The sequence below is a fragment of the Syngnathus acus genome, chromosome 6, assembly GCF_901709675.1.
Source record: "Syngnathus acus chromosome 6, fSynAcu1.2, whole genome shotgun sequence".
Taxonomy (NCBI): Eukaryota; Metazoa; Chordata; class Actinopteri; order Syngnathiformes; family Syngnathidae; genus Syngnathus; species Syngnathus acus.
The window spans coordinates 16744706-16816794 of NC_051092.1; the positions used below are offsets into that span (position 1 = coordinate 16744706).

The 72089-nt window shown below is 44.7% G+C and overlaps 2 protein-coding genes and 2 long non-coding RNA genes across 9 annotated transcripts in view; 1 reads left to right on the top strand and 3 right to left on the bottom strand.

The window, feature by feature from the left end:
- Positions 1–260: 260 nt before the first annotated feature.
- LOC119124122 lies at positions 261–1280 on the top strand. The gene is made up of 3 exons (XR_005098187.1): positions 261–281; positions 794–812; positions 928–1280. It is a non-coding gene; the product is annotated as an uncharacterized LOC119124122 (long non-coding RNA).
- Positions 1281–9650: 8370 nt separating this feature from the next.
- LOC119124132 lies at positions 9651–35144 on the bottom strand. The gene is made up of 2 exons (XR_005098198.1): positions 35106–35144; positions 9651–9742 (listed from the first exon to the last, which is right to left on the bottom strand). It is a non-coding gene; the product is annotated as an uncharacterized LOC119124132 (long non-coding RNA).
- slc10a3 (solute carrier family 10 member 3) lies at positions 15969–18020 on the bottom strand. Its single transcript, XM_037253638.1, has one exon. The coding sequence runs from the start codon at positions 17833–17835 to the stop codon at positions 16426–16428; it is 1410 nt and encodes a 469-aa protein (XP_037109533.1). The 5' UTR covers positions 17836–18020; the 3' UTR covers positions 15969–16425.
- Positions 35145–58587: 23443 nt separating the features above from the next.
- The window catches only part of znf276 (zinc finger protein 276), a 90996-nt gene continuing 77494 nt past the window's right edge, over positions 58588–72089 (bottom strand). For all 6 annotated transcript variants that reach the window (XM_037253595.1, XM_037253592.1, XM_037253593.1 and 3 more), the window contains 2 exons: positions 60666–60765; positions 58588–59401 (listed from right to left, as the gene is read on the bottom strand). In XM_037253595.1, the coding sequence (XP_037109490.1) occupies positions 59173–59401; positions 60666–60765 (329 nt within the window). In that variant the 3' untranslated portion in view covers positions 58588–59172. The remainder of the gene's footprint in view (positions 59402–60665; positions 60766–72089) is intronic.

The following is a 72089-nucleotide window of genomic DNA, read 5'->3' on the forward strand; positions in this document are numbered from 1 at the left end:
GAACTGCATTTCTTTGTTACTGTGGCTTGGTGAGTGGATGTATCGCTGCCTGTTCATTTCGCCATGATGCGGGGTTTGTATTAGCATTTATTAACCTGCTAGCTAACCTGCACGGCGCATATAGATGCTTTGCAGTCACGTGATTTTATCACGTGATTTTGTGTTATCTTGCCGGTCAACCGGTCAGCTCGTTCCTACGTGTTCGTACAGATTCAGTTTGATTTCTGCGCTACATTTTCACCGATTTCATCCGAATTATGGCTGATTTGCTATCCAATGAAGTTGGGCATTTGGATGAAGAATCCAAGAAACGTTACCGAGAGAAGTTGAACCTTGTTGGCACAACGGATCCGTACCTTTTACCGAGAAGCATGCTAAAATCACCTGAGCATTTTGCAACAGCCGACCTGCATGATCTCTCATATCCAGATATTTATAATTACCTCGTCGATTCACCATCTCCGTACACTGGAAAGGACCTTAAGGCATACAAGAGTCTGGATGCCTACAAGTATTTTACAGCAGGTTTTGTGCATGATGGGCTGATATGGCAGATTCCAAACAAGAATCGATTTCTTCTCATGACCAAGGTAAGGAAAATATCATATTGAAATCTGAGAAATTAATTCCTACAATAAAACATTACATAATTTCCAACTATTCAGTATAGAGCTTATGCAACAATTTCTACAAAAATACTTTTTAGAATTCATGCTTGATAATTCCTTTTGGTCTCTTGCTCAAAATGAACCAGGTTTAAATTTTCAAGCTAATTTAATGAATGATTCATGAGAAAATTTACCAAATGCCAGGTAAAATATGCATAAATGGACCGTAAGAGGTCTAGCCTTGTATATTATATCCAAATTAGGGACTGATAATAATATAAGCCTTATATTATAAGGTATGTCATATTATCTGTTTTAGGTAAAACACTCTCAACGGATGAATGATCCTCCCCTCAGACCTTGGGTAGCAATAGCGAAAGATGGTCAGATCCTGTGCTGCCACTGTACCTGCATGGCTGGATTGGGTGAAACATGTTCACATTCAGCAGCATCCCTGTTCGCCCTGGAGACATTAATACGTATGAAGACGGCCACTTCATGCACATCACTACCTTGTCAGTGGCTGAAACCATCAGCATCGCACATAGAATATGCTGAAGGATGCAATATTGATTTTGCCCGTCCAGCCCAGAAACGAAAGTCAGAAGTTTCAACTCCTGAGGAAAGTGCTGCGAGAAAACTGCTGAATGTTCCTCCACCAACTGAAGAGCAGAAAGCTCTTCTTGGAGGAGAAGACGACAGCCTCCACGTGGCCTCCTCTGCAAGTAGCAAGAAATGGTGCAAGACCAACTTGTGAAACGAATGTCGTCAACCAAACGTCGAGCTCGTCGAGCTGGCAGGCTTAGGACCGGCGGACGGGCAGTCATCCCGACCGTCGAAAACCGAGGCCTGTCAATGCTTCAACTCAATGTCGAGGGCCTAACAACCGCCAAACTCGAAGTCCTGCGTCACCTGGCTGATTCCAACGAGGCAGCGGTTCTGCTCCTGCAGGAGACACACTGCACATCCGACAACATCCTCAAGATCCCTGGGTTCCATCTTGCTGGGTCCATCTACAGCAAGCAACACGGTGTGGCAACGTTCGTCAGGACTGAATTAAGCTGGTCAGCCAGCAGCCAATCCCCACCAGGCTCTTACATCGAGTGGCTGGTTACAAAAATCCAGGAAACATCAGTCGTCAACGTATACAAACCCCCACCATCGGAGCTGTCCGTGACATCACTCCCATCAATAACTGCACCTGCCATCTATGCAGGTGACTTCAACTGTCAGCACACAGACTGGGGTTACAACCACATAACACCTAATGGAGTGGCGCTGAGTGAATGGGCCTCCAACACTGATGCTCTGCTGCTGTACGACCCCAAGGAGCCTCCAACGTTCTTCTCTGCACGCTGGAACACCTCCACCAACCCGGACCTGGCCTTCGCCATCTGCCACAGTAACGACCCGAAACCGGAGAGACGCATCCTGGATAGGTTTCCCCGATCACATCACCGGCCATCCATCATTAAAGTCCCAGCACTGGTGGAACCGGTACCAGGGAAACCCGTCAAGCGATGGAACTTCCGAAAGGCCAACTGGGAGTCGTATGCTGAGGAGACTGAAAGAAGGTCAGCTGGCCTGCCAGACCCAGACACAGGCGATCTGGATGCGGCCTATGCAGCCTACTGCCAGGTCCTCCTGGGTGCGGCAAAGAAGACCATCCCACGGGGCTATAACAGGAACTACATCCCGGGTTGGGACAAGGAATGCAGCCGCCTTCTGTGTGATCACCAGAGGGCTAGCTCCAGAGAAGAGGTGGACATGACTGCAGCAGCACTGCTCCAGAAGCTGGATATCACCCGTAGGGCCAGATGGACAGAAGTCGTCGAATCAATCGACTTCACCCATTCTAGTCGCAAGGCGTGGCAGACCATCAACCAGCTCACAGGCAGAAATACAACACCCCACAGCTGCCCAGTCACAGCAAATGCCATTGCATCCCATCTCCTGAAGAACGGCCGCTTCCCGGATGTTGATAAAGTTTTTGCCCGACTGATATCGTGTGAGGTGTCTGGCCTCTCGGGAGCGGCCAGTGTCGATTCCAACCTCTCGGGAGAATTCACAGCAGAGGAACTCAGTGAGGCCTTGAGCAAGCTCAAGCCAGGCAAATCCCCTGGCCGTGACAACATCCACCCAGAGTTTGTCATCCACCAGAGCACAACAACATCTGGTTGGCTCTGTGCTTTCTTTACATCATGCTACCGGAGATTAAAGCTCCCAAAGACTTGGCGCCGTGCCTCTGTCATAGCTCTGCCGAAGCCAAATAAACCTGCAGAAGATCCTAAGTCATACAGACCAATCTCGCTGCTCTGTGTCCCATTTAAGATCTTGGAGAAGATGATCCATAGCCGCATCGAGCCAGTGGTGGACTCACAGCTCCCACGGGAACAAGCTGGTTTCCGTCGTGGAAGATCAACAGCAGACCAGGTAACACTACTCTGTCAGGACATCGAGGACAGCTTCCAGGACAGTGAGAAAGCTGGGGTAGTGTACCTGGATCTGACGGCTGCATATGATACCGTTTGGCACCGGGGACTTCACCTGAAGCTGCTGAGGACAATACCAGACCGGCACATGGTTAAGTTCATCATGGAGACAATTTCCAACCGCAGCTTCATCCTCCAGACCAGCAGTGGCCAGTGCAGTAGGCTCAGAAGACTGAGGAACGGGGTACCGCAGGGGTCTGTCCTCTCGCCGATGTTGTTCAATGTTTACATCCACGACCTACCTGATACAGCATCGCGAAAGTATGGCTACGCAGACGACCTTGCCATCATGCTGAGCCGACCAACGTGGAAGGCGATGGAAGAGGGTCTTAATGAAGACATGGGCACACTGGTAGCATACCTTCGGAGGTGGCGTCTACAGCTCAGCGTCGGAAAGACAGTCGCAGCGGCATACCATCTTAGCACCAGAGAAGCCAGGAGGGAACTTGAGGTGCGCGTTGACAACAAATGTCTGGAGGTCCAGCAAGCCCCGAAGTACCTTGGAGTGCGTCTGGATCGGACATTATCCTTCAAACAACACCTGGAAGAAGTCAAGGCCAAGGTGACATCCAGAGCCGCGCTGATCCGCCGCCTTGCTGGAACAACCTGGGGAGCCTCCGCTAAGACGCTGCGAATATCCACCCAAGCCCTGGTCTTCTCTGCAGCAGAATACTGCAGCCCAGTCTGGAGCAGAAGCCCGCATGCGAGAAAGGTCGACGTGGCTATTAATACCTCCCTCCGGATAATAACTGGATGCTTGAAACCTACTCCTGTGTCCCTCTTGCCGGTCCTCGCGGGAATAGCACCGGCCGGCCTCCGACGGGAGGCTGCCACCCTCGCCCTGGCCAGGAAGGCACAAAAATATGACTGGCACATCTTGCACAACACCACAATAACACCAGCACCTCCAAGCAGACTCAAGTCCCGCCACCCCTACAACAAGGCAGCACAAGAGATGCTCAACTCCACCTCTGAGGACATCTCCAGAGATGCATGGTTGGCAGCAGCTTGGAAGCAGGAGTGGGAGTCGGCCGGACCCTCCCGAGTCCACCGCTACATTTGGGACCCAGGAGATGGCGCCATCGGAGGAGACGACCTACCACGCCGGCAATGGACCACGCTGAACCGCCTACGGACTGGGGTCGGTCGCTTTGGGTCATCAATGAAGACGTGGGGCTTGGCGGACAGTGCGGCATGCGAGTGTGGTGACCCTGAGCAGACCGCCGACCATATAATCAACATCTGCCCCTTATATGGACCACCCTCGGAAGCCAGCCTCTTCGACCTAGGACCAGAGACGCGGGCATGGCTACGCGACACCGAGTTGGACATCTGACGTTACACGAAAGAAAGAAGAAGAAGAAAGCTGCCTTTTACAAGGCTTTGTCTGAATGCGGTGGAAGACCAGCAATTTTGAGCATTGTCCCTGACTATGCTGACAACTTTGTGCCAAGGGCAGTGAAGCGAAAGCTTCCTGTACCTCTCTCACAGCTGTACGATTCTGGCAATATGAAACTCAGCCCAGATGAACTTGCACTAAAATGCCGGTCAGAGCTGGAAAAGTTACAGTCCATTACCAGAGAGCAGGTTTGTATTTTTTTCGCACTTAGTAATTAATATATATATCATAAATAATTTATTGTTCTCCAACCTGTTACAAATAATCTAATCATAGTGAAAACAATTTTTATTAAAATGTTTTTCCGATATCTGCGGTTGAAGAAGAGTCCAGGGGCCAAGCAACATCAACAACTTGGTTTCAACAAAGAACTGGGCGAATTACGGCCTCGAATTTTAAGGCAACGACCAGGACCAATGTCTCAAAGCCATCCAAGTCATTGATCAAGAGCCTTCTTTTCAAATCTCAGCGTGCACCACATCTTCACCAGCGGGTAGTTGATCATTTTCACAAGGGACAGACTGGGAAATATTGACAAGTGCTGCTGCTGCTGCCAATGCCCTCTCGCGGTCTCTCTTGCGCTGCTTGAGATTTTGTCTTCTCTCAAAGATCTTCAATGAACATTTGAGTTTTCGTTTGTGAGGTGACTGGGTATGCTCAAATATACTTGGCACATAGTCTGGGGATAGTGGATCTTCGCTTTTTGCACCTGAAACAATTAAACAATCACATTATTCATAATGACTACCATAAATAATTAAGCACGTTGTTGAAGGGAATATACCCAGTTCAATTTGTTTCGTAATGGCATTTCATAACTTGACATTAAAAAACTGAATAGAGTGAAATCATTCAGATACTGTACCTGTCTGTTCAAGTTGCTACCATTTTTATTTTTTGTTTATTTTTGCATGATGCCTCATCTGATTGGCTTGAAAACTTAACCAATAAAAATTTTAACCTTGTGCCAATGGCTTGAAAACTTTATCAATGTAGATTTTACCTTGTGCCAAATGAAGTAACAAAAAGCCTCTTGTTCAAAAATGCTTCATTAAAAAAAATTGTTTCACAAGGTTCATAATAATTTTTTTTGAAATTTCCTAATGCATTCACTCATGAGAATTAATTGTTCAATTCCAATATGAAGTTCAATATTTACATTGATAAAGTTTTCAAGCCAATCAGATGAAGCATCATGAAAAAATAAACACAAAATAAAAACGGAGGGGGGAGGGGTGAACTGAAGAAATCATCCCATTCCCTGCCTTGCTGCTCTTGCTGCCTTTCTAAAAATGCACCCAGCATTTTCAACAATCATATTTGTATCATCCCATATTGTATTATTTCACAAATCAGGGGTGAATAGTTTGTTTACATACCTGATATGAAGTGCTCATTGCATATCCTTGTGTAAATCGTAGGTTTCCATCGTTCACGACGAATATCCGCGATCCATTTATCACGTTTTTTCATGTTCGCCGGAAATCTATAGAAGCTAAGATTTGGTTTATCGCCTCTTCTATTGCTACATCCAACAGCACAGCAGGTATCCGGCATTTTTAAGCTCAAATAGCAGCAGATATAACAAGAAAGCGTGTGTGAGTCGTTGACCGGCACTGAAAAGTTGACCGCCAAGATGGCCGCCAAGCTAATGTGGGTAGCTTGATGACGTCAGCTGCAAAGCCTCTATAGGCAGGGCCCAGACGCAAGCACTAGGGATGGGCGATACCAATGATTTTGGATTCGATCCGATACCAAGTATTTCCTGCCCAAAACTACCCGATATCGATCCGATATCGATGCCGGAAGTGTAATTTCCCGCCAAAAAAACCAATTTAAATGCAGTGGCATGCTGCATCAATATTTTGTGCCTTACATGTGACTATTGACCTGCACATTTGTATACTACAGCAGGTGTTTCACTGCAAATGATACTTGCTCTTGGAGAGTCATCTATTGAATTTTGTAGAAAAAAGTATTACGTCATGTACATGAATTATTAATCTTTTTAGAAAAACATTAATGGAAGATGCATATTAATAGTATAACTTTAATTAAAAGGAGCTATTCTTTACTTTTTTCTCTCGCTCTCTGTTGTTAGGAAAAAGTTTTGTCTTTTAGTATATTGTAAAAAGAGACATGGTACCAACAGAGATGCAGGGCTTAATCGTCATGAGCAGCAAAACTATCAATTTGTAAAGCCACTGGATACTTACATTTAATATTGTAATACTTTAGTGTTGTTTATAGGAAGTGGAGTTACAAATAAAACGTATGGCGTTCGACCACAAATTGAAAAGGGGAAAACTTTATTTATAAATGACGCAGTAATTATTGCTTCAAATAGCACATCAACCACAAATGCTTACGATTTTTGGTTAGCACCTGATACCTGGATATGTCTTGCCTTTCTGAAACGCTGCTTCTAAGGTACTTTGGTACCTTAGCCTCGGTGTGGCTGCAGGGTTTTCCGTCGCTGCCTTAGTGTCTGCGGCACGTTTCAACTGCAGCTCTTCATGAACCGTGGGGTGAATTTTACTTAAATGTTTTGTTAAGTTTGTGGTGTTGCCACAATATTTAATCGTTTTGTGACATATTTCACATCTTGCCTCGTTGTTATTAACTAAAATATAATACCTCCAAACCAGACTTCTCTTACGTTCGGACTGGGCCGCCGCCGTGGCCATGCTTGTTTGTGTTTGGATTGGAAAGGGGGGCGGAGGAGGAGGGCTTGGCTTGTGAGAAAAGGGGGCGGGAGCAGAGCAGAGCAGGACACGCCGGTGCAGCAGGCGGAAGGAAAAGTAGTGCTAGCATGAGTGCAAGTCGTCAAATTGGAGCAGAAAAAAATGAGGGAAAATATAATTAAATAATTGTAAGTATCGATATTTTAGCTAGGGAGATCGATACTCAAAAATGAGCAGCCTGGATCGATATATCGATATTTTGGTATCGATCCGCCCATCCCTAGCAAGCACCGTCAATGCCATGATTGGCTTCGTACCGTAAGTGAACCGTATCGTATCATTGGCTGGACACCTGTCACTCACTGAGTGAGAAACAAAAAAAAACAATATTATTGGGCGAATTAATTAGATTAGGTCTAATATTAATATAATATTATAATTGATACAATATATTATAATAATATATTATAATCTAATATTAATTAATACGTTATATTGATGTTGTTTATGCGCTGGATAGATTTTCTTGTGCGCTGAGAATGTGCGGGCAGTGCGCGATTGCGCACGCGCGCAGTTTAGAGGGAACATTGATCGAGTCTAAGTTTTCCTTTTGCGTTTTCTATTTAATTTCTATAATCACACTAGGGCAGATAGATGAAGGGATTTCATAGATAAATAAGCCTTAGAACTTTTGTCAAAAATGAATATTTGCATCATCATCCACAGCAGAATTGTCAATGCCCCTGTCCCCTCCCCAATAAATATCTACAACGATGTCCGCGCAGTTTATGATCTTTCCTGCCCCATGCCATCACAGATTACAATTTATATTGCTATTCTGAATGTATAGTTTATTCCTTACAGTCTATGTTGTCACGATAATACTTCTGCTGCACTGTAATTTCCCATCTTGGGATCAGATACAGTAAGCTAAGATGCTGAAACACTTTCGGTCAGTCATTATTAATGAACTAATAATTATATTATTTTATTAGTACGCATTTTTGAGAAAGTAGTTTGGGATTACCAGTCTTGTTCTAGTAAAAGTATTTATTTGTGAAAGAAAAATGACAAGATATGTTGTAATCGTGTCTCATGGAATTCAATTATTATGAGGATATTTAGAAGACATACAGCCCTAGAAACAAGTCATACTGAAGATAAATGAATGACTGAATGTTTAAAGTGTGCATACATATCACGTTTATAAATTCTTCTGTTTTATGTTTTACTCATTCAGTTGTGGTCTATATAAAGTGGAACAGCGATATTTTTGTTTGAATTCCTCGTTCTGATAGCATCACAGGTCCCTCTTTTATACTTGTTCTGAGGTGCGGTTCAGAGCAAGTCATTTTGGTGCTGTCTCTTTAAACGCAAATGAGATACTTCACACCTCACTCCCTCCAGGCCGCAAGATGTACGCTGTTTTTGGAAGTTGCCTAGGGCGACAAATACCCTTGGTAGGAGGGGGGTCCCGGGACTCCTCCAGGATGCAAACAAAATGTTCAAAAAATTATGTCTGTCTTTCTTTTTTTCATCAAATCACTTTCCTTGTTGATGGCGTCGTTATGTCTATGGCTGTTCTGGCTGTTCAGCTCCCTCTACCTCCAGCACCTCCTGTCCGCTGTCCCTCTCTGATCTCCTATCCGCTGCAAGGGATCAATCTAGGGACCTAACCACCTACACTTGTCAGAGCAGTGAGGTCTTCTGGGAAGTGCAGTGTATGCAGCGACCATCTTGTCAGGGATGTAGCAGCTCTCTACCACCGTAATCCCATAATACAGTGGTCCCCAATCTTTTTTGCGCCACGGACCGGTTACGTGTCAGAAATATTTTCGCGGACCGGCCTTTATATAAATAAATAATACAATTACATAAATAAATAATACATTTATAATAAATACGATGAAATAAAATGATACGACTGGCATAAAAACAAGTATAAACCACATAAAAGTAATACTCACCATTACGTTGAATTAGTGGGAGCACTGAGCTTGTTTCTCAGAAACGAGCCGGTCCCATCGAGGCGTAATCGGAGACAATGACACCGGAAGTGGTTAAGATTTGTCTTTTAATGCAGGATGCTTGGTCTCCATGTGCCGCAGCAGTTATAAAGGCTTCATTGCCTCGTTAGCTAGCCTGTCGCCGCCACATATGCAGAGTGGGCTTGGCTCGTCAGAGTCACCTGTGGCGATAAATCCATATTTTAAGTAGGACTCCAGAAATTTTCTTTCAAATGTAGCTTTCCTTTTCTTAGAAGTCGTAGCTTCTTCTTCATCCGTCTATTCATTGGGCTGTTTTCCCTTTCCGAAGAAGCTTTCCAAACATTTCTGTTTCTTGCTCATTTTTGCTTGCTTCGCGGGCTCGACTGGCGTGACGTCACGTGTCCGGGATGAGCGTCCTGATTCGAATTAACACAGATGCGCCGACGGATGTAATTGGGAGAGAAACGCCAATTTTTTTAAATATTTTTCAAAATAAATTTTTACTCATTTTTGCTAGCTTTGCGGGCTCGACTGGGGAAACATCTCACGTGACCAGGACGATTGTCTTGACCTGAATGATCGTCGATCGCCGCGGTTTGGCGGCCCGGTACCAAGTGACCCACGGACTGGTACCGGTCCGCGGACCGGGGGTTGGGGACCTCTGCCATAATACATTGATTGAAGGTTTGGGAAGGCATGATAGGCTAAAACATGCAAAGCACAGAAGTGCATACAGTTCTAAACATTGTGTGGGGTATGGGCACGCGCGCACGCACACACACACACACACACACGCACACGCGCACACACACACACATACCTTTATGTTTGACAGCAATGTTGACATGGGTTTCTTGCAGATATTGCAAGATGGCGGCGCGCACAGACGCAGCGGCCCGGCGCTCCTGAGTTGTTGGCAGTTTTGCAAAGCAGGAAGCACAAACCTGCGGAGGGGCATCAAGAAGGCCAAGCACAGCTACCAAAAGCGTATAGAGACACACTTTACAAAAAATAACTCCAGAGGTATGTGGCAAGCGATTAAGGCCCTGACTGGGTACAATAACAACACCACAGCCACAGTACCATCAGATAGCACCCTCCCAGATGCACTGAACCAGTTCTTCGCCCGCTTCGACCATCACAGCAGGGAAAACCCAATCCTTGCTCCACCAGCGGATGAGAGCTACAGCTCCAGCCACAACAAGTCAGAAACATCCATCCATCCATCCATCCATCTTCTTCCGCTTATCCGGGGTCGGGTCGCGGGGGCAGCAGCTTCAGGAGGGACTCCCAGACTTCCCTCTCCCCAGCCACTTCATCTAGCTCATCCCGGGGGATCCCAAGGCGTTCCCAGGCCAGCCGAGAGACATAGTCTCTCCAGCGCGTCCTGGGTCGTCCCCGGGGTCTCCTACCGGTGGGACATGCCCGGAACACCTCCCCAGGGAGGCGTCCAGGAGGCATCCTGATGAGATGCCGAGCCACCTCATCTGGCTCCTCTCAACGTGGAGGAGCAGCGACTCTACTCCGAGTCTCTCCCGGATGACCGAACTTCTCACCCTATCTCTAAAGGAGAGCCCGGACATCCTGCGGAGAAAACTCATTTCGGCCGCTTGTATCCGGGATCTCGTTCTTTCGGTCACGACCCATAGCTCGTGACCATAGGTGAGGGTAGGAGCGTAAATCGACCGGTAAATTGAGAGCTTTGCCTTTTGGCTCAGCTCTCTCTTTACCACGACGGACCGGTACAGAGTCCGCATTACTGCCGACGCTGCACCGATCCGCCTGTCGATCTCGCGCTCCATCCTCCCCTCACTCGTGAACAAGACCCCAAGATACTTAAACTCCTCCACTTGGGGCAGGATCTCATCCCCGATCCGGAGAGGGCATTCCACCCTTTTCCGATCGAGGACCATGGACTCGGATTTGGAGGTGCTGACCCTCATCCCGACCGCTTCACACTCGGCTGCGAACCGCTCCAGTGAGAGCTGGAGATCACGGCCCGAAGAAGCCAACAGCACCACGTCGTCTGCAAAAAGCAGAGACGTGATGCTGAGGTCCCCAAACCGGACACCCTCAACGCCTCGGCTGCGCCTAGAAATTCTGTCCATAAAAATTATGAACGGAATCGGTGACAAAAGCAGCCTTGGCGGAGTCCAACCCTCACTGGGAACGAATCCGACTTACTGCCGGAAATGCGGACCAAACTCTGGCATCGGTGATACAGGGACCGAACCGCCCTTATCAGTTGGCTCGGTACCCCGTACTCCCGAAGCACCCCCCACAGAACCTCCCGAGGGACACGGTCGAACGCCTTCTCCAAGTCCACAAAACACATGTGGACTGGTTGGGCGAACTCCCATGCACCCTCGAGGATCCTGCTGAGGGTGAAAAGCTGGTCCACTGTTCCACGGCCAGGACGAAAGCCACACTGTTCCTCCTGAATCCGAGGTTCGACCTCCCGACGGACCCTCCTCTCCAGCACCCCTGAATAGACCTTACCAGGGAGGCTGAGGAGTGTAATTCCCCTGTAATTGGAACACACCCTCCGGCCCCCCTTCTTAAAGAGGGGAACCACCACCCCAGTCTGCCAATCCAGAGGCACTGTCCCCGATGTCCACGCGATGCTGTAGAGACGTGTCAGCCATGACAGCCCCACAACATCCAGAGCCCTTAAGAAATCCGGGCGGATCTCATCCACCCCCGGGGCCCTGCCACCGAGGAGTTTTTTAACTACCTCAGTGACTTCGACCCCAGAGATTGGAGAGTCCGCCTCAGAGTCCCCAGGCCCTGCTTCCACAATGGAAGGCGTGTAGGTGGAATTGAGGAGGTCTTCGAAGTATTCTCCCCACCGACACACGACGTCCCGAGTCGAGGTCAGCAGCACGCCATCTCCACTGTAAACAGTGTTGACGTTGCACTGCTTCCCCCTCCTCCTTACCCCTATTATCACTAAATGCTTTGAGAGACTCATCCTTCCCTCCATCAAGTCCGCCATCCCAGCTAACATCGGCCAGTACCAGTTTGCCTACCGAGCAAACAGGTCAACAAAGGATGCAGTCATGATGGCGCTCCACACAGCCCTCACTCACCTGGATCAGAGAAACACCTATGTGAGAATGCTAATTGTGGACTTCAGCTCAGCATTTAACATGGTCCTTCCCCAGAAGCTGGTCACAAAGCTGCACAACCTGGGCTTAGACATTTCACTGTGTGCATGGATATGGGACTTCCTCAGGAACAGACCACAGCGCGTCAGGATGGGAGACCACTTTTCATCCACACTCATACTGAACACTGGAACACCACAGGGGTGTGTCCTCAGCCCGCTTCTCTTCTCTCTGTTCACGCATGACTGTTTCCCCATCCATCCCACAAACACCATCGTTAAGTTCGCTGGTGACACCACTATTGTAGGACTGATTAAGAACAACGATGAGTCAGCCTACAGGGAGGAGGTCAAACATTTGATCGACTGGTCCTCTTAGAACAACCTGGAACTTAACACCACCAAGACAAAAGAAATAATTGTGGATTTTAGGAAAGCCAAAAGGACTGTGCCACCCACCCTCTCTATTAGAGGTGAGGAGGTTGAGAGAGTGGAGAGCTTTAAGTTCCTGGGAATTCACATCTCAGCCGACTTCACCTGGTCCATCCACACCTTGAAACAGGTGAAGAAGGCACACCAGAGGCTTTACTTCCTCAGGAAGCTGAAACAGCATCAAATTCCACGCCCCCTGCTGGTTAACTTTTATAGAGCATCCATCAAGTCCATCCTGACCTACTGCTATACAGTGTGGTTCACGAGCTGCACTGCAAAGGACAGGAAGGACCTGCAGCGGGTGGTGAGGACGGCAGAGAAGATAATCGGGACTACATTGCCCTCCCTTGAAGACATCAACACAGGTCGACTCAATAAAAAAGACAAAAACATCAGTACTGATTCCACACACCCTGGTCATGCCCTGTTCTTCCCATTCCCCTCTGGTAAAAGGTACTGCTTCTTAACATTGAGAACTTCACGATTGAGCAACAGTTTTTTTCATCAGGCTGTTAAAACCATCACTCCACCACTGCTCATCCCATGCAAAGACTGACACAGATCACCCCCCCCCCCCCCACACACACACACAGCAACAAGTGCAATATCCAGCCCCCTGCCCCCTCGCCTTATGCACTTTGCACTTTGATCGCTCAAACGCAGATTTGATTCTTGTTTATTATTATTTTTTTGTATTGCATTTTATCTGTTCTTTATACTGTTATATATACGTATGTATGTGCATGATCTGCCATGTGGAGCTGCCAAACGAATTTTCACAGTTAACACTGCGTTAACGTGACAATAAAGGAATTCAATTCAATTCATGGTACCTGACCTTGTAAAAATCAGAAAATACAGTTTTACAAAAGGGTGCAGTGAAAACTGCTGCAACACCCTGTGCATCTTCTCAAAGACTGAAGGGGGATCCTGCCCTCTTTGTAGTATTGTCTGATGAATCTGTTCAGGTCAAACACACACACAAGCACATTATTTTAATATGGAAAAAGGTTACTAGAATTTATCAAAAAACACACACTGAACACATTTTAATTTTATTTTTTTCGTGCTAATTAAGTGCACTGGGAATGTCTACCACCCTAGCTTCGTTAACATGTATGTACTGTAATGACCGAGTGTATTTACAGCCGTGTTTACCACACATTGCACGATAAACATTTTAAAAATAACTTAATGCTGATGTTGACCTACTGATATGGGTGTAGGAACACATTTTAAGCACTTAATTATGTTTATGCTATGTTACTTACAGCCATTAAGTTGAAGTCAGCGAGCAGCCTCTTAAGTCACATTACTTCAGTCAATCAAATCAGTCGCTCACTTTTCAATCCAGTGATTACCACTAACCTCCACCTGGGGACAGGCTGGCTGTGGAAGACTGCAAGGGAGGGATTGATTCTGGTGGGCTGAACTGTTTCTGGGGCAACTCCACCCTTGTGGTTGTACAGCAAGCTGTACTTGCAAGCAGGTGCCGCACAAGCAAACACGCCAAATAAAGAATAAAATAAAAATAAAAACAACAGACACATACACGTACAGCGTGGTGATCGACAGACACACACATGCGTACAGCGTGGATCATTGATATGACAATAACGTGGGACACGTCATTGTCTTCTGTGGCACCAAAAGGTATACAACTGTTTAATTTTTTCTTTATTTGGCTGCATGCCACCTGTGCAGCAATTTCGTGTGACCTTGTACCACTAAGTCCGTTATTTGCAGCGTTTGGCTGATTCGTACCGACTGAGTGAAGCTGAAATAGAAAAGAACTAAGAGAAAGAAGACGATGCCCATCTCTGTTACTTTGCATTGAGATGATGTGCACACTTGTGCAACAACATAACTTCAGTTGTTTATTCTTACTGTTTATATGTTTTAAGTGTGTAGTAGATTCATGGTGTAAAGCAGGGGTCACCAAACTTTCTTAAACCGAGAGCTACTTCCTGGGTACTGATTAACGCAAAGGGCTACCAGTTTGACACACACTTCTGAAATAGCCAATTTGCTCAATTTGGCTTTTACTATGTGTTATTATTGTCATTTCCAGTTCACATGTAAGTGTGATTTTAACAAGAATAGCACAAATTCAGTCAAACCTTGGTTTTTGACCACAATCCGTTCCAGAAGGCGGTTCGAGAAGCGAATTGGTCGAATTCCGAATCTGTTTTTCCCATTACAAATAATGGAATTTTTCTAAATCAGTTTCAAGACAAAAAAAACCCGCCTTTTTAAGCATTTTTTCATTTGCGCATATTTGTCCGATCGCGCAACTGCAGCGCACCGCCGAACGCGCAACCGTAGCGCGTCGCCCACCGTGCAACTGCACCGCGCTGGTTGCATTATTGTGACAGATCCGTCGCTTAAATTTACAAAATATTTTTAAAGTCCTGATGTACTTTCCAAAATTTAAGTGGACCTCATTGCGCAGGGAGCTTAATTTGGTCCGATCGCGCAACCGCAGCGCACCGCCGAACGCGCAACAGTAGCGCGTCGCCGACCGCGCAACTGCACCGCGCTGGTCGCATTATTGTGACAGATCCGTCGCTTAAATTTACAAAATATTTTTAAAGTCCTGATGTACTTTCCAAAATTTAAGTGGACCTCATTGCGCAGGGAGCTTATTTTGGTCCGATCGCGCAACCGCAGCGCGCCGGGCGCTCACTGTAGCATAGCTTTAAGAGCGTCTTTGTGTTTTAGGATGGCTTTACTGCTCCCACTTGCTTTCTTTGGAGGCATGATTAGGGGTTAATACAATCCTCAAAGTAACGAAAATACAATAACAACGGAGTCAGTCGGCATCCGGGCCGCGCGGTCGGGTTTTCTCGGGTCCTCCCGGCTCATCTCGCGAGGTTCGACCTCCGAATTTTGTTCGACAACCGAAGCAAAAAAATCTCGAATTTTTTGTTCGAATTCCAATTATTTCGAGCACCGGGACGTTCGAAAACCGAGGTTTGACTGTAAAATAAATAGATGCAGCTCACTGACAAGTGCCGCTATTTGAGCTAATTTTAGAACAGTTCTGCGGGCGACTCATGCGGTCCTCACGGGCGACCTGGTGCCCGCGGGCACCGTGTTGGTGACCCCTGGTGTAAAGTTTTTAAATGATATAGCTTTTCATTTTTTTACTCCACAAAAGCATTCCAGGGGTGTGTAAGATTACTCCATGCAGTATGCATTTTTCTGCTACATCTATCATATACTAAGACACATTTTTTAATTGCACACGCTGTAAAACTTTGTTTTGTCATGTTTTTTTATTCATTTTGTCTCTTTATATTCAAGTGTGTGGCTACATAGATCCATCAAACACAATCAATAGCAAATAATTAACCCCACCCCCCACCCATTTTACACAATTCTCCCACCACTGGCAAAGACACATTGAACTGCTTGTAAACATGATGAAAATGAATCTGAGTTTTGTTTCAAAAAGTAATTTAGTAGAAAAATAGATTGTCTTTTTTGGGTATTTCTATTTTGTGAATTGTTACACCATGTAGCTCATGGTGTAATATACACAGAAATGAGACAAATATAGTTCCGGAGGTTATAAGGCCATTGGTTTTCATTAAAAATCTGAAAAGGGTGATATAAGAAAAGTCAGCCAACTGTCCTGTTCATGATGGGGAAAAAAGGAAAATGGTATAAGGTGTGTTTTTTTTCTTCCCAAGGTCATAAAATTGCATTAACAATCAGGTGTCACTTCTAGGGACAGTGGGCCCACACAACCAGTGCTGGGTGTAATAGGCCAGAACTGCGAGAAGCATCTCAGAGGTGCTCGTCAGGGCCACAATGAACGGAGCTTGTGACGCAAAGTCGGCCTCCATCCGGCGGAAGGACAGCTGCATGACAGCAAGGGCTAGCAAGCTGTTCTGGACACCCACTTCAATGCTCACTGTCTTTCTCTCCGAAGGTGCCAGTCCCACTAATTTAGCCAGAACTGACCCAACGAACAACCCGAGCAAAGGCACAGTCACGCCAACAGCCACAATCGGAGGCCTGACATTGGCCAGTATAGATGCGCCCATTTGGTAGGCCATGAAGATGCCACCAACAATAAGCACAAAGCTAAAGGGCCGTATGAGTCCTAGCAAGACACGAGTGAGGGCAGGCAGGCGTAGCTTGACCAGCATTCCAAGCGAAATGGGGATGGCAATGAAGAGGAGGGTGCCAAGAATCTTTATGAACGGCACATGCAGTTCCGCATGCACCCCCAGCAGACGTCCATACAGAGTTGATGACAGGGGCATGGCTGCCATCGCCACCACTGTTGACACCAGGGTCATGGAGATAGCAAGGGTGACGTCTCCTCCGAGCAGCAGACTGTAAAGGTATCCGCCTCCGCCACCTGGGGTGGAGCATGTGATCACTAGGCCCAGTGAGAGCGCTTTGGGCAGCAAGGCCAGCCGAGACACGCTGTAAGCATACAATGGCATCACCAGGAACTGACCAAGCACCCCGAGTACCAGTGGCACGGGGCTCTTCACTAGAGCCTTCAGTACCTCCACCTCCACCTTGCACCCAAAGGCACACTTGTTGATAACAATGAGGGGAAGCAAAGCAAATAGCACAGGGTTCTCTGAGAAATGGGAGAGTCCTCCTGACTGGATGAGTTGTGTGGCTGGGTCATCATTCCCAGGGGCCACCACAATGCAGTAATCCGTCCTCTCCTCGATCAAAATGGGCACAGAATTCTGGTCTAGTCCCAGCAGCTGGATCTCAAGCTGGGCTCTTCCTGGAAAACCGGAGTGGATACTGATAATGTAGCTCCTTCCAGGTCCTGCATGGCCACTATCTGTCACATTCAAGATGGAGAGGACCTCTGGATCGAAGGAGCGCACCGTCACAGTCTGTTTCCAGCTCTGGCGGCCTTTCCTGCCGGCTGCTTGGCTTTGAAATTGGGTGGATATTACAATCACACCCTTGGTGTTTTCAGGGAACTCAAATTCCTGTGACGAACCATCCCCAATGGTGAGATACCTGCTGCTATCTGCCGTCAAATTGGAGAGGTTGCTGCGGTTGATGTGACTTACAGTGGCCCACGCACCGTCCGCTTCGCTGATAAAAAGGAACAAACAACAGAATGTAAATAGCGTCCTCATTGTATTCTTCGACAGGCGCTGCAGACACTTTTCTCCCCTGCCACGCTTTTACTCCGCGACGTCAAACACTGTCATTGTTGTCTCCGGTGTAAACAAGAGCGTTAGGGATCGACATCGCGTACATTTCTTGTTTCATTGCAGCCATTATACCGGAACCAAGACGTCACCCCGCCCTGTCCACGGACATATATAGAATTGACTTTACGATACACCTCGCTCGCCGCCTGGAGGAGTGAAGCCACTGGCGGCCATCTTACGTTGCCAATTTCTGACGCTGCCTAATTTAATTATATTTCTCCGTGATATTTTCACGTTATTTCCTGTCTCTGCGGCGAAAATCCCACCGTATATGGCATACAGTTTTGTCTTTACGTTTGGGAAAAGCGCTACATGTACATTTTATGTGTAATAATTTTATTTTCTTCTTTAAGATATACATCTGAGCGATACCTAAACATTCGTCCATGTTGTGTTGTCAGAACCGTCGACAAAGCAATAATCCACGATATAGAGGTAATGTACTCATATATTCGTCAATACAAACAAAAAAGTTGTTTGTTTGAGAAGCGCTCATTGATCTCCGCGGGTATCCAAGCCTGGTAACGGTGGCAACGTAATACGGCTGCCGTCTTGCTTCAATCACGAGGGTCCTACAATGACGGGAAGCTTGACGCCAAAACGTCATTTACGTGTCGAAGGCGATACAAATGTGGGAAGTCGAACTCTTCGGACTTCCAAAGAGAAAATGTGCACTCGAACACTAGGGCTGTAACCTCTGTCTTTCATAAATACTGTAAAGTTTGACCATAGAATCAGCATTTTTGTTTGTAAGCAACGGGGCCCTTCGCTCATCTAACCCAAGTTACAAATCACCCTTATACGCTGCAATTGTATAGCTCTAATTAGTAAAAATTACACATACCGTATTGGCCCGAATATAAGACGACCCTGATTATAGGACGACTCCCTCTTTTTCAAGACTCAAGTTTGAAAAAAGACTTTTTGAACACCAAATTAAATTTTTATAATTACAGTACATGTGAAACAAATGATAACAATATATTCGAGAGAAAAATCCTGTTATTTTGCCTCATTCAAATCATGCAAAAACTGTATATTACATCTTAATATCTGAACATTTAAATATGTAAACTAAAGTGCAATCACATTTTTAAATTTTTTTTTACTAGTTTTTGAAATGTAAATAAACCAATCTACTGTGATAAAACAACAAAATTGCAATAACTGCATTAACCATCAAAGTAAAGTCTAACTGTAACTGTAGTCTTGAAACAAATCTGAGTAAGGAAAAACATTGCAATAAAATAATGCAAACTGCTACCGCTATTGTTGGGGAGCCTGAGGACTGTTGACTCGGACGGTTATGCTCTTTTCGCCCCCGGGTGTCGGTCAGAACACAGGAGGGAAGACATGGTTCAGTTATAATTGCTTTACTGAATTATTGGCAAAAAATAATAATAAATAAATATAGATGAAATACTCTCGGCAACACACCAAACATAAGTCATCGATCGAGACAACAAAATAAATTTGCTGGCGACCGTTAGTCGCCGTGCTGCTGCGTAACGGCTACTCGTACGATGCGAGGCAAACTTAAAGGAGCGCGCCGGAGCAGTCAATCAAACGGCGCGCACACGAAGCAAACCGCGATCGGACAAACGACAAAACAGTGGGCAGTAGTAACAATGAAATGTAGATACTCACTTTGTGTCAAAGACGCACACGATCACAGCAACATACTCAGTCGATTATGAGCGCGCCGGAGCTGTCAATCAAACGGCGCGCACACGAAGCAAACCGCGATCGGACAAACGGCACAACAGTGGACAGTAGCAACAATGAAATGTATATACTCACTTTGTGTTAAAGACGCACACGATCACAGCAACATACTCAGTCGATACCAGCAACCTTTAACTTACCGCTGATGACATTCTGAGAAACACAAGAATGTCATCCCCTCGACCCCACAAAACAGAGTCCTACAGCTCGCACACGAGGGACATCAGGGAATAATAAAAACAAAAAAAACTTCTCCGAACAAAAGTGTGGTTCCCAAACATAGACCAGCAAGCAGAGGCCATGGTCAGCAACTGTATAGCTTGCCAGGCAAACACACCAGTTACTCACATGGAGCCATTATAGATGTCAGAGCTGCCCGAAGCTCCCTAGCACAGCACGAGTGTAGACTTTTATGGACCTCTTCCCACTGGAGAATATCTGCTGGTCATTGTAGATGATTACACCCGGTACCCAGTGGTTGAAGTTGTTAACTCAACTTCTGCTAACACAGTCATACCAGTCATGGACAAAGTGTTTTCCACATTTGGCATCCCAAGGGTCTTTAAGACGGACAATGGCCCCCCTTTGATGACCAGTTTGCGAAGCTTGCAACTTATTTAGGCTTCCACCATCGCAAGATCACACCACTGTGGCCTCAAGCTAACGCCACTGCCGAGCGTTTTATGTGGACACTAGGCAAGAGCATCCGTGTCTCCGGAACTCTGAACATTTCTTGGAAACAACATCTCAACACCTTCCTCAGGGAATATCGTTCCACACCACACAGCACTACAGGTGCTTCACCAGCAGAACTGTTGTTCCAACGAAAGATCTACACAAAAATTCCCACAGCCACAGTCATCAGCTCAGATCGCACCATCAGAGCAAAAGATCATGCTGCTACGCTGACACACGTCGTCATGCAGCACCTAGCACCTTCACCCCAGGTGACACAGTGCTTTACCATCAGCCCAAGCACAACAAGCTCACCACACCCTACAACACTGAACCATACAAAATATCAAAGATCAATGGCTCAATGATTACAGCAACAAAAGATGGACACTCTATCACAAAGAACTCATCCTTCTTCAAAAAGATACATGCCGCGTTGCAGAACGCTCCGCCAGACTCCGTCCATAGCCGCGACGTACCTGCTGAGGACACACCACCTCCTCGATATCCGTCGCAACACAATAGACGTCCTCCTTCGTATCTTCGTGATTACGAGTAATCTCGGATTTTTGCATACACTGAAAATATTTAAACTAAATTTGGAAGTGAGGTTTGATGCCATGTAAACTGTTTTATTGGAGCAGGGTTTATGAACAAAATATTAAGCTGTGTTGTCCCACTATAGAGGTTTGTTTTCAGGTATTACTACGAACAAATTAGCAGTAAAGAATCTATAAGGAAAACTGCATTCAAGTTTGTCTATTGTTTCAAAAACTGCATTCAGGTTTGTTTATTGTCTCAAAAAAAAACAAGAAAAGAGTGATGTAATGTTCACAGCAGATCTGAATCTACTGTGCCATGTATGTGTAGCGCCCCCGGTGGCGAGGGGTTGGTGTACAACAGAGAACGGTGTTGCGAGTGCGGAGGTGGCAATAAAGTACAAGACGATCAACACATCCAAACGAGGCATCCTTCTTTTAGTCTTTAACGGGACCCGGAGATATTACAGGGGGGTCATTTGTGTCGTAACATATGACACAAACATGGTGTCTGTATAGCAAATCCATTTACGTATTTGCCTGAATAACACAAAACAGCATATATACAATAACAAAAACATATTTACACTAACAAAAACATGTGTACACTGACATTTTTTAGTTTTATAGTGGTACACTCAGTAAAAAAAGACAAAAGGAATACGGCCATCGGTGCAGCATTTGAAGGAAGAAAAAGCGCCCCTCTTCAGAGCATTTTCGATGACTAACGAAGCAAGAATGTTTCCACACCATTTGGCCCAATGGTTACCTACAACCTTTCAAAAGCACTCACAGAAATAATAAAACCACTACAAGGACTCACAGATCAACACTGCAAAAACTCAAAACAACTCGCCACAGAATTCACCCACATAAAAGTACAGAAAGATGAAATGTTCATATCACATGATGTCATTTCACTCGTCACAAAAACACCCACACAGGCCACCATGCACATAGTACATGACAGATTATTAGCAGACAGGACACTCAAGAAATGCACAAATTTAACAGTACAGGACATCACTCAACGACTCCATTTCATCGCCACTTCCACATACTTCCAATACAGAAACACAATTTACTGACAAAAAGAAGGATTCCCCATGGGAGACCCACTGTCTGCCGTCATGTGCAGCTTTTTCATTGAGGACTTGGAACAAAAAGCACTCTCAACAGCCCCGGACATATACAAACCCACATTATGGAAACGCTATGTAGATGACATTCTGAAGATAGTAAAAACAGGATATACACAACACCTCACAGACCATCTCAACACCATAGACACCACCGGTAATATCCAATCCACTCACAAAGAGGAAACAGATCGATCCATAGCCTTTCTAGACATCAACATACACCACACAGACAACGGAGATATCAAAATAAAAGTACACAAAAAACCCACACACACCGACCAATACCTCCTCTGGACATCTGAACACCCCACTATACATAAATTGTCTGTAGTCAGAACATTACACGAACGCACAACAAAAGTCACGGACCCGGAGGACAGAACACAGGAAGAAAAACACAACACGCACTTCATCTGATCCCGGCCTACAGGCAGAAACTAAAAACTTCTAAGCCTGTGGTGAGGACTGTGAGAAGTGGACAGTGGAGTCAAGGCAGGACCTCCAAGCCTGCTTTGACTGCACCGATTGGGGTGTTTTTGAAGCTGCAACTTCAGACCTGCATGAACTCACTGACAGTCACATCATACATCAGTTTTTGTGAGGATCTGTGTGTGCAGACTAAGACCTTCTGCACATACAACAACGACGAACCTTGGTTTACACCGAACCTCAGGAGGCTGCGCAAAGTCAAGGAGGAGGCCTACAGGCAGAAACACACTGAACCGAGAGGTCAGGAAATCCAGGAGGTGTTACGTGGAGAGCCTGGAGAGACACCTCTCTGTCAATCCTGATCCCTTAACAGTGTGGAAAGGTCTGCAGAGCATCATGGGCTTCAAGAAATGTCCTGTGGAGAGCCCAAGGGTTGCAAACCAGCTAAACAGGTTCTACTGCAGGTTTGATCGGTCCTCCCACACAACAGGACCTCCTGCAGCACAATCAACATACTCACCTCCCCCCACAACTGCTCTGTCTACACCTCCATCACCGTTGTCACCTACTCTCTCTCTTGCAGAAGCCACGCCCACACTCCAGATCCGTGAGGAGGAAGTGCGCCAGATGTTCCGAAGACAAAAGATCAGGAAGGCTCCACCATCGTTCCAGTGGCCAAGAAGCCCGCCATCACAGGTTTGAATGACTATAGACCTGTCGCTCTGACATCTGTGGTCATGAAATCTTTTGAGAGGTTAGTGCTGAACCACCTGAAGGATGTCACGGGCCCCCTGCTTGACCCCTCCAGTTTGCCTACCGTGCAAACAGGTGGGTGGATGATGCGGTCAACATGGGACTGCACTACATCCTGCACCAGGAACGTACAGCAGGATCCTGTTTGTGAACTTCAGTTCGGCGTTCAACACCATCGCTCCTGACATCCTCCAACAGAAGCTCGTCCAGCTCGCGGTGCCTGCCTCCACCTGTCAGTGGATCACCAGCTTCCTGACCAACAGGAGACAGAGTGTGAGGCTGGGGAGCATCACAACTGACACCCGGACCACCAATACTGGCGCCCCTCAGGGGTGCGTCCTCTCCCCACTGCTCTTCTCTCTAACCCATAGTTAAAAGTGTCCACACACCGGTGGGCCTGCGTGCCGCACGTCTAGGGGCCAAACCTCCTCCGAGTCCCTTGTAGTTTAGCCTGGGTCCGTGTTGTACCCAGTTACCATGTGTCGCCGCATGGAGGCACTACATAGGGCTTGCTGTTAGAGAGGCTATGTACTGGCAGGGAGAGACTTACGCACTCGGCTCTCCCGTTCGCATACTGCTAGCCAGCGGTGAGGGTTGACAGTGAGAAGTGACATGCACTGGGCACTCCACCAACACACATCATAACAACCCGACTTGGTCTTATGAAGTCAGACACAGCATATAGCATGAGCATATAATACATAAATGAGAGGGAGTTGCGGTCTTGAGTGCGTACTGGGAGCAGATCTCCTTCCCCAACCGTATCATAAACTATGGATCTCCTAAACTGGGTTTTCAGTGAAATCGACCAGACTATCTCTACTCAACGTTGACCCTCATGGGGTTGCACTTGCACCCACAAATAAGCTGAAAGGAACGAAGGCTGGTGGAAACGAGGGACTTCAAGCCGTATGTAGAAAGCAACCTGAGGGGTGAGAGCAGAGAGACAAGAGATGATGGCAACGCTCCGTCTTGAGTTGTCTGAACTTCATAATGGTTCAAGCTACAGGAGGCCAGCGGGAAACGATTAGCTGTGATTGGTGGGTGCAAGTGCCGCCTGTTGCTGGGGACAGTGCCTGGGGTGCCTGAAGGATTGTGACTCCAACTGTCTTGAAATTTCACAAATGTCACTGTTGGATTCAAATCAAGCTGTTAAAACATATACCGTATTTTCCGCCCTAAAAGGCGCACCGGGTTATAAGGCGCACCTTCAATGAACGGCCCATTTTAAAACTTTGTCCATATATAAGGCGCACCGGATTATAAGGCGCATAAAATAGAAGCTATACTGCATCAAACTGAGGTTGACTAGGGTTGCGGTATGCATCCACTAGCCAATAACCAACGAGCCCTCTGTAAACAATCGCGTTTCTCAAACGATCTCCTATAAAATGATCAGAACTGACTAAAGTTCGATCTAACGCATTGGTACTACTTACCTATGTTTCCCTTCCATATCGATCCGTAGATTTACTCGAAACATTAACAGAGCAGCCTATTTTGACATGAAATAGCCTGGTACGTATAGCAGCTATCGCAATAGCATTAGCCATCCGCAAAGTCTCACGAGCCTCAGCTCGCAATCTCCCATGAGCCTCAGCAAAGTGTAAACAATCGCGTTTCTCAAACGATCTCCTATAAAATGATCGGAACTGACTAAAGTTCGATCTAACGCATTGGTACTACTTACCTATGTTTCCCTTCCATATCGATCCGTAGATTTACTCGAAACATTAACAGAGCAGCCTATTTTGACATGAAATAGCCTGGTACGTATAGCAGCTATCGCAATAGCATTAGCCATCCGCAAAGTCTCACGAGCCTCAGCTCGCAATCTCCCATGAGCCTCAGCAAAGTGTAAACAATCGCGTTTCTCAAACGATCTCCTATAAAATGATCGGAACTGACTAAAGTTCGATCTAACGCATTGGTACTACTTACCTATGTTTCCCTTCCATATCGATCCGTAGATTTACTCGAAACATTAACAGAGCAGCCTATTTTGACATGAAATAGCCTCGCGGGTACAACAGCTATTCGGTGACGCCCCCTGACTACAGTTGCCGTAATGTTGGGAAGCGATGCGACCTTGTAATTTACTAGTCGTACTAAAACGTACTGAAACATTTTGGCAGAGCACTGTGTACAACCAGTATGGATCAACAAATTCATCAATTGATCCATATATAAGGCGCACTGGCCTATAAGGCGCACTGTCGGCTTTTGAGAAAATTTTAGGTTTTTAGGTGCGCCTTTTAGGGCGGAAAATACGGTACATTAACGTTTGAGCAGCGTTGAGTTATTTATTCTTTGCGCCTTATAATCCGGTGTGCCTTATATATGGACAAAGTTTTAAAATGGTCCATTCATTGAAGGTGCACCTTATAATCCGGTGTGCCTTATAGTGCGGAAAATACGGTAGTTAATAATAGTTTACGTTACTCAAGTACACAAAAGTTAGCTTGATGACTGACTCCTTAGCTAGCTACTTACTCACTTCAACCTCATAAAGTCTATTCTTCATGGAAGCCTGTACTTTCCGTTTCAGACCTGCCAGCACGCTAACACAACTCTATTAGAATTGTAGGATTTCTGACCTATTTTCACTCTTATTGTGTTTACATGTTACTTGCAGCGCCTTGGACATGGAAGTGAGGTGTTGGTATCTTGTGATGTCACACTAGCCATCCCCATAAAACGGCAAAGCAATATGCTTGCACTACCATGTACCATGCATCAGTATTGTGTTAGAGCCAAACACACCTTTCAGAATTATGGTAAAACAGTTCTACTTTGGTTTTACTGGACCATTACATTTTCCAAACATGTGGGAACATATATTAGAGTCCTAAGGTTGAACTTTAAGAACAAATTAGTTCAATCAGGATTAACACAAAGGTTTCAGGTTTCCTCTCGAAAGCATAAAAAATGTGAGAAAAGCATACAAGAACAAGTTAACTATTCGAGGTTAATCAGAGGCACTTGAAATTGCAGTGGTGGACACCGTCCTTGACCCACGTGGATCCAGTCTGTCCCTTGTTGGCGAGAGACAATCAGGTTTCAGATTATAATTTGCAAGTCACAAGCAGGCAGAGGTTGCTCGCTGCAGAACCACTGGGTGGAGCTGCTCTGGAGCTCCACCCCAGAACAGTCCAGCCCACCAGAATCAATCCCGACATTTTCCACCAAAGACAGCCCCGCCAACTTCTTATTTATCCATCCATCCATCCATCTTCTTCCGCTTATCCGGGGTCGGGTCGCGGGGGCAGCAGCTTCAGGAGGGACTCCCAGACTTCCCTCTCCCCAGCCACTTCATCCAGCTCATCCCGGGTGATCCCAAGGCGTTCCCAGGCCAGCTGAGAGACATAGTCTCTCCAGCGCGTCCTGGGTCGTCCCCGGGGTCTCCTACCGGTGGGACATGCCCGGAACACCTCCCCAGGGAGGCGTCCAGGAGGCATCCTGATGAGATGCCCGAGCCACCTCATCTGGCTCCTCTCATCGTGGAGGAGTAGCGACTCTACTCCGAGTCTTTCCCGGATGACCGAGCTTCTCACCCTATCTCTAAGGGAGAGCCCGGACATCCTGCGGAGAAAACTCATTTCGGCCGCTTGTATCCGGGATCTCGTTCTTTCGGTCACGACCCATAGCTCGTGACCATAGGTGAGGGTAGGAGCGTAAATAGACCGGTAAATTGAGAGCTTTGCCTTTTGGCTCAGCTCTCTCTTCACCACGACGGACCGGTACAGAGTCCGCATTACTGCCGACGCTGCACCGATCCGCCTGTCGATCTCGTGCTCCATCCTCCCCTCACTCGTGAACAAGACCCCAAGATACTTAAACTCCTCCACTTGGGGCAGGATCTCATCCCCGATCCAGAGAGGGCATTCCACCCTTTTCCGATCGAGGACCATGGACTCGGATTTGGAGGTGCTGACCCTTATCCCGACCGCTTCACACTCGGCTGCGAACTGCTCCAGTGAGAGCTGGAGATCACGGCCTGAAGAAGCCAACAGCACCACGTCGTCTGCAAAAAGCAGAGACGCGATGCTGAGGTCCCCAAACCGGACACCCTCAACGCCTCGGCTGCGCCTAGAAATTCTGTCCATAGAAATTATGAACAGAATCGGTGACAAAGGGCAGCCTTGGCGGAGTCCAACCCTCACTGGGAACGAATCCGACTTACTGCCGGAAATGCGGACCAAACTCTGGCATCGGTGATACAGGGACCGAACCGCCCTTATCAGTTGGCTCGGTACCCCGTACTCCCGAAGCACCCCCCACAGAACCTCCCGAGGGACGCGGTCGAACGCCTTCTCCAAGTCCACAAAACACATGTGGACTGGTTGGGCGAACTCCCATGCACCCTCGAGGATCCTGCTGAGGGTGAAGAGCTGGTCCACTGTTCCACGGCCAGGACGAAACCCACACTGTTCCTCCTGAATCCGAGGTTCAACCTCCCGACGGACCCTCCTCTCCAGCACCCCTGAATAGACCTTACCAGGGAGGCTGAGGAGTGTAATTCCCCTGTAATTGGAACATACCCTCCGGTCCCCCTTCTTAAAGAGGGGAACCACCACCCCAGTCTGCCAATCCAGAGGCACTGTCCTCGATGTCCACGCGATGTTGTAGAGACGTGTCAGCCATGACAGCCCCACAACATACAGAGCCCTTAAGAAATCCGGGCGGATCTCATCCACCCCCGGGGCCTTGCCGCCGAGGAGTTTTTTAACTACCTCAGTGACTTCGACCCCAGAGATTGGAGAGTCCGCCTCAGAGTCCCCAGGCCCTGCTTCCACAATGGAAGGCGTGTAGGTGGAATTGAGGAGGTCTTCGAAGTATTCTCCCCACCGAGACACGACGTCCCGAGTCGAGGTCAGCAGCACGCCATCTCCACTGTAAACAGTGTTGACGTTGCACTGCTTCCCCCTCCTGAGACGCCGGATGGTGGACCAGAATTTCCTCGAAGCCGTCCGGAAGTCATTCTCCATGGCCTCGCCAAACTCCTCCCACGCCCGGGTTTTTGCCTCAGCAACCGTCGAGGCCGCGTTCCGCGTTCCGCTTGGCCATCCGGTACCTGTCAGCTGCCTCCGGAGTCCCGCAGGCCAAGGACTCCTTCTTCAGCTTGACGGCATCCCTTACCGCCGGTGTCCACCAGCGGGTTCGGGGATTGCCGCCACGACAGGCACCAATGACCTTACGGCCACAGCTCCGGTCGGCCGCCTCAACAATGGAGGCGCGGAACAAGGTGCACTCAGACTCAATGTCCCCCGCCTTCCCCGGGACGTGGGAGAAGCTCTGCCGGAGGTGGGAGTTGAAGATCTTCCTGACAGGGGATTCTGCCAGACGTTCCCAGCAGACCCTCACAGAGCGTTTGGGTCTGCCAGGTCGGACGGGCATCTTCCCCCACCATCGGAGCCAACCCACCACCAGGTGGTGATCAGTTGACAGCTCTGCCCCTCTCTTCGCCCGAGTGTCCAAAACATGCGGCCGCAAATCCGATGACACGACTACAAAGTCGATCATCGAACTGCGGCCTAGGGTGTCCTGGTGCCAAGTGCACACCCTTATGTTTGAACATGGTGTTCATTATAGAAGATCCGTGTCGAGCACAGAAGTCCAATAATAGAACACCGCTCGGGTTCAGATCGGGGGGGCCGTTCCTCCCAATCACGCCCTTCCAGGTCTCACTGTCATTGCCCACGTGAGCATTGAAGTCACCTAGTAGAACGATGGAGTCCCCAGAAGGAGCGCTCTCCAGCACTTCCTCCAGGGACCCCAAGAAGGGTGGGTACTCTGAGCTGGCGAAGGCCCGGCCACCAGACGCTCGCCTTCGAGCCCCGCCTCCAGGCCTGGCTCCAGAGGGGGGGCCCGGTGACCCGCGTCCGGGCGAGGAAAAACGAAATCCATTTATTTTATTCATCATAAGGGGCTAGCGTGAGCCGTGCTTTGTCTGGCCCCTCACCTATTTATTTATTTTACATTATCGCAAATGAATTGATCTACAATCTAGTCGAGCATATAATTCTCAAAGGTTTGAATGCATTGTCTCTCAATTTCCTTCGATTCTCGTGGACCAATCAAGATGAGGGATTTGCAGAGGATTACCCCCCTCGAAGACACTGCCAGGACAATCGAGGGCACCTCCTGCAGCTATTCGCTTTGAATTGGACATCCACTTTTTCTTTGATTTTTTTTTACATTATATACGTATTTTATGTGCCCTCTCTGCCTCCATTGCAGCCTGGTGATCCTGAAAGGGGGATCCTCCCATCTGTGGTCCCTTCTCAAGGTTTCTCATTTTTCCCCTAGTAGTTTTTTTTTTAGTTTTTCCTTGCCCTCTTGGGAGCTTAAGATCAGGGGATGCTTTGAGAATAATTGTCAATTTGTTTTGTATATGTGAAGCCCTTTGAGACTGCTTGTGATTTAGGGCTATGTAAATAAACTTGACTTCACTTGACTTGAATAGTTTAATGACCCATAATGAACTGTTCAATGCATGCCTGATGTTTTTCTAAATTACGGACCCTTCCAAGCGCGTCTAAGAATGCTGAATGCTTGATTGTATCTTATGTTTTGCCTAATGCTTGATGTGACGTCGTATGTTGCCTAACGCTAGACGCCAGCCTTGGATTATTGGAGAAAGTTCTGGACAGAGGGAAATGTTTTGCCTAACAAAGAAAAGATATGGTTGGAAGCATGATTAACTGAGAATGTGACGAAAGTAAGTAAATGCACAGAATGTGAAAAGAATAAACAAATGCATGGTATGTGGTGAGTAAAAGCTTGGCACAGAAAACTTTGCATGGAAATAGTCAGGAAACATTGAGTATTAATGAAATTGCTAAATGCAGCATGATCACAAGTTCACGTCGCGGCTAACAGTTTATGTCACACCCAAAAGTTCATGTAATTCTGGACAAAATGACAAATTGGCAGGATGATGGATGGATGATGTGCGACAGAGGGTGGAGTGTATGTATGCAGAAGGTTGGTTGTGCAAGAATGGAGGAAAATGTTTACAGAAAGTATACTTGGAGATAAAACCAGCAGAGGTGCCAGAGGGAGAGTGACATGGGAAGAACAGGCAAGAACCCGGCCAAAGGGTGGTCACCAAGGCCGAAAGACTGGATGGAAAACCAACAGCCCACACCAAGTCAACCCCCTCACACACTGAATCGCCCCTCACCGCACCAACCCCCCATGGAATCAGCTCCCACCGCATCAAAGTCAAAGTCAAAGTCAAAGTCAGCTTTATTGTCAATCCCTTCATATGTCAAGACACACAAAGAAACCGAAATTCCGTTTCCTCCATCCCACGGTGACGAGACATACAAGTAGGCGACACAAAACAAAAACAAGAAGGCACAAACCATAAATAATAAATAATAAATAAAATAAAATGAGCGATGAATAAAAACAGACCAATAACCCATTGAATATGAGGGGCAAAACCGAGCCAGTGAGCATACAGCAAGAACAGGACGCTACGCTGAAAGGGGGAGCGAGTTCAGGATCCTAACAGCCTGGAGTACGAAGCTGTTGGAAAGTCTGGTGGTGCGGGAGCGCAGGCTCCTGTACCGCCTCCCAGAGGGCAGAAGTTCAAACAAAGAGTGAGCGGGGTGACTCACATCACTCACAATCTTGGTCGCCTTGCGGGTGAGATGGGAGGTGTAAATGTCCTTCAAGGAGGGGAGAGAAGCACCAATAGTCTTACTAGCCGTTTTCACAATGCGCTGCAGGGCCTTCAAGTCTTGGTCAGTGCAGCTGCCACCCCAGACAGCAATACAGCTGGAGAGGACGCTCTCAATGGTGCCACGGTAAAAAGTAGTCATGACGGCCGGAGGAGTCCCCGCTCGCCTGAGTTTCCGAAGGAAGTACAGGCGGCGCTGGGCCTTCTTCGCCAGCGACGCGGTGTTGGTGGACCAGGAGAGATCCTCACTGATGTGCACCCCCAGGAACCTGGCGCTGCTCACTCTCTCCACCACAGCACCGTCGATGGTCAGCGGCAGGTGTTGGGCGTGACCCTTCCGGAAGTCAACGACAATCTCCTTGGTCTTGTCGACGTTCAGCAGGAGGTTGTTGTCCCTGCACCACGCGGTCAGAAGGTCAACCTCCAGCCTGTATTGAGTCTCGTCTCCCTTGGTGATGAGACCCACCAGAGTCGTGTCGTCAGCAAACTTCACTACGCGGTTGCCGCTGCAGGTGGCAGCGCAGTCATGCGTCAGGAGGGTGAAGAGCAGCGGACTGAGCACGCAGCCTTGGGGGGCCCCTGTGCTCAGCGTGATGCTGGCGGAGATCTTGTCGCCAACACGTACCACCTGTGGCCTCTGACAGAGGAAGTCCAGTAGCCAGTTGCAGAGGCCGGTACTGAGGCCCAGCTTGTCAAGTTTGCTGATGAGACGCTGCGGCACAATGGTGTTGAAGGCAGAACTGAAGTCCACAAACAGCAACCTCACATACGAGTCCTTCCCCTCCAGGTGGGTGAGGGCCGAGTGGAGGGCAGAGCAGATGGCATCCTCAGAGGACCGTTTGGCTCGGTACGCAAACTGGAAGGGGTCAATGGTGGGGGGGAGAACTGACTGGATGTGCTCCAAGACAAGCCGCTCAAAGCACTTCATGACGATGGGCGTAAGTGCCACGGGGCGGTAGTCATTGAAGCAGGACGGAGCAGGCTTCTTCGGCACAGGTACGATGGTGGCTGCTTTGAAACTCGACGGGACGATGGCCTGCTGCAGGGAAGTGTTAAAGATGTCCGTGAAGACACCCGTCAGCTCACCAGCGCAGTCCTTCAGCGCTCGACCCGGGATGTTGTCCGGGCCCGCCGCCTTACGGATGTCGATAGCGGCAAGCGTCCTCCTCACGCTGTCGGCGGAGAGGCACAGGGGCAGCTCGTGGGAAGGGGGAGTGGCCTTCAGCGGGCAAGTGCTGTTCTGAGCGTCGAAGCGAGCAAAGAAGCGGTTGAGGTCATTGAGCAGACGGACGTCGCCATCACAGCTCTGCGGCGCGGGCTTGTAGTCCGTGATGGTCTGAATGCCCTGCCAAAGGCGCCGTGCGTCCCTGCTGTCCTTGAAGTGGGCGGTAATTTTGCCCGAGAACGCCCTCTTCGCTTCTTTGATGCCCCGGGACAGGTCGGCCCTCGCAGTCCTCAAGCCAGCCTCATCCCCCGCCCGGAAGGCTTTGTCCCTGGCCCTCAGCAGCCTGAAGACAGCCCCCGACAGCCATGGCTTCCGGTTTGCCCGAGTGACGACGGATACTGAGTGTGTCACATCATCAATGCACTTCCCGATGTAGGAGGAAACAGAGTCAGTATACTCCTCAATGTCCGCCCGACCGTCGCAAGTGGCCGCCCTCCTAAACACGTCCCAGTCGGTAGAGCCAAAGCAGTCACGAAGCGCATCAGAGGCACCCTCAGGCCACACCCGCACCCGCTTGCGAACTGGTCTGGATGTTCTCACCTTTTGTCTGTATGCGGGCAAAAGCATAACAGTGAGATGGTCAGAAAGCCCAAGATGGGGGAGGGGGGCGGCTTTGAAAGCTCCTTTATGCGAAGAGTAGACCAGGTCCAGGAAGCTGTCGCCACGCGTAGGAAAATCAACATGCTGGTGAAGCCTCGGAAAAACAGACTTCAGATTAGCATGATTAAAATCCCCAGCGAAGATGGTGAAACCGTCAGGGTGCGCTGTCTGTTGGTCACTGACAGCCTGGTACAGTTCACTAAGAGCCGCGACCCTGTCGCCTCCGATGTTGGAAGGCGGGATGTAAACCGTGACCAGCAGAATCAGATTTGACAGGTGAGTCACGCCCTCTGCTGTCCGTTCACCCCTCCAGAATGCTGCTCAAGGTGGTAGAGAGCATGAAAGCTCCCTCGTCTCTGTTGATGGTCCTCTGGCCCTGCTTGCGGATCTCGATGGCCTCCCTAATCCAATGCTGATGTTTGTTTTCTTCGGTGCGGATGACTCTGGCCTTTTCCCAGTCCATGATGTGATTCTCTCTTTTGCAGTGGTCGGTGATGGCTGACTTGTAGTGTTCCTGTTCTGCTTGTTGTTTTATTGCTCTTGTTTGTCTTGTTGCTGTCTCCTTCTCACATTCCTTCTTGTGTTCTGTTTTTCTTGTAATGAAGTTCCTCCCTGTCTCCCCGATGTATGATTTATTGCATGATTTGCATGGGATCTCGTAAATGGAGTTGCATTTGTTTTCCGGGTGGCTTCTGTCCTTTGGGTGAACCAGTATGTGACGGAGTGCTGTGTGTGGTTTGACAGGTGTGTTAATGTTGTATTTTCTCATGGTTCATGGATGCGTTCCGTAATCCCTCTCACGTAAGGCAACGTCACCATTCCTCTGTGTTCTTGTTTACTTGTTTGTTTTTTCTTTCCCCCCTGTGTTGTGTTGCTTTTGTTTTTGACCTGTCCTGCACCTTTAGTTATTGCCCATTGTGGATACTGACATCTTTTAAGATTCAAGATTCAAGATTCAAGAATTTTTATTCGCCATGTTTGGGCGTGCCAAACAAGGAATTTGACTTCGGTACATCACAGCCTCTGTTCAACATTTAGGTGACTAACAACACTCAGGACGTGTGAAAAATGACAAATATTCTCAGACACCCCCTGATCTTAAACTCCCAAGAGGGCAAGGAAAAACTCAAAGCTCGAAGCTTGAGAAGAGACCACAGATGGGAGGATCCCTCTTCCAGGATGACCAGGCTGCAATGGATGCAGAGAGGACACATAGTACAAATAGTGTAGACAATTCAAAAAAGGTGTGGAGAGCAGGATGTTATTGCACAGCAGTGACTCTGAGACTCTAAGAGTGGTGTGAGTTCATCAGAGCAACAGTCTGGGGGAAGAAGCTGTCTCTGTGTTTGCTGGTTTTTGCTTACAGAGCTCTATCGCGCCGTCCGGAGGGGAGTAGTTCAAACAGACTGCAACCTGGGTGAGAGGTATCTGTAGAGATGTTACTTGCATGTTTCCTGGTCCTGGACAGGTACAAGTCTTGGATAGATGGGAGGTTGATTCCAATTATTTTTCTGCAGTCCTGATTGTCCGTTGCAGTCCTGATTTTCTTGTTTGGAGGCCGATCCAAACCAGACAGTGATGGCGGTGCAGAGGACAAACTGGATGATGGCAGTGTAGAAGGTCTTCAGTAGCTCCCGTGGCAGGTTGAACTTCTTGAGCTGTCTCAGGAAGTACAGCCTCTGCTGGGACTTCTTCCGGACAGAGTCTATGTGGCCGGTCCATTTCAGGTCCCGAGAGATTGTGGTTCCCTTGAAGGTGTCTGTGGAGAGAATAGTATTACTGCGGATAGTGAGGGGTGAAAGTGGTGAAGGGTCTCGTCTGAAGTCCACTGTCATCTCCACGGTCTTGAGCGGGTTCAGATCCAGGTGGTTTTGGCTGCACCAGTGGACCAGCCACTCCACCTCCTGTCTGTACGCAGTCTCATCACCGTCCCAGATCAGTCCGATGAGAGTGGTGTCATCTGCATACTTCAGGAGCTTCACAGGAGAGTCACCTGAGGAGAAATCGTTGGTGTAGAGCAGTGGTTCCCAAACTTTTGCAGGCTGGCGCCCCCTTTGGCTCCCCAGTGAATTCCTAGCGCCCCCCCCCCCCCCCAAGGACCGGCATTTATATAAATAAATAATACATTTATATAAATAAATAAATAATACATTTATAATATCATTACCATTACGTTGAATTAGTGGGAGCACTGAGTTTGTTTCTCAGAAACGAGCCGGTCCCATCTAGACGTAATCGGAGACAATGACACCCGAAGTGATTTAAGGTTTGTCTTTTATTGCAGGATGCTTGGTCTCCATGTGTTGAAGCAGTTTTGAATGCTTCACTGCCTGGTTAGTTAGCCTGTCGCCACATATTAGCTTTGCGGGCTCGACTGGGGAAACATGTCACGTGACCGGGATGAGTGTCTTGACCTGAATTAATTGATCGTCGATAAAAAAAAAATTCTGTGCGGCTTGGCGGCCCGGTACCAAGTGACCCACGGACCGGTACCGGTCCGCGGCCCGGTGGTTGGGGACCACTGCCCTAACCAGTTCAACACAACACAACACGGCGCGTTCTGGCGAGTCCCCAATTTCATGTTGACTTGAACTCAAGATGATGTTGACCGCCAGAATGCGGTTTTTATTATAAGATAAAATTCTGAACATTACAAGCTTGAAATTACAAACCTGAGCTTTTGCTTTTGTAGTCTATGCTGTCGGATCTGACTGGGCCAGAGCAGCGGGGCGGTACCGCCCACTTTGGGAACCACTGATTTAGATCATCCATCCATTTTCTGTACCGCTTAGTCCCCACGGGGGTTGCGGGTGTGCTGGAGCCTATCCCAGCGTCATCGGGCAGTAGGCGGGGGACACCCTGAACCGGTTGCCAGCCAATCGCAGGGCACACAGAGACAAACAACCATTCGCACTCACACTCACACCTAGGGACAATTTGGAGTGCTCAATCAGCCTACCAAGCATGTTTTTGGGATGTGGGAGGAAACCGGAGTGCCCGGAGAAAACCCACGCGGGCCCGGGGAAAACATGCAAACTCCACACAGGGAGGGCTGGAGGTGGAATCGAACCCGCACCCTCCTAACTGTGAGGCTGACGTGCTACCCAGTGCCCCACCGAGCCGCCTTTATTTAGATCAAATAATAATAATTATTATTTTTTTATCAAACCAGTTCATTAATATATTTCATTTTTTTTCCAGAGTAGTCAGAAATTGGTCAAGATTTTCTCTGGAACAATTAAAAAAAGTTCTGTCATCAGCAAGTAAAACTTTAAAAACTGTACTACAGACACACAGCTCATCTTTAAACTTTCCCCTCAGGGGTCGCCAAAGCGAACCATCTGTTTTTCCATATCACCCTATCCGGTGAATCCTCTTCTCTCACACCAAGTAACTTCATGTCCTCTTTCATGTCTGACCTAATGTGTCAGCCTGTCCATCACCATAGCAAACAAGAAGGGGCTCAGAGCTGGGCACCCTGTCATATGCTTTCTCCAGATCTACAAAGACACAATGCAGCTCCTTCTGACCCTCTCTGTACTTCTCCATCAGAATCCTCAAAGCAAATACTGCATCTGTAGTACTCTTTCTGGGCATGAAACCACACTGCTGCTCACAGATGCTCACTTCTGCTCTTAGTCTAGCTTGCACCTCTCTTTCCCATAACTTTAGTGTATGGCATTCCTTTGTAGTTGCCACAACTCTGCGCATCCTCCTTGTTCTTATAGATTGGTATCAACACACTTCTCCATTCCTCCGGCATCCTCTCATTCTCTCATTGAACAGTCTGATCTAAAACTCTAAAGACACCTCTCCAAGACACTTCCTTACCTCTACAGCAGGGGTGTCAAACTCATTTCACATTGTCAAGTCAAGTCAAGTTTATTTGTATAGCCCTAAATCACAAGCAGTCTCAAAGGGCTTCACATAGACAAACAATTGACAATTATTCTCAAAGCATCCCCTGATCTTAAGCTCCCAAAAGGGCAAGGAAAAACTAAAAAAAACCCTACCAGGGGAAAATGAGAAACCTTGAGAAGGGACCACAGATGGAAGGATCCCCCTTTCAGGATCACCAGGCTGCAATGGATGCAGAGAGGGCACAAATAATACATAGTATGAAAATCAATGAAAAAGTGGATTTCCAAGTCAAAGCGAAGAGCTGCCGGAGGTGCCCTCGATTGTCCTGGCAGTGTCTTCGAGGAGGGTCAGCTGCAGTTTCCTCATCCTGAATTGGTCCACGAGAATCCAGATAGCCGCTGTCAGCTTGGGTGCCACCTAACCACCTCTCCAGCCGGGGAGGGGTGGGGGGAGGGGGGATGGGAGAGGGAGCGAAAACAAACTCCAGCCGAATCGGCCACTACAGGTTAATTGAAGGCCATGTTTCTAGTGAGGTAGCAGTTCTAATATCCATTGGTAGGGCATTCCAAAGCTCTGGACCCTGAATAGAAAATGCTCTAGACCAGGGGTCACCAACTCCGGTCCTCAAGGGCGCCAATCCAGCCTGTTTTAGGTGCAGCCCTACAACAACACACCTGATTCAAATAATCAGGATCGCTATCAGCCTTAATAGAGCTTGCTGATGAGCTGATCATTTGAATCAGGTGTGTTGTTGTAGGGCTGCACCTAAAACAGGCTGGATTGGCGCCCTTGAGGACCGGAGTTGGTGACCCCTGCTCTAGACCCTGCAGACATTTTCTTGGCTCTCGGTGTCACTAAAAGACTAGCGTTTTGCGAATGAAGGTTACGAGACGGAACATAAGGAACAACTAGGTCAACGAGATATGAAGGCGCTAAGCGGGGGGGTGAATTATACTCAGGAGTGACTTATATGTGAAATTATTAACACATTATTTATTACTTCATCATAAACACATTACTTACTTACTAGTATACCACTTCACATGTTATTTTCACACTAAATCGCACGAGGGCGCTCTAGGCCTGTGGAATAATTGAAACTGCAACTGACCACAAGTCTAACATCAACGACGTACAAGAGGAAACGCCGCATCTACTTCCGGAGTCAGTGGAGTTGTTTATAAGTGACACAGAGGACAAAGATTTCGATGGATTTAATGATTTGGAGTGACACGGATGGTTCGATAAACTTGTTATTTATGTTGTAGTTATTTGAATAACTCTTAATATGTTATGTCAGGCACGTTCTCAGTTCCTCTTTTATGTGTTTATGTAATGTTAGCATACCGTACCTTCAGCCTGTTGTTGCCTATTCATTAGGGGTGTAACGATTCATCGATACACATCGATTAATCGATATAATGCTCTACGATTTATTGGCATCGATGCTAAACGTAAACATCGATTTATATCGCCGTGTTTGACCTCGGACATTAGACGCGACTTTATTTTGAAATCCAGTTCATTGTTGCTTGCTTCCTCTTTCCGGGAGCAGTACGCGGCGTGTTGTGTTGTGAGCAGAGCAGGCACGTGAAAGGGGAGCCGACAACGACGCGGCTCCTGGGCTGGTGCTATGGCTAGTGTCCAAGAAGACGAGGAAATTCGCTCCCCTTTGGGCTTCAAGTCATTCGTTTGGAAGCACTTTGGATTCCAAAGAAAAGATGGCTCAACGGACAATTAAAATTATTGTAAATAAATAGTTCAGTAATGCACTTTAAAGTTAATGGTATTACACAAAAAGAAAGAATATTCATTTTTCTTTACTTATATGAGAAAAAATATAGGAATTTGATAAAGTTCAGTGTTAAAATAAGCACTTTGTATACTACAATAGTCTTGTAATTTCCTAAATAAAGAGTTTGCAGTACCTTGTTGATTTTGCGTATGAATTGTTATAAATCAGGATTTTGTTCTATATTTTTTATTTAAAAAAAAAAAAATCCATCGTGGAGCACTATATCGTGATGTATCGTGAATGAATCACAGCAGGCTTTAAGATATCGGCAAATATTGTATCGTGATTCTTTGTATCGATATGATATCAAAACCCGCGATTTACACCCCTACTATTCATGTCTGCTCTTGGTGTTAGATTTTGTCAAATAAATTTACCCCAAAAAATTATACTTGACTTATACTCTGGTGCGACTTGTTTTTTTCCTTCTTTATTATGCATTTTATGGCTGGTGCGACTTATAGTCCGGAAAATACTGTATTTAATTTCTGTGACCAATTTAAAGGCATTTGATGAGAAGTAGTCAGGCTGTTTGATCTTTGACTGCTTTATTACAGTGTTGTGGATAGTTGTATGACTGTTATATGATTCGGAAAAAGGTAAGTTTCCCGTAGCACCGCTTGTTATTTGTTCCGTTGGTTTAGCTGTTTCTTTTTTATGTTTAGTAGGCGACTGCACACTGCCTACAACACGCATAATATCTGGAGTTTGCGTTCTGATATTGTTTAGTTTATATCTAACATTTTATCGAAGATATTTTCTAATGATAATAATCACATGACAATCATACAATACATATTGATAATGATTTATCAATCACCCCAACTTCAGTGAACAACTGAATTTGTCGTTTCCAGTGGTGGGGGGTACGTATTTCCTGGAAAATAGATAAAAATAATCCTAAGTAACAATTGCAGAAGACTTTCATAGCACTTTATTTACACCAGAGATTGCCCAAAATTTTTCTAAAAGCCATCATTCAATTATTTGATAACATATTCATATATTGAAATCATATCGATATAACCAGCAGACTAATTCTTGCCTTGGTGTTCTAACTACTGGTTGTTGTTGTTGTTTTTTTATAGTTCAAAATGGCCTACTGTTAGTAGAATCTCACATTCCATTGTGGCCAATTGTAGAATATGGGTTGATTATTATTGCACACGGTGTCACGTCTCGTCCCCAGTTCTGTGTCTGTGTGCTCGCCCCTCCCTTCCTGTGTGCCCTTGATTAGTGTAATCACACGCACTTGCCTCTCGTTACCTGTGTTGTATTTAAGTTCTGTTTGCGTGTCACTCGCCGTCGGAGCATTGCATGAGATGTGGACAATGCATGTCTCACTGTCACTCGGTTTGTTTGGTTCCTGTCTTTTGTTTCACGTTTTGGTGATCAGTCCTATTGGTTTCGTTGTTTAGTCACGTCAGTTTGCCGGGTCTGTCTTTTGAGTTCCTGCAACAAACCCTGGTCCAAGCTGCACTTGGTCGCCCTGCTCCATTTCTACACCCCGTTCGTGACAGAATGCTCCGACCATCACAGCGACCAGCGCTTGGACCTTCCGCCATCAGCTCCCGTCCGCGACGCCCGATCGACGCCCATCGTCCGAGCAGGTACCAGCGCGATCGGCTCCGCTGTCGCCATCGGACTTCGCTGCCGCGACGCCGGACCCGCGGCCGCCATCGGAGTGCCTCCCGGCGTCATCAGACTCGCGGTCGCCATCGGGCTCCACCCCAGCGTCGCAGGGCCCTTTGACGTCGCCAGATTCAAGCCAGCTGCGCCGGACCCGCGATCGTCCATGGCCCCACCCCCACTGCTGCAGCGCGTGGTGACTCTTGCCGCTGCGTACAGCTCCGCCTTCCAATTGCCGCTGATTGCGGTCCGGACTTCAAACTGCCGCCGATTGCGGCTCTGACTTTCCGAGTTTCCGCCGAGCGCGGTTCTGTCCCTGAGTTGCCGCCGTTTGCGGTTCTGTTTCCCCGAGTTGCCGCCGATTGCGGTTCTGTTTCCCCGAGTTGCCGCCGATTTGCGGTTCTGTTTCCCCGAGTTGCCGCCGATTGCGGTCCTGTTTCCCCGAGTTGCCGCCGATTGCGGTTCTGTTTCCCCGAGTTGCCGCCGATTGCGGTTCGGTTCCCCAAGTCGCCGCCCGAGTGCGGTGCGATTCGGTTCCCCAAGTCGCCGCCCGAGTGCGGTGCGATTCGGTTCCCCAAGTCGCCGCCCGAGTGCGGTGCGATTCGGTTCCCCAAGTCGCCGCCCGAGTGCGGTGCGATTCGGTTCCCCAAGTCGCCGCCCGAGTGCGGTGCGATTCGGTTCCCCAAGTCGCCGCCCGAGTGCGGTGCGATTCGGTTCCCCAAGTCGCCGCCCGAGTGCGGCGCGATTCGGTTCCCCAAGTCGCCGCCCGAGTGCCGCGCGATTCGGTTCCCCAAGTCGCCGCCCGAGTGCGGTGCGATTCGGTTCCCCAAGTCGCCGCCCGAGTGCGGTGCGATTCGGTTCCCCAAGTCGCCGCCCGAGTGCGGTTCTGTGCCCCAAGTCGCCGCCCGAGTGCGGTTCTGTGCCCCAAGTCGCCGCAGAGTGCGGTTGTTTCCCCAGTCGCCGCCGTGCGCGGGTCAAGCTATTCCGAAAACCAGTAGGGTTGTCTGGACTAGTGCGCTGCCCCCCCGCCCCCCCGCGTGCCGCCGTGGGGGGTTGGGTTTTTGGGACGTCGGGAGCCGTCCCTTGTGGGGGGGGTTCTGTCATGTCTCGTCCCCAGTTCTGTGTCTGTGTGCTCGCCCCTCCCTTCCTGTGTGCCCTTGATTAGTGTAATCACACGCACCTGCCTCTCGTTACCTGTGCTGTATTTAAGTTCTGTTTGCGTGTCACTCGCCGTCGGAGCATTGCATGAGATGTGGACAATGCATGTCTCACTGTCACTCGGTTTGTTTGGTTCCTGTCTTTTGTTTCACGTTTTGGTGATCAGTCCTATTGGTTTCGTTGTTTAGTCACGTCAGTTTGCCGGGTCTGTCTTTTGAGTTCCTGCAATAAACCCTGGTCCAAGCTGCACTTGGTCACCCTGCTCCATTTCTACACCCCGTTCGTGACACACGGTGTTGCAAAAAAGAGATAAACGGTCCTCATGGCTGCCGGGAAGAAAACAAAAAATTTAAGAAGAAGAAGAAGGCAGTAAAGAAAAAGACCACAGCTATACAAAAGCTAGTGTTTTTGTTTGGGTGCGTTCATTATAACTCATTGAAATCTTATAACGCTGATCGGTTTGGTACGACTATCAGACATCCAGTTCTGATACAAGCCACGTGTCATTTTATAATCAAGGCTTTAACAAAGAAGACACAATGCATTGATGTCTATGTCGGCGGCTGCCTGCCTGCTACGTACCTGTTAGTTTTAACGTGAAAATAATTTTTTGCTGTCAACACAACTGAGTTGTTCACCTTTTTTTCCCAGCCCTAGTCTAAACCTCACCCAACACGTAAACTTCCCCAATTCCAAAGAAAAACATGTATTGTGCTTCAGAAACATGGCATCCATCAAGCTCCAGAATTTCTCAGCCGCACTGGGTATCCAGAAGACGTGGCTTGTTCTCTGCTATCGGGGTGACATTTTACATCCTGAGGACCTGTTTGACCCCTCTGTAGTTTCCTAATGATCAAATTGGTCAGTGGATGACGCAGTCATCATGGGGCTGCACTTCAATCCTGGAAGACCTCAACAGCACGGGGCCTAATTAAGGTTCCTGATTGTTCATTGGCTGCTGCTCTTCTTTCGCCACACAAATGACTGCGCATGAACACACCCTGCTTTACGTCGCCACTGTGTATCCAGAAATGACGCACCTTCAGCGATCACACTCGGCAGTGGTCCGAGTTCTGTTGACACCTAGTGTCTAAAAGTGTGATTATTTGATTTGTCATGTAAAATATATTATAAAACAGGAATACTTGTTCATAGTGTATCAGCGGTTCTTTCCCATGAGGTGTCATATTGAACAGACCAGTATGGGAGAGTAAATAATACAAATAAATACAACTGCAGCCTTATAACACTGAGTCACATGACACATGGAAAATGGTTACCGTTTTTTCCCATGTATAATGCGCAAAATTTAACTAATTTATTGTCCTACAATCTGGGGTGCGCATTATACATGGGTACAATTTTTATTTATTTATTTTTTATTTTATTTTTATTTTTTTTAAGAAAATCATGGTACAACAATTTTTGAAGAAAATCTTGTCACGGATGGTTCTTTACAACGTCACTTTCCTCTCTTTTCATTTTAACCTAACTGATCGCGGTGGTGTCTTTCTGGGCAGTCGGAGAAATCAACGCCAACAAAAAAAATACATCCAGCCTAGTTAAGAAATCACCAGAAAGATCACCATGACAATTGTGAATAATAAATAAATAATTATTATATATATTATATATATTATTATTATAATAATAAATAATTGTGATAAATAACTGGAACATCACTCAAATATTGGTGATCCCGTTGAGAGTCTCACATATTTCTTCGCTATCGAGTTTGCTACTGCATGCGCAGTGATACTGACCGGCAGAATAACATCCGGTTGTTCCCAAAGATGATCTTTTTTCTGAAATAATTTTACGTTTACGGACTTAAGTAACCCGGCCGGGTCATACCAAAGACTATAAAAATGGGACCCATTGCCTCCCTGCTTGGCACTCAGCATTAAGGGTTGGAATTGGGGGGTTAGATCACCAAATGATTCCCGAGCGCGGCGCCGCTGCTGCTCACTGCTGCTCACTGCTGCTCACTGCTCCCCTCTCCCCCAGGGGATGGATCAAAATCACACGGGGATGGGTCAAATGCAGAGGACAAATTTCACCACACCCAGATGCGTGTGTGACGATCATTGGGACTTTAAAAAAAAAAAAAAAAGTCAACATTTGGGTGCGTATTATACATGGGTACAGGCTTTTTTCCAGCATCGACATGCCATTTTTAGGGTGCGTATTATACATGGGGGCGCATTATACATGGAAAAAAACGGTAATTGGATTTTCACTTTTACTCATGTCCTCGGTTGTGTTGCCAGTGAGTTCCTTTACATTGTAGCAGTGTCATTTCTTCATGGTTGACCCATGACCCAATACGTATTTACAAAGTGTGAAGGAAATCCTCACTTTTCTAAGTTACTATACATAGGAGGCTCAAAATTTATAAACATGATGCTGTGCAGATCCCAATCACTGTAAACAATCACAATGAAAACATTGTCATAATAAATAAATGTTATTATGTATCTTTTACTCTTGCACAATAACATGAGATTGAATACAGTGATCCCTCGCTTATTGCAGGAGATGCGTTCCAGAACCACCCGCAATAAGCAGATCCGTGAAATAGAAACGGTACATGTAATTAAATAGTGTGTATGCGACACTATTACTAATCTAACAGCACGTAGTGTTGGCTGCTAGAGGGCACGGGTGTATTGCAGTTTTTTTTTTTATCTGTAGTTTACTTGAGATGCCAAATGTCCACCTTCAGGATTAACACACTACACTAATCCAGGAAAGATCATGCCCAGCGAAACCAAAGTGAGTCAGATGCGCATTAATCTCTTGTTGATTTGTAGTCCTATACACTATATTAAAAAGATTAAAGATTAAAGTCCCAATGATCGTCACACACACACCTGGGTGTGGTGAAATTTGTCCTCTGCATTTAACCCATCCCCGTGTGATTTTAATCCATCCCCTGGGGGAGAGGGGAGCAGTGAGCAGCAGCGGTGCCGCGCTCGGGAATCAGTTGGTGATCTAACCCCCCAATTCCAACCCTTAATGCTGAGTGCCAAGCAGGGAGGCAATGGGTCCCATTTTTATAGTCTTTGGTATGACCCGGCCGGGGTTTGAACCCACAACCTTCCAGTCTCAGGGCGGACACTCTACCACTAGGCCACTGAGCTTTATAAACGCTCCTCCCTGCCTTTACGCTACATAAACCTTGCCCTGTGTCATGCCTCGTCCCCAGTTTTGCTGTGTATAGGTTGTCATTGTGTCTGTGTGCTCGCCCCTCCCTTCCTGTGTGCCCTTGATTTGTGTGATCACACGCACCTGCCTCTCATTACCTGTGTTGTATTTAAGTTCTGTTTGCGTGTCACTCTATGTCGGAGCATTGCACGAGATGTGTGGACAATGCATGTCTCACTGTCACGCGGTTTGTTTTGTTCCTGTCTTTTGTTTCACGCTTTGGCGGTCAGTCCTTTTGGTTTTGTTTAGTCACGTCAGTTTGCCGGGTTTGTATTTTGAGTTTTCTGCAATAAACCTTGGTCCAAGCTGCATTTGGTCGTCCTCGCTCCATTCCTCCACCCCGAAGCCTGACAGAATGCTCCGACCAACACAGCGACCAGCGCTTGGACCCTCCGCCATCAGCTCCCGTCCGCGACGCCCGATCGACCTCCATCGTCCGAGAAGGTTCCGGCGCCATCGGACTTCGCTCCAGCGACGCCCGATCCACGTCCATCGTCCGAGAAGGTTCCGGCGCCATCGGACTTCGCTCCAGCGACGCCCGATCCTCGTCCATCGTCCGAGCAGGTTCCAGCGTGATCGGACTCCACTGCCGCTGATTGCGGTCCGGACTTCAAACTGCCGCCGATTGCGGCTTTGACTTTGCAAGTTGCCGCCGTTTGCGGTTCTGTCCCTGAGATTGCCGCCGTTTGCGGTTCTGTATCCCCGAGTTTCCGCCGATTGCGGTTCTGTATCCCCGAGTTTCCGCCGATTGCGGTTCTGTATCCCCGAGTTCCCGCTGCGTGCAGTTCTGTTCCCCCAGTCGCCGCCGTGCGCCGTTCGAACCACTTCGAAAACCAGTAGGGCCATTTGGACTGGTGCGCTTCCCCCCCCCGCCCCCGCGTACCGCCGTGGGGGGTTGGTTTTTTGGGACGTCGGGTGCCGTCCCTTGTGGGGGGTTGGTTTTTTGGGACGTCGGGTGCCGTCCCTTGTGGGGGGGGTTCTGTCATGCCTCGTCCCCAGTTTTGCTGTGTATAGGTTGTCATTGTGTCTGTGTGCTCGCCCCTCCCTTCCTGTGTGCCCTTGATTTGTGTGATCACACGCACATGCCTCTCATTACCTGTGTTGTATTTAAGTTCTGTTTGCGTGTCACTCTATGTCGGAGCATTGCACGAGATGTGTGGACAATGCATGTCTCACTGTCACTCGGTTTGTTTTGTTCCTGTCTTTTGTTTCACGCTTTGGCGGTCAGTCCTTTTGGTTTTGTTTAGTCACGTCAGTTTGCCGGGTTTGTATTTTGAGTTTTCTGCAATAAACCCTGGTCCAAGCTGCATTTGGTCGTCCTCGCTCCATTCCTCCACCCCGAAGCCTGACACCCTGCTCTATTAGTGTGTATTTTGTCAAATCCTGGACTTATCTAATGTAAGCGACCGGCTCTCCGTTTAAAGGGTAAAATTCTGTCCTTTAGCCCCGCTGCTCTAACGCAGCACTCGAGGGGAGACGAGAGTTTATGTAAGCCGGTACGGAAAGAAGATTCATTCCGAGTCTAACCGCTGTTTACGCAACCATGCAGTGTGAAAAGCCCTAAAATGTGATAAGATGTGATAAGATGTTAGGACTCATCAGCAGTCAATTTTGGCTTCAGAGATTACACATGGCTAATTTACGTTACAGAGAGTAGCTACAGTAACTCCTGGTTTTGCCTTACCGTCTTTCTCAGATAGTAATCAAACATAAACGTTAGTCAAACAACCCTAACCCAATGCTAATAATAGTTGTTTCACATTCTTGTTGGGTGTTACACTAGCATGTTGTGGGTAGTATAATACCATTAAACAAGACCAAAGAGAGGCTCATAGTGGTAGAGAACATTTATATTGGTAACACAATAACATTACCATTTGTAATTAACAGTGTTCAGACAGTCCAAACATACACACATGTCTGTACAAGGTAGAACGTTTGATTTGCACGTGCATCACCCCTTCATACATTGTGGTTTTTTGCAGGAGCAGTACACAAGTTCCAGGATTCCGACTGGGGCTGGAGGAAGTGACATCCAGTCAATCTCAAAGAAGTCTTCATTGATGACTAACTTTATGTATTGTTGTAGCAATGCTCCAAAATGTATTGGTTATTTTTCTGTTTCCTCAGATGCTCAACCATGGACGACACTACAGATATCTTCTAGGCCGAATCTAACCTAGCCTGAGGGGTCTATCGTAATCTTGCAAGATCAAAGATTGAGCTGGACACCCCTGCACTGTAGTTACACATCACAAAATCAACATTCTGTTGATTCCTGTCACTTCCAGGCTAGATCTGACCTTGACTCATACATGCTGTGCCCATGTTACAGGATTAAGATGCTGTGTCCATGTTACAGGATTAATACACGTTTCTCACACCCATATTGATAGCTTTCTCCTGAAGAGAAAAACCAGGGCAAATTTCACGGCCAGTTCAGTAAAATAAAATACAGTAATCGTGTCATATTTTACATATGACATATGTAAAGTGCATTTGGTACGAACCTTTTGCGGTCTTTGTCATTTTTTCCTTCCTCTTGCGGGCAGCCTCTATGTTCCGTGTGTTTGCACGTAGCATTCTCTGTGGTAACCAGCATTACTAGCACATCTGGAATCGGGTTGTTAACTGTTAAATTGAATGTTTTAACAGCAAATTGTGCTATTGCACTTTCTGGGACATCTAAATTAGCCCACTGCAATGTACAATTAATAAATTTGACCCAACTTGTCTCTGAAAATGGAATTATTTTAGTGGGCTTTTTACATGAATTGCACACATGCATGCAGCACTCCATCTTCAATCTTTCCCACTGTAAATACCTAAATAAATAAATACACCACCTAGTAACGTTACAAGCACGAACGTTAATATCACGTTAACGTTAGCCATCTAGGTTAATTGTAAGCAAGCTCGGTAACGTCAGTATGGCTGAATACATTTTGCGAAATACAAGAGGAAATGTGCCAGGGTTCAACTATCTGAGTAAAATTTAATGAAAACACTACACAAGTTGGATCATAGTCTTGAAAGTTTTATTAGAATTGTATTTACTGTCTTCCAATGCAATGCAGACAGCATGCAGTTCCATCTTGTTTACATTTTGGGGGGGGTCCTTAATCCCCGTATGCGAATTGTCATTGGTTTATCAGCTACAGGTGTCCAACGGTATACATGAGAAAACATTTCATTAAAATGTAAGATTGTGAAAAAGGATGACCAAAAATTAGCTCCCAACAAATTGTTTTTGACTTAATATAATTTGTGCACTCCCTCGATGCAGATCAATCAAGTTCACTTAAATCGCGTTCGGCCCGCCGTCTACATGACTATGATAGAGAAACAAAAGAGATTTAAAGCATATAAGATCAAAATAATCATTAATCAAAATTAAATGATTATAAAGTAGAAATTTAATGAATAAGCAAGAATAAGAATTACAAGTCTCGATTGTTCGAACAATACAACAATAATTCCACTCACCAATCTCAGTAGAGCAAAAATAACACATACTTTCACAATAGTCAACTTAACAGATAATCATAACTATGATCATGGGTTCTCCTAGTTTAGCAGCTTGAAATACTCAAGCAGTTTCAAAACATATTTTGACAAACTGGTGACCTCTAGGTCAAGCTCAAGCGTGGGATCGCAGTCTTCCACCAACAGTATCACTGTCAACCCCTTGTCCTTACTCAACTCTGAATACATTCATGTGTAAATGAAACATCAGTGCTATGATGCTGCTCAAGTTGCTACTAACTATATAATATGGCAAAGCAGAATAAAATTAAGTACGTATATTGCAGCTTACTCTAACTGTGATTAACATGTCTCATTCTCATCACCTAACCATGAGCATGGGCTTCTCTAGTTAGCAAATTAAAATATTCAAGCAGTTTCAAGATATATTTTGGCAAAACAAAATAATATAAAATAATATATAATATTCCCAAATTGTGTGATGCTATGCGTAAATCAGACCGGTCGTGTTTCTCTAGTTACTAACAACTTCAACTATTGATCGACTCCATCAGGTCAATTCAACTTTGGCACCATCTTCTGGTGATATTTGGAACTATAATAGAGGTTGACTAGATCAACCAGTCACCCTCCCTCTACCAGTTTAACAATAGTTAATTTTGAAGAACTAACTTTTAAGTAACTCTTACTCAGGCCCCCTCCTTCAGGTCTCCCATGTCAAGCTTTGTCACCATCTTCTGGTGAAATTTGGAATTTCATCTGAGCCAATTCGTCTGGGCCAAATCCAATACACATTCACGCACCATCTTGTACCATCCTATCCACCATGTAATTTGACAATTTAAACTCCGTTCTCCCGTCACTTATAAACCCGCGTAATATTGAAGCCGCAAAAGGTGACACACGGAGTGGCGAGGGATCACTGTACTTAACAACATATGCAAATGTACGTATGTGATTTAAAATTTCCTAACTTTGCTTTTGATTTTTCAGAGGAGTGCATGTTCACCTAGCGGCTTGTTGTCCTTTCATCTGACATCACACTTCCTGAGAGTGAGACCTAATATTGATGAAATCTTCTCGTAGCATATTTATGAGCTCTTAAAAATATGTTTCCTCTTCAGAGCACTTTATGTCTTAGTGCACGCTGCAGTCTTGTGGCTGAAGAATTCAACAAGGCCTGGTTTCGAATCACTCGTCAGTGTCCTCTGATGCTGGTCTCAACAGTGGTAGGTGTCACCCTTTATCTTTAATATTGCCTCTTGTAAATCCTCAGATCACTGAAAAATGTCATATACTCATACATATTTACAGATATATTGTTTAATTGATTTAGAACTCGATTTTTGCCTTTCAAATGTCCAACTCAACTTAAGTTTTTCCCGAGTTTTTTCTCAATTAAGTTTTTTTTTCACTTACGTTTTTGCTCGCTTACTGTTTTTTGTTCCTCGGTTTTTCTCACTTACAGTTTCTTTCACTGTTTTTCTCGCTTACTGTTTTTTCTCGCTTAGTTTTTTTTTATCTTACGTGTTTTCTCGCTTCTAGTTTTTCTCATTGACATTTTTTCTCAATGACGTTTTTTCCGCAATGACGTTTTTCTCAATGACGTTTTTTCTCGCTTATGTTTTTTCTCGTTTACTGTTTTTTGTTGCTTAAGGTTTTTCTTGCTTACTGGTGTTTTTGCTTACTGGTTTTCTCGATTACTGTTTTCTCGCTCACAGTTTTTCTCGCTTACTGGTTTTCTCGCATACTGGTTTTTCTTGCTTAATGTTTTTTCTCGATTACTGGTTTTCATGCTTACTGGTTTTCTCGCTTTGTTTTTTATTTTCCACTTCCAACTTCTTAAGGTCATTGAAGCCATTTCACTCCTTTTCCCTTTCACTAAATGCAAAAATATTCAAGAGCCTAAAATTCTAAATTTTTACATATTCACCCCCAGTTCCCACATTTTTTACAGATTTTTACTATTCTAACGTCAAACTTTTTAGCTTATTCCCAACCATTGTGTAAATTTCCTGTTATTCTGTGTCATTTTTCATCATTCCACAAGTTTATTCAGTTCAATTCATTCAGCCTATTAGCCTTCACATGCAATTTATCCAGAAATGGCATTACATTTTTGTTATTAAACTTATTCCTCCCACTTTTTTGACGTTCATCTCCTTCCACATAATTCATCTGATTCACCTCATTTCAAATTCAACATATTCTTAACATTCACATGAGGGGCACTTCCATTTTTTTCATTCCAAAAATTTCAGTTTTTCCCAAAATTCATAAATTGTCAGCCAAACTTTCACCATTCATTTTACATTTCTCATTTACATCATTCCCATTTCAAACTCACATTATTCAGATCATTTGATTCACCTTGTCAATGATTTTCCGCTCCAGTGAGAGTTGGAGATTGCAGCCTGAAAAAGCCAACAGTTCCACGTCATCTTTAGAAAAGCAGAGATGCCAAAATGGATCATGGGATTTTGGTACTTCATTTTACACAGATGGATTTACAGGCCAAATACACATACATGGATGTGTATTTGCTTGTCTGAGCTGGTATAAAGCCCTCCCTCCGCAAAGTCGTGTCCAATCGTAACTGTGCTTGGTCACTCACTCAACTCAACTCTCAACTCAACTTTATTTATAAAGCACCTTCAGACCAAAAGCAGCTAGACACAAAGTGCTGTACATCAGTGGTCCCCAACCACCGGGCCGCGGACCGGTACCGGTCCGTGGGTCACTTGGTACCGGGCCGCCAAGCCACACAGAAAAAAAAAAAAGTTTTAATCGACGATCAATTAATTCAGGTCAAGACGCTCGTCCCGGTCACGTGACATGTTTCCCCAGTCGAGCCCGCAAAGCTAGCAAAAATGAGTATTTATTTTGAAAAATATTAAAAAATTGGCGATTCTCTCCCAATTACATCCGTCGGTTCAGGTCAAGACGCTCGTCTCGGTCACGTGACATGTCACCTTAGTTGAGCCCGCGAAGCAAGCAAAAATGAGCAAGAAACAGAGATGTTTGGAAAGCTTCTTCGGAAAGGGAAAAAAGCCCAATGAGGAGACGGAAGAAGAAGAGGCTACGACTTCTAAGAAAAGGAAAGCTGCATTTAAAAGACTATGACGCGCCAAGCCCACTCTGCATAATATGTGGCGACAGGCTAGCTAACGAGGCAATGAAGCCCTCAAAACTGCTTCGGCACATGGAGACCAAGCATCCTGCATTAAAAGACAAACCTTAACCACTTTGGGTGTCATTGTCTCCGATTACGCCTAGATGGGACCGGCTCGTTTCTGAGAAACAAGCTCAGTGCTCCCACTAATTCAATGTAATGGTGAGTTTTATTTTAATGTCGTTTATACTTGTTTTTATGCCAGTCGTATCATTTTATTTCATCGTATTCCTATATTTATTATAAATGTATTATTCATTTATATAAATGTATTATTTAGTTATATAAATCTATTATTTATTTATATAAAGGCCGGTCCGCGAAAATATTTCTGACACGTAACCGGTCCGTGGCGCAAAAAAGGTTGGGGATCACTGCTGTACATGAAACCACAAGACATTAAACAATGAAATAGTGAGAAGTGGTTTAAAACCCGCTAAACAAATGGTAAATGCACTGCACTTACGTATATAGCGATTTTATCTACACCACATGGTGCCCAAAGCGCTTTACAATGCCTCACTGCTTCACCTATTCACACACACATTCATACACTAATGGGAGGCTGCTGCCATGCAAGGCGCTGCCAGGTCCACACTGGGAGCAAATTGGGGTTCAGTAACTTGCATAAGGACACTTTGGTGTGGTCAACGGGGTTGAGGATCAATATCACAACCTTAGAGTTGAAAGGCGAACACTCTACCACTGAGCCACACCGCCCCACCCAACAACACCAACTAACACCAACAAGCAGCACGTGACCGAAGCATGAACTGTTCTGTATACAAAAGTCACGAGAGTTGGGTCGGATTCCGAAGCTTTGTTGGAAATCAGAGATTTTCCACCAGCACCAGCAGTAGTAGCAGTAGTAGCTATAATAATAATAATAATGTCACTGATGTAGGGGTTACACACGCCTGACTTGTGTGCAGGCAGCGTGGGATTGATTCCCGCTCAGTGGCAGTGTGCGTGTGAGTGTGATTGGTTGTTCATCTCTATATGTGTCCTGCTACTTGCTGTCAACCAGTTCAGGATGTAGTCTGCCTTTCGCCCGATGTCAGCTGGGATAGGCTCCAGCACGCTCCGCGACCCTGAAAAGGATAAGCGGTGTTGAAAAGGATAGATAATAGTAATAATAATGTTGATAAAGATGATAATAATACGACCCCTCCGACCAGCACCCAACTGTACATCAGTGTGAGTGACACTGGAGGCAAGGTGGATGAAGTGTCTTGCCCAAAGACGCAACACCCCATGACTCGGGGAGAGCGGGTATTGTTACAGGAGGATCAGGCTTACTGAACAACCTCGCTCAACCTCAAGCCACGGCTACCCCAATTGATACTAATATTATGACATTTAATTTATAATGCACTTTTAATTTAGATAAACCTCAGTCTCAAGATCACAAACAAACTCATTCAGAAGATGGTGGTACTGCAGAAAAAAATGCACTTCCTCATGTTTGTGGAGGTAAATGGACAATCGAGCAATGAAACCACATTTCTGATGCATCAAAACAGTTACCGTAATTTTCGGACTAGAATAGATCTTTATTTGTCATTGTCACATGTACAACGAAATTTAAAAGTATAAGTATAAGTCGCACCGGAGTATAAGTCGCACCAGCCATAAAATGCCCAAAAAAGTGAAAAAAAACATATATAAGTCGCTCCGGAGTATAAGTCGCATTTTGGGGGGCAATTTATTCGACAAAATCCAACACCAAGAACAGTCATGAACGAGCAACAACAGGCTAAACGATAGGTATGCTAACGTGACATAAACACAAACTAAGAGCTGAGAACGGCCCTGACGTAAAATTCAGAGTTATTAAAAAAACTATTACATAAATAACACGTTAATAAAACCATCTGTGTCACTCCAATTCATTAAATCCATCAATCGTCCTTTGTCAACAATGCGTGCGCGCCGCTGACGGCTCTTGCACTTCAAAATATTCCACAGGCCCATATAACGATATATAAATTATATATCAAATAACTATTATATAAGCAATAATGTTATCAAACCATCTGTGCACTCTAAATCATTAAATCCATCGATCAAATTCCTCGTTCTTTGTCAACAACGCCGCGCGTGCGTGCGCCCTGACGTCAGCCTCGTCGTTATTCCACAGATCTACTATATAACTATATTGTAGCGTTAACAAAGTTCAAGGAAAGACGTGGGTTTGGTAAACGGCTCTTTATTTAACAAAACAAACTTACAGGCGTGTGGCGGCGTGGACTTCCAGCCACGGAAATGGAAGAGAGCTCCATAGAAGATAGGTATGCTAACGTGACATAAACACAAACTAAGAGCTGAGAACGGCCCTGACGTAAAATTCAGTTATTAAAAAAACTATTCCATAAATAACACGTTAATAAAACCATCTGTGTCACTCCAATTCATTAAATCCATCAATCGTCCTTTGTCAACAATGAGTGCGCGCCGCTGACGCTCTTGCACTTCAAAATATTCCACAGGCCCATATAACGATATATAAATTATATATCAAATAACTATTATATAAGCAATAATGTTATCAAACCATCTGTGCACTCTAAATCATTAAATCCATCGATCAAATTCCTCATCCTTTGTCAACAACGCCGCGCGTGCGCCCTGACGTCAGCCTCGTCGTTATTCCACAGATCTACTATATAACTATATTGTAGCGTTAACAAAGTTCAAGGAAAGACGTGGGTTTGGTAAACGGCTCTTTATTTAACAAAACAAACTTACAGGCGTGTGGCGGCGTGGACTTCCAGCCACGGAAATGGAAGAGAGCTCCATAGACGATAGGTATGCTAACGTGACAAACACAAACTAAGAGCTGAGAACGGCCCTGACGTAAAATTCAGAGTTATTAAAAAAACTATTACATAAATAACACGTTAATAAAACCATCTGTGTCACTCCAATTCATTAAATCCATCAATCGTCCTTTGTCAACAATGCGTGCGCGCCGCTGACGCTCTTGCACTTCAAAATATTCCACAGGCCCATATAACGATATATAAATTATATATCAAATAACTATTATATAAGCAATAATGTTATCAAACCATCTGTGCACTCTAAATCATTAAATCCACCGATCAAATTCCTCGTCCTTTGTCAACAACGCCGCGCGTGCGTGCGCCCTGACGTCAGCCTCGTCGTTATTCCACAGATCTACTATATAACTATATTGTAGCGTTAACAAAGTTCAAGGAAAGACGTGGGTTTGGTAAACGGCTCTTTATTTAACAAAACAAACTTACAGGTGTGTGGCGGCGTGGACTTCCAGCCACGGAAATGGAAGAGAGCTCCATAGACGATAGGTATGCTAACGTGACATAAACACAAACTAAGAGCTGAGAACGGCCCTGACGTAAAATTCAGAGTTATTAAAAAAACTATTACATAAATAACACGTTAATAAAACCATCTGTGTCACTCCAATTCATTAAATCCATCAATCGTCCTTTGTCAACAATGCGTGCGCGCCGCTGACGCTCTTGCACTTCAAAATATTCCACAGGCCCATATAACGATATATAAATTATATATCAAATAACTATTATATAAGCAATAATGTTATCAAACCATCTGTGCACTCTAAATCATTAAATCCATCGATCAAATTCCTCGTCCTTTGTCAACAACGCCACGCGTGCGCGCGCCCTGACGTCAGCCTCGTCGTTATTCCACAGATCTACTATATAACTATATTGTAGCGTTAACAAAGTTCAAGGAAAGACGTGGGTTTGGTAAACGGCTCTTTATTTAACAAAACAAACTTCCAGGCGTGTGGCGGCGTGGACTTCCAGCCACGGAAATGGAAGAGAGCTCCATAGAATAGGACCGGGCGTGCGTAAAAGCCATGACCGAGCCCCATCCACCGTCCCCGGACAGCCACCCGGCCGAGCGCCGGCCCTCGACTTCCATCCACGGAGGTGAAAGACAGCTCGGTAGAGTAGGACCGGGCGTGCGTAAAAGCATTGTCCGAGCCCCATCCACCGTCCCTGGACAGCCACCCGGCCGAGCGCCGGCCCCCGACTTCAATCCACGGAAGTGAAAGAGAGCTCCGTCGAGTCAATCTTTGTCCTTTATGTAAACAACGCCGCGCTGCTGACGTCACTTGAAATTCAAATTACAGTAATCCCTTGCTACATTGCGGTTCGTTTATCGCGGTTTCATTTCTTTTTTTTTTTTTTTTTTGAAACTTTTTGGAAAAAAAAACACATATAAGTCGCTCCTGAGTATAAGTCGCCCCCCCACCCAAACTATGAAAAAAACCGCGACTTATAGTCCGAAAATTACGGTAGATCCAAGGATGCCAACAGACCAATAGTTACTTCCACGAATTTAGCCAAGTTTTCCAGCAGCCGTCTCTGGAATTGAGTGGGGGGGGGCACCGTGGCGAACAGACAGCATCAACAAATTATTATCATTATTGTTTTGCTGTTTTTGAGGGTCTTAACCGGCGAAATCTCATGAAACTTTGCACATACATCAGACCCAGTAATATTTCAGAGATTTTATGTACGAGTTTCAAAAAAATTACTCTACAGAGTCCATTACAATTTTTTAACACAGCATTCCCGGTTCTACGTTTCACCAAGATCTGTGAAAATTTGGGAGACATACGTACGTAGGTATGTCACAGACCAAGACCTACAAAAAAACATTTGCTGAAGCTAACAAAAAGTCTGCCATTTTAACTTTTGTTTTGACATTGGGCACCATAGAGGTCACATTTTAATGAACGCCTAGAGATTTTATCCAATTGTTTTCAAACTTTGGGTGTTTCAGCTAAACATGTCCAGGATGAAAGCTTTTTATTTCGTATCATGCGACTGTGCTGTTTACAAAGAAAAATGCTGCTGTTTTTGAGTGTCTGAACCTGGGTGAAATTTAAGAGAGTACACAGCTCTAATTATTATTATTATTAATTTGGGTCTGTTTGCTTTGCGGAAGTCCGTTGTTCTGTTAATTCATTTAGATGCTGTGCTTCTGGTTGTGCGAACCACATTGAGTTGCCCTGTGTATGAATTGTGCTATATAAATAAAGTTGCCTTATCTTTCCTTGAATTATATTTTTGTATTTATTGTTTAGTTTGTTTTCATTTATGTACAATATCCTCAACCCAGAATTGTACCCAAATGAAAACCAGATGTTTTTGCATACAGTTTTTGTTAGGGTAAGAAGTTGCTGAATCTCAGAAATCTCAGAAATCCCCCTCTTGAGTTTGTAATGTTACTACTGTTTCTCAGGAGTGCTGCTATCAGAAAGCGCTACAACTATGCACAGAAGTGCTGACTGTGTTGGTGGATTCTGCTGACTGGCTACTAATCTTTAAATCTGATGGTAAAGGTTCTTTCTTTCGCTGAAAATCTTACTGATTAGAAAAAGACGATAGCTACTTGTAGAAACTAAAAGCAGTTTAGGTTAATTTGATTGGTATCACAATACTTGTATTATGCGACATGAGAAATTTCTACTGAAACACTGAACTAATCTCTTGTGAGATTTTGTGGTGATTTCTGGTGGTTATTATTAAAGGTTAATGCATATGTTACCTATTTCACTTTAATGATCTATGCATGTAATTAAAAATTATTAATACAAATTTAAAATAAACAGGATATAACTTTCCATAGATGCTGAAAAAGGTGCTTATCACAGTGTTACCTTGGTGACGTCAGACCAATTTAATCGTCTGATGCCATGGGCCTTCTACAGGTTAGTATTTAGTGTTTGTTAAAAGAAGTTGCTTGGAAAAAGAATTATTAGTAGTCCAAATATGTCAATCAAAGTTATTTTTCCTGTAAACAAATCATGTTTGTTTGTCTATTTGTTTGTTTAAGCCTGTTGCTTCAACAGAGCCCTGAGCTTCAAAAAAGAGTTGTACGTTGTCAAGGCTTTCTCAACACTGCTGTCTTTTGCCATATCCGTCTGCTGCAGCTCTTCCTGGATGGGTCCTCTGTCACTGGAACCCATGAAAGTCAGGTGACCAAGCCTCAAACCTCAAGCCATATATCTACCCTGTTCAATTCAATTGAATATACTCTCTTTACATCTGTGACAACTGAGGTCAGATGGATTCTTGGGAGATTCTGAGCCGTACCAAAATCTTTCTGTTGGAGGCCATTTCTCAGATGTCCCCTTCCACTCTCTTCTCTAGGCATCGCAAGCAGGTGCACGCACGCACACACACACTGTTAGAGTCTGCACACTCTAACTTATTTTTGCAAGAACCACACGGGAGACAGTATGCCCTTTTAAACACCTGCAGGTGGAGAGTCATTCGTCGCTGTGCGTACAGCGATGATCGAATGAGGTCTGACTCAGGCCTCTTGCAGGAGCATTTTTATTGAGAGAAACAGGGTGGGGGTGAGAGTGGACAGGATGGGGTTGAAGCCCCTGGCCTGCTGATCAAAGCATAGCAGGGGGTCTTTTACGACGTTGTGTAAACAAAACAACTTTGATTGCTTCCTCTGCAGCTGGTCAATCAGTTCAAAAGATCTTAGCACTTTGTTCTACTACTTTTGTTAAGACAGGACAAGCTAGGTTATTTATTACAGGTTACATTCCAACATAATCATACAATCAAGATAATCTGTGAAGGAATAGGGTCAAAAGACACAAAACCCGCCTAGCCACAATAACAGATACGCTCACATCTCTTTGGATAAAGTATATAAGCAGACAAGTATATTCATGGAGTCAACCAATAAAGCAGACATAACTAGACATTCTTTGATGTAAGATAATAACAGAGGTTGCTACAACTTCACGATTCAATATGTATTTCTGTGCACTGCAAAATAAATGTCTTTTGATATGTTGCTTAAATAGCTTAATGACCCTTAAGGAACTCTGTAATGCATGCCTGATGTTTGTTCTCTACATCATGGACACGGCCAGAGTCGTCTTGACCGTTCAGTACTTGATTATATCTTGTGTTTTGACTAAACGTCATATGTCGCCTAATGCGGGACGCCAGCTTTTCGATAAGTGAAAGAATGAGGTACGACAGCATATGTGCAAGGATGGAGAAGAATGTTTACAGGAAGGTCACTCGGAGATAAAAAACCAGCTGGTGCCAGAAGGAGACAGCCAAGGACTCGGCCAAAGATGATCACCAAGGCCGAAAGACGGGATGGAAGACCACAGCCCCCACACACACACCGAATCTTCCATAACCAGCACCCACTCCCATGGAATCAAACTCTACTGCGAACTCGCCCCACCCCAACGACTCATCACCCATCAAACGCGCCCCACACCAACTGAATATAAGCTGACCAAAGAACCTTGAACGTTGCCTTTTCTGAATGGAGATTTTCTGCTCTTGAAGGGCCCAGCGCTGTATTGTACTTTCCTGAAAACAGAGCTTTCTTAACAAGAATTATGATTGAACTCAACCAACCTGTGTAAGTCTAATTTCTGCTTCAGTGTCTTTGCATTTTCCTAAATCTGAAGAAATTAAACGAGCACGCAGTGAGTGAATTGGCTAACAGGTGATTGGCAATGGCTTTTGCCGTGAGGCGCAGATAGCGCTCCCTAAATTGTGGACCAAAATCCAACATCTGTAAACCCTAACACACACCATAAGCTTTCTTCATCCTCTTCTGGTTCTAATGTCTCTACTGTTGTGTTTACTGGTGCAGCTGAAGTCTTTGTGTAAGGACGTTGACCCAGAGGTGGCAGCAGCTTTGTCTACACACTTGGACCTGCACAGCGACATTCCAGAGCTGCCTTTCCTTTGAAGGCAACTTTGGCCCAACGAAACCTCACCAAACTGCAAGACATCAGATGTTTTTCTTTCATGTTCTCAGAAACATTACAAAATAAAGAAATACGATGTGACTTGTCTAATTAAAGCACTATAACAGGAGGAAATCTGCATTTTACTTGCACATATTTTATTACAGATCATACAGATAAATCTGATGTCAGTCAACACAACTACGTCTATGAATAGCTTGCTTCCTATCTGATAAGCTTAAAAAGTAAAAACAAGTAGTTGGAAAATTACGGTAAAGGCAAATATACATAAGGTTTTGTGCAGCACCATCAGTCAAAGCAAAAACCTCCATAGTCCACCACAAGCTGTGAGTCTTCATGACATCATCTGTCTTGTTCTTGTGGCATTGTCTCCCTGTTCATTGTGTTGTTTTACAGGCTGCAAAATGCAGAGTGTGGCTTCTGCTGGTTGCCTTTCTTCTGCACCTCGGTTTGAGTCAGCGGGTGGACCATGGACATGTGAACGTTGAGATTATGGGCTTTCTCAAAACGCTTGCTGCATATTAAACAGGCAAATTCCAAGTCAGCCTCTGCCTTGTGTTTAGTCATGTGATATTTCAATGACGCCCGCTGACGACACTGGAAGCCACAAACTTCACATCTGTAAGAAAAACACATTATCCATGAAATATTTGTATTTCTAAAATGAGCAAGTCTTAAAATAAAATTCTGGAATTTCTATACAAATGTATCTCACAAAATTAAAACATCAAGAATAACTGAAGCTGAAATATTTCAATATTTATTTCTTATAATATAGACAAGGGTGGGTTGGTGGGTTGGATTTATGGATGGACGAACGGAGGGATGGACGGATGGATGTGCGCCTCACATGTACAAGCAAACATAATACACGGCCAGCTTGACTCGTGAGATATTTTGTATGCCATGCGCAGAGCACTCTGCCTCTCATATGGCCGCAACCATGTTGCGTGTGTTGTCGATCACAACAGCGATTCAATGATTTGGCCAAGGAATTTCCAAATTGATGATATGATGATATGAATGTCAATTTTCGCACATGTCCTGAATGTTGTTAGTCACCTAAATGGTGAACAGAGGCTGTGATCTACCGGAGTCAAATTCCTTGTTTGGCATGCCCAACTTCTTGAATTTTGAATATCTCCCTTTGGAGCATCTGCTATAGTCACCCTAGTGTGAATCTCGTCTGAAGTTTGCGAGAGAGCATTTGGATGATCCAGAAGAGAATTGGGATAATGTCATATGGAATGTCAAACTTCAGCCGGCCTAGTCATGCACTGGCTTAAGCAGGGGGACACGTCTGGCACTGCAGGATTTGAGTCCCTGGCGACATAGTGTGTTGCTGATGGCAGTCTTTGTTACTTTGGTGCCAGCTCTCTGCAGGTCATTCATTAGGTCCCCCCGTGTGGTTCTGGGATTTTTGTTCACCATTCTTGTGATCATTTTGACCCCACGGGGTGAGATCTTGCATGGAGCCCCCGATTGAGGCCATTATTGACCAAATACTTATTTTCCACCATAATTTGCAAATAAATTCTTGTAAATTCTTCTTCAATGAGATTTTCTGGATTTTTTTTTCATTATGTTTGTGTACCTATGATGAAAATTACAGCCATCTCTCATCTTGTAAGTGGGAGAACTTGCACGATTGATGGTGGACTAAATACTTTTTTGCCCCACTGTAGGGAAAATGAATACATATAGAACTGCAGTAAGAAAAGTTTTATAATCACCTGAATTATTATCAATCAATTGGTAATGTCTTGAGATGCAAGTGTTTATTTCTAGGACTATATTTAAAGCTTTATTTTTAATATAGTATTTACTACAGAGGTTCATGTCCAAGACTATATTTAAAGCTATATTTTTAATATAGTACTTACTGCAGAGGTTTTACACCTGAATGTCTCATTTGGTGAACTGAGAGATGTTTCCTCTGTTTAAAGGTTTGTCCGCACTGGTCGCAGATGTAGTTCCTCTCATCTGAAAAACAGACAAGATACGGTAAACACCATTTCATTTACAGCCTAGTTTAGCATCTCAGGAACGGAATAACGGAATTGCTTGAAAGGCCTAAACCAAGCGTGTGAAACTCAGTGTAGTTCACGGGCTACATAAAGGCAAATTTGATGTCAGTGAGCCAGAGCAGCAAAAACACAACATAATGACATTAATATAAACCAAAGAGAGAACTAGGGATGCACCAGAAATTTGGTTATTAAAAAGAATTGGTCGAAAATTGTCCAAAAGCAGGGATCCAACATTTTCCACAGGTTGCAGGTTTTCGACACTCGCATACCCTACCCACATTGCTGACGGTGTTGTTTTGAAGCGTGACTAATGGTGCAAGCAGGGGTAATGGCAAGATACTGGGGGGGGAATCATGTCCGTTTCAACTTTGAAATATAAATTAGACAATTAAAACTAGGGATGCACCGAAATAAAAATTCTTGGCCGAAACCGAAAACCAAAAATGAGGAAACCAAGGCCGAAAACCGAAACACCGAAAGAAATGATTATGTCAGTTATGAGAACCACAGCATTTATGGCTACATGTGTACTAACCTCACTAAAATCAAGGCATTGCAATAAACCAGTTACAAAAGTATGAAAATATTTATTTAGCACTGACATTACAACAATGCAGAATATAAATTAAAATTCAAAAATAAAATAAAATAAAAATATAATGTTTAACTTGAACACTCATGTGTACATTAAATAATAATTTACAGGCTTATAACTGACTGGCCTGCTGAAAGACTGTAAAATTAAATATGTTCTCTTATAAAAACATCCGCCACAGACGGAGTGGGCGTGCTCGGTGTCAGTTTCCTTTTCTGTGTCGCCTTCTTCTCATATCACGGGATGACGAAGATGACGAAGGGCCCCACGTACTACCGGCATCATTAGCGGCTTTGTTTCTAAGTGACACGGAGGACGAAGAGTTTAAAGGATTTAAGGATTTGGAGTGAGTGACACAGAAGGTTTGAAAAACTATTATGGCTTTTACGCACGCCCGGTCCTACTCTACGGAGCTCTCTTTCACCTCTGTGGATAGAAGTCGGGGGCCGGCGCTCGGCCGGGTGGCTGTCCGGGGACGGTGGATGGGGCTCGGACATGGCTTTTACGCACGCCCGGTCCTACTCTACGGAGCTCTCTTTCACCTCCGTGGATGGAAGTCGAGGGCCGGCGCTCGGCCAGGTGGCTGTCCGGGGACGGTGGATGGGGCTCGGTCATGGCTTTTACGCACGCCCGGTCCTATTCTATGTATCTCTCTTCCACCTCCGTGGCTGGAAGTCCACGCCGCCACACGCCTGGAAGTTTGTTTTGTTAAATAAAGGGCCGTTTACCAAACCCACGTCTTTCCTTGTACTTACTTCACTGGTTCTTCTATATCAAACAATTTGTTTTAGGTTCATTTACCTGACATGTTTCGGCGGGTTCTTCCGCCTTCATCAGAGTGTCACTGATGTGATTGTGACGCGTCTTTATCAGCTGATGGATGAAGGCGTGGCTCACCTGTCAGATTTTTTGACCTCTGACCTCTTATTTATTGGTCTATTATTTATTCATCGCTCATTTTATTTTATTTATTATTTATTGTTTATGGTTTGTGCCTTCTTGTTTTTGTTTTGTGTCGCCTACTTGTATGTCTCGTCACCGTGGGATGGAGGAAACGGAATTTCGGTTTCTTTGTGTGTCTTGACATATGAAGGGATTGACAATAAAGCTGACTTTGACTTTGACTTTGAAATGAACCTAAAACAAATTGTTTGATATAGAAGAACCAGTGAAGTAATTGAAAAAGAAAAAACAAGATGAACCTAGTACAACTAAACTTTCCTTGTACTTTGTTAACGCTACAATCTAGTTATATACTAGATCTGTGGAATAACGACGAGGCTGACGTCAGGGCGCACGCGCGGCGTTGTTGACAAAGGACGAGGAATTTGATCTATGGATTTAATGATTTAGAGTGCACAGATGGTTTGATAATATTATTGCTTATATAATATAGTTATTTGATATCTAATTTATATATCGTTATATGGGCCTGTGGAATATTTTGAAGTGCAAGCGCCGTCAGCGGCGCGCACCCATTGTTGACAAAGGACGATCGATGGATTAATGAATTGGAGTGACACAGATGGTTTTATAAACGTGTTATTTATGTAATAGTTTTTTTTTAATAACTCTGAATGTTACGTCAGGCCCCTTCTCAGCTCTTTGTTTGTGTTTATGTCACGTTAGCATACCTATCGTTTAGCCTGTTGTTGCTCGTTCATGTCTGTTCTTGGTGTTGGATTTTGTCGAATAAATTGCCCCCCAAAATGCGACTTATACTCCGGAGCGACTTATATATGTTTTTTTTCACTTTTTTGGGCATTTTATGGCTGATGCGACTTGTACTCCGGAGCGACTTTTAGTCCGAAAATTACGGTAAACCAAAGTCCGGCCCGCGGGCCAAATCCGGCCCCCGGTCAGATTCCATACAGCCCGCAGCTTCGGTCTTATAATGTATTATTTATGGCCCGCCTGCACTGTCAAACTGAATTAAAAAAATCATGAAACTTGAAACTGTAATCCCTCCTATTACCAAAAGGTGGAAGCACCACCCCTCTCTTCTCATTTCTGCCATGGCGACTGCAAAGAAAACGAGGAGAGTTGACATTGAGGGCCGTCGCTTTCAAGAGAAATGGGAATTACAATACTTTTTCACTGAAAATCAAGGCAATTATGTTTGTCTAATTTCTAAAGCGACGGTTGCCTTGTTTAAGGATTTCAACCTAAAGAGACGCTATCAGACGACAAGCTAACAGGGAGTGACTGCGCTGATGAAGTGAAGCAGCTCCAAGCTGAACTGGCATCTTAACAGCGATTCTTCACGCGGGGCTGTGAGTCAAAATTAAATCAAAAGTAAATATTACTTAATATTAAATATTACGAAGTGGTCTTATTAATACTGTTGATGTTATGAACCTGTAGATGTGACACAAACTATTACTTTCTGAAAGATATTGTAAATGACAAGAGCAAAATTTACTTGTTTTAAGTTTTAATAATAACAGACAACTTTGCATTACTTATAACTCCTGTTTAAAATGTTCATGAGATTGTGTGAGGTTTAAATAATTTTAAACTCACGTAAATTTAAGGTATGTCATACAGTTTGTTCAATGTTATCTGACTCTTCAGATATGAATGAAAGGCAGAATTTTTGTTTTTAGAGTTGTTCACATCTGCCTGAGTGGCTTATATTTAGTTATTTTGTCATTTAAAAAATAAAGACACTTGGGACAATGGAATTTGTATTATAACAGTGTGTATTTGCATGAAATTTTTGTAGTTAAAAAATGTCCAAAAAAACTATTGGCCCCCGGGCCCCTTCACTTTATCAAATCTTGCCCTCGTTGCAAAAAGTTTGGACACCCTTGACATACACAATCAATAGTTTCAAATAGTAGACATTGGTTGTAATATCGAATTAGCCCTAATAAGGTTTGATAAATGTTATCTTTTGGCCTCTCTGTGATCTGGTAGTTACGCCAGTCTTTCCAGATTTGATAAGACCTGCTTGAGGCACTCCTGTTTAGCTGAGCAAATTCTTTAATAAACAAAGGCTAGCTTTTGACTGCACAGTTTTTAATGGAGCCATCAAATCCAAGTTAGCATGACAGGATGAGTGGAGGTAAATTGCTCTGTGTTTGAAGAGGCAACACAAAGCTCATCATTTAGAGCAGTGGTCCCCAACCACCGGGACGTGGACCGGCACCGCTCCGTGGGTCACTTGGTACCGAGCCGCCAAGCCGTACAGGAAAAAAATATATATACGTATTGGCCCGAATAAATGGCTCTGAGTGTACAACGACCCCCTCTTTTTCGAGACTCAAGTTTGAAAAAAGACTTTGACTCAAGTTTAAAAAAAATACTTTTTGAACACCAAATTTAATTTTTATACAGAAAATAATTACAGTACATCTGAAACAAATGATTGTAACAATATATTCGAGAGAAAAAGCATGTTATTTTGCCTCATTCAAATCATGCAAAAACTGTCTATCACATCTTAATATCTGAACATTTAAATATGTAAACTAAAGTGCAATCACATTTGTAAATGAATGGCTTCTGGTTTTTGAAATGTAAATAAACCAATCTACTGTGATAAAACAACACAATTGCAATAACTGCATTAACCATCAAAGTTAATGTTAAGTTAACTGTGACTGTAGTCTTGAAACAAATCTGAATAAGGAAAAACATTGCAATAAAATAATGCAAACTGCTACCGCTATTGTTGGGGAGCCTGAGGACTGTATAGGGGGGGTTGGCTCGGATGGTTATGCTCTTTTCACCCCCGGGTGTCGGTCAGAACACAGGAGGGAAGACGCGGTTCAGTTTTGATTGCTTTACTGAATTATTGGCAAAAAGGTAACAGGCACTGTGGCTCATAAGGGTATACAGGCAAACTGGCAAAAAGGTATTGTGTGAAGCGTGTGTGTGGTTCTGCAACAGAAATACAGCACGTCAACGCTCAACTTCTGACGTCACACAACACTCATAGACGGCACACATTACATAACTAACTGCGCGTAACGGTTGCGCAATACTAAACAACCATACATTAAATACTCTCTGCAACACACCAAACATAAGTCATCGAGACATCAAAATACATTTGCTGGCGACCGTTAGTCGCCGTGCCGCGGCATAACTGCTACTCGTACGATGCGAGGCAAACTTAAAGGAGCGCGCCGGAGCTGTCAATCAAACGGCACGCACACGAAGCAAACCGCGATCGGACAAACGGCAAATCAGTGGACAGTAGTAACAATGAAATGTATATATTCATTTTGTGTCAAAGACGCACACGATCACAGCAACATACTCAGTCGATACCTGCAACCTTTAACGTACCGCTGCGCACAAGCTCCAACAATCGCGATAAGCTGAGGTAACTCACGCGAGACGCAAGGCGCGGTGACGTAACTTCACTTTAAAGGTATCTGGCGTCATCTAGTGTTGTGAATGGTTATATTGTCTAGACCAGGGGTGTCAAACTCATTTCACATTGTGGGCTGCATGCGGCCTCGGTAGATGTCAAGTGGGCCGGACTGTTAAAATTATACCATAGTCTGCTATAAATAACCAAAATATCATGTCTTTCCTTTTTTTTTAGTGTAAAGAAGAACAAGAACATTAGGAAAATGTTGAAATTTAATGAACATTCGTTTTACAAAACATTTCATGAAACACCTCAGATTTCTTTAGACAAATGTCTAAAATGTCTTCGGTTGTTGTGGTTTCCATCATTGGCACCAACTCAAGAAACTCTTCAGTACAGTCAATGTCTCATCAACTCCACAAATAAATAAGGCCAGTTGTGCCAAGTCTGTGATGTCAGTACTCTCGTCAATTGCAACGGAAAATGCAATTAATGACTTGACTCTGTTTCAATTGGCTGTCTAAATCTGCTGATAGGTCTGAAATCCTCTCTGCTATAGTATTCCTCCTCAGGCTAATATTAGCAAAAGCTTGTCGTTTCTCAGGACATACAAGTTCAGCCGCCTTCATCATGCATCGTTTAACAAAGTTACCATCGGAATACAGCTTTGATGCTAATGCTATTTCGCTGGCAATTAGTTAGCTGGCTTTTACCGCTGCTTGACTGACTTGTCGGCTGTGGATGAAAGACTGCTGTTTCCTCAGACCCGCCTGCAATTCGTTGATCTCATCTCTTCTCACTTGTCCTTGCAAGCCATCATATTTTTCGCTGTGAAGAGTCTCGTAGTGGCGTCGAATATTATACCGTATTTTTCGGACTAAAAGTCGCTCCGTAATATACGTCGCATTAGCCATAAAATGCACAATAAAGTGAAAAAAAACATATATAAGTCGCTCCGGAGTATAAGTCGCATTTTGGGGGAAATTTATTCGACAAAATCCGACACCAAGAACAGACATGAACAAGCAACAACAGGCTAAACGATACGGTATGCTAACGTGACATGAACACAAACGAAGAGCTGAGAACGGGCCTGACGTAACATTGACAGTTATCCAAATAACTATAACATAAATAACACCTTTATCTAACCATCAGTGTCACACCAAATCATTAAATCCATCGTCCTTTATGTAAAAAATGCCGGGTGCGCGCCGCTGATGGCGGTTGCACTTCAAATTATTCCACAGGCCCATATAACGATATATAAATTATATATCAAATAACTATCATATAAGCAATATTATTATCAAACCATCTGTGTCACTCCAAATCATTAAATCCATCGATCCTCCTTTATGTCAACAATGTCGGGTGCGCGCCGCTGACGGCGGTTGCACTTCAAAATATTCCACAAGCCCATATAATTATAAACAACAATTTTATCAAACAATCTCTGTCACTCCAAGTCATTAAATCCCGTGATCGAATCCTTTGTCCTTTATGTAAAACACCGTGTATGCGCCGCGCCGCAGTTGCAGTTCAGATTACAGTAATCCCTTGCTACATTGCGGTTCGTTTATTGCGGTTTCACTACATCGCGGATTTCTGAATTTTGAAAATTTGTGAAAAAATTCACATAAATCGCTCCTGAGTACAAGTCGCCGCCCCCACCCAAACTGAAAAAAAAACGAGATTTATAGTCCGAAAAATATTGTATTCCTTCATTACTGAAACTTGTTGCAAACACATCAAGCACAAAGGTTTTCCGTGCATTTCTATAAATAAATAGGACGTGGTCCATTTTTCATTGAAAAATCTACACGCCGTATCTACTTTTCTCCGTTTGGATAATGACATTTTGGATAATGAAGGTGTCGGGGAGGCGTAGAGACCAGGGTAGAAACAATAGAAACCTTTGAAAGAAAAAAACGTGAACAAGAAGGACATTGTCTCCGATTACACCTAGATGGGACCGGCTCGTTTCTAAGAAACAAGCTCAGTGCTCCCACTAATTCAACGTAATGGTGAGTTTTATTTTTATGTGATTTATGATTGTTTTTATGCCAGTCGTATCATTTTATTTCATCGTATTTATATATTTATTATAAAGGTATTATTTATTTATATGAATGTATTATTTATTTACATATAGGCCAGTCCGGGAAACTATTTCTGACACGTAACCGGTCCGTGATGCAAAAAAAGGTTGGGGACCACTGATTTAGAGAACCGACCAGTAGTGACCAGGGTTTCAGTTCTCGTTTTAGCTTTATTTATGGGTATTTATTTATATGCGTTTGGTTTTCTGTTTTGGTAAAATTATTTATTCCAAGAATATTTCGTAATCACGAATTGTAATTTAGCGATGACAGAAGCATGGTTAAAATAATAATGGTTCAATGACTGACAATTACAGTTTATTTGCTGTAAACAACTGTCCAGAATTAAAGATAGACCAAGCTTCTATTGATTAAACCAGTCCTTCACAAATAGTGGGGCGCTGCCCCCTGGGGGAGGGGTACGGTGCGAAACCAGGGGGGGAGGGGCGTGTGACACCAGGGAACATGTTTTTTTTAGCTGTACTAGATTAAAGGGTAATTAGATATCCACTGCAGTAGGTGGGAGTGGCGGTATCACTGTAAGAGTGTGCGCAAGGAGTATTCGCTCTATAGTGAAGAGCGCACAGAACATACGCACACACAGCACAGAGCAGAGCAAGCGATAAAAAGTGCAGTGGGCCCCGAGCGCCGGCCCCCGACTTCCATCCACGGAGGTGAAAGAGAGCTCCGTAGAGTAGGACCGGGCGTGTTTAAAAGCCATAATAGTTTTTCAAACCTTCTGTGTCACGCCAAATCATTAAATCCTTCAAACTCTTCATCCTCCGTGTCACTTAAAAACAAAGCCGCTCATGATGCCGGTAGTACGTGGGGCCCTTCGTCATCTTCGTCATCCTGTGATCGAATCTTTGTCCTTTATGTAAACAATCGCCGCGCCGCTGAGGTCACTTGAAATTCAAATTACAGTAATCCCTTGCTACATCGCGGTTCGTTTATCGTGGTTTCACTTTTTTTTCTTTTTTTTTTCAATTTTGAAAACTTTTGGAAAAATTCATATATAAGTCACTCCTCAGTATAAGTCGCCCCCCATCCAAACTATGAAAAAAAAACGTGATTTATAGTCCGAAAAATACGGTAGTCACCTTCATTTTCCTCTTTTTGGTCATTTTCAAATGTCACTCCTTTATACATTTTTTTAAATAGAACTATATTTCTGCTTTCCTTCATTTTCTTCTACCCCATTCCACACAGTTACTCCATAGGATGATATGCACCTGCTCCTGAGATTGGTGCGAGCATACCCCTTATCAAAGTTAGTTTTTCCTCTCAAATTATATCCCTTATCTTTTTCAATAAATACTTTTTTAATGTTCCCTGGGAGTTTTTGAGTCTTTGCTCGATACATTATCTGTGCCAGTCTAAATTTGAATAAGTCCATTAGCTTTAAAGTGTTTGATTATAAAAACAAATTATTTGTATGATCTCAAAATCCAACCTTGTGTACAATTCTCATAGCTTTTTTCTGGAGTATAATTAATGGTTTTAAAGTGCTTATGTATGCATTTTCCCATATCTCCACACAGTAAGTCAAATATGGTAAAACAAGACAACAATACAGAGTATACAACATTCTCTGCTCCAGAATATGTTTTGCACTGTACAGTACTGCAATACTCCTTGCTACTTTGGTTCTAACGTATCTTATATGAGGTTTCCAACTGAATTTATTGTCTAATATTACTCATAAACTTGTTCAATATTGGCATTATCTATTGTTACTTAAACCTGTGTATCTATTTTACGGTTTCCAAATACCATCAGTTTGGTTTTGTCTACATTCAATGATAATTTATTCATGTCAAACCATATTTTTAGTTTGGACAATTCAGTTGTAATGGTCTCCAATAGTATCTTTAAGTTATTTCCAGAACAGAAGATGTTGGTGTCGTCCGCAAAAATAATACATTTAAAGATAGTTGACACCTTACAAATATCATTTATGTACAGAATAAATAATATGGGGCCCAACACTGACCCCTGTGGGACTCCATAGGTAAAGTCTAGGCATGATGATATATGATTACCCATCTTAACAAACTGTTGTCTATTAGTAATGTAACTTTTTAACCAGCTCAATACTACACCTCTCATCCCATATCTTTCCATTTTATACAATAATGTTATGGTCAATGGTATCAAAAGCTTTTTTCAAATCAATAAATACTCCTACCGCATATTCCTTATTGTCAATACAGTTAGTTATTTCTTCCGTCAAATCCATTAGTGCCATAGTTGTTGATCTATTTGTACTAAATCCATATTGGCTGTCAGTTAGCAAGTTGTGTATCTCAGTGAAGCTATCCAGTCTCACAATGAAAAGCTTCTCCAAGATTTTAGAGAATTGACATAATAGAGAAACAGGTCTATAATGTGTAAAGAGATGTTTATCTCCTGTTTTATACAGTGGGATAACCTTAGTCGTTTTCATTTTGCTTGGGAAGGTACCTATTTTAAAGGACAAATTACAGATGTATGTTAGAGGATTTACCACTCCATCAACAACTTCCTTAATTAAGGCCATATCAACATCATTCCCATCTGTAGATGTTTTATTTTTGCATGATTTTATAATATCTAAAACTTCTTTCTCATCAACCGCTCTCAAGAACCTTGAACTTGGATTAATTTCAATACCATCTCCTACTGCTCTCACCTGCTCTATCGACGGGTCACTGATACCCTCAGCCAATTTCGGTCCTACATTCACGAAAAATGCATTCAAATCATTGACCGCATCTTCCATATTGTTTATGATCTTGTTATGATCCATGAAGTGTTCAGGATACTTTGTGTTAGCAGGTCCTTTCCGGATAATACTGTTTAAAACCTTCCATATCCCTTTACTATTGTTTATATTTTTTTCAATTAACTTGCTGTAGTAATCCTTCTTGCACCTCATAATTTGCGTCATCTTATTTTTATATCTTTTGTACTTAATTTCTGTCTCTATGGTTCTATGTTTTATAAATTCTCGATACATAGTATTTTTCTTTTTACTGGCATTTTGTAGACTTTTGTGATCCACAGGGACTCTGTATACTTATGCTTTCTATTGCATTGCTTTATGGGCAGTTTTTATCATACAATGACATAAATCTTTCTAGGAATATATCATATGCTATGTCTACATTACACTCATACACACAATTCCAATCTTCCGTCAATAGATCTGCTCTGAAAGTGCTCAGGGATTCTGATGTTCTCACCCTCCTGTAAACGTTACTTCCATCCTTTACATTATTACAATCACAGTCATAAACCACAAAAACAGGCAAATGGTCACTTAGTATATCATTCAGCAATAACTCACTAATGACATTGTTTTCCAAGCTATTTGTGAATATGTTATCAATGACAGTGGCACAATGTGATGTTACTCTGCTTGGCTTGGTGATCATGGGCAAGAGACACATACATACAATGTATCATAGAACTCGTCAATCTGTTTATGTTTGTTGGGATTCAGAAGGTCTATATTGAGATCACCACAGATGAAGTTCAGTTTCTGATTTGTATTGGCAAATAATCCCTCCATAATGTCCTTAAAGTGTATGTAAAGGCACCTTTAACATGTTTTAAAAACCACTCAGAATATTCGATTATATTCACCTGTATCCAAATAATATTAAAGAATTTGAAATAAAATTGCATTCGCGAGCCAAACGCAGTCAATTTGTGTGTATTTCGCGATCTTTCCTGCCCCTGTCATGAACCGCGCCATTCTGGATCACATGGTACCGTGACGTAGATGATAGGACTCCCCCCATTGTTTACCGATTGATAGCGCGAAGATCCATACAATTTCCTGGTGTTTTGTCTCCAATACTTCACATATAAGCATAATAGAGACAACGGAGCCCCCCCAAGTTCACCCACCCCTCCTCGAAAGTGCCAAGACAGAGCCGTGCAATTGCCAAAAGGGAGATTCTTGGGGTATGAAAATGTTACCTTTATGTTATTTGAAATATAAAAAAGTTTAGGCTTATAACTATATGTGTAACTAAGGGAAAATAAGAATTAGCACACCAAAGTAATAATCGTTCATGGGTTTTCCCAGTCCTAAAAATTGATTTTCCTACTGTTTTCTACCCTATAAAAAATATGTTGCCGAATATATGATTAAAAGAAATTTTCTTTGCAACTTTTTTAGAATTTATTAAATTGGACACCCAAAACAATATCAGTATATAGCCATTGATTTTCTCCGGCTGTACCTTCCGCGCCTTCGTTTTGCAACG

Excerpts from the sequence above, each read along its gene's own strand:
- slc10a3 (XM_037253638.1), bottom strand. The coding sequence starts at position 17,835 with ATGAGGACGCTATTTACATTCTGTTGTTTGTTCCTTTTTATCAGCGAA.